Genomic DNA, 72,089 nt, shown 5'->3' with positions numbered 1-72,089 from the left:
TGCAGTGAATGGGTGCCGTCAGAATGAGAGGCCAAACAGCTGATAAAAACATCATACCACTCTAGATCATCAGTTAATATCTTGTGAAGCGAAAAGCTGAATCAGGAGAGAAATATGCAAAGATCAAGCACCGTTTACAAGAGAAAACAGTCCAAAAAAGATCTAGACAAATATGTTGTTGGGTTTTTATGGGAGAGGACAAAAGGGGATGGATTTTTTCACTGCAGGAAGCATTATTATGGACTCATATTTTAGCCGAAAGTAACAGTTTGAAGTTAAAAATGTTCAAATAATGTGTTTGTTTGTTACAAACACACAGCTTTTCACTCCACAAGATGTTAATTGATGGACTGGAGTGGTGTGGGTTACTTGTGGATTATTGTGATGTTTTTATCAGCTGTTTGGACTCTAATTCTGGCGGCACCCATTCACTGCAGAGTATCCGTTGCTTTGAGAGAAATATACCTTTAAAGTAGTCCATACGCACCATATTTCAAATATAAAATAGGTTATAAGTGAGGAGCAGACTGAAATTTAAGTTATTATTTACTGAAAATTTTCTTGACCGTTGTGGTCCTTGTGGAATCACATATTAGCCATTAACATCTTCATTTGTGTCCTACTGTATGGGAAAATAATGTTGTAAGGGTTTTAATAAACATGCCGGTTAAAAGTATTATGATTATATAACTCCACACGCCTTACCACAATAAATAATGCGTTATATCAGCACAAAAATGATCCAGCCCTGTTGGCCTGCTGGCGATTCATAGTTAAGGCCTGGAATAACATACATATCATCAACTAGTTAATCTAATTCTGTGTAAAACTGTGAACCAGATTCACAGTAGTGTATTTTACATGGCAGTTTCCAATCTAAAAAGACCAAATCCAACAGTCCACATTACACAAGTACCTGTGTTTAAAATGAATATTTAGCCAGTGTTTTACTCTTTATATAACTTAAATAAGTCTGGCTCTAGTGCTAGTCAGCTGTAATTTATTCCATGTTAATTAATTTACTCTGCCAATATCCTTAATGCTGTTCCTAAATCAGATAAGCACTCCACACTTTCCCATCATACAGCAGTGAAAGGCCATCTAAGTATTAAAGTGCGCATGCAGGCCGTCCATCCAACTCAAACAGTTTCATTTTATCCAGTCACCACCTACAATGCCTACGGAGAAAGAGAGTTTGTGACATGGAAATAGAATGCAAATAATGCAAGCAGCACCAGCAGCATGTTCGTGATAAAACACACAATTAAAAGAGCAATCACTCAAAAACACACCTAGTCAGGTACAAAATGTAAATATTACATGGCAAAGCTTCTGTGCAATTATCTGTGAGCTTGTTTAGTAAAAGTTACAGGTATTCAGTTAAAAACTGGATAAACAATAAACTAAAGTCTTGCATAACAGTGGGCATATGCACACACAAACTCATGCAAATACACATTTACAGAGGAATCTGTCTTTTCTTTGTGAGGCTGAATTTAAAAGCAATAGTTTTGTCTTTGCTCACATAATGTGTTATAGCTTTTAAAACATTCATTCTGATGCTTTCTACATCGTTTTGCCAAGGGGAGGAGCGCAAAACATCTGCAAAAACGACAGGCCTGTAATTATACAAATGGCCCGTTCAGTTATTGATATTTTGCATGTGGCCACTTACCGAAAGTCCATCCATCTTCAGCTGTAGTCCAACCTTCAGCTGATCCAGAAACAGTCAGGACAAAAATCATGAGATACAATGAATCAAAGTCAGCTCTGAATGTATTTCAATATAATTATTACTGCAGAAATTAGGCTGATGGTTGAAAACAACAACAGTAGGAGAAAACATCAAGCTGAGCTCTTATGAGGTGTAAAATAAAGAAATGATGCATGTTTTTAATGTGCTTTATCTACCAGTATCATCTGCATCTAATTTATGATGAGCAGAGTTATTTTAGAATCACTACGATGCTGTTATAGCTTTTATTGTTTTGAATCTTTCATTTTTATATTTTCATTTTCATTAAAAATATTATATATATATATATATATATATATATATAAATGCAAATATGATAAGCTGAAAACAGTACAATCATCTAGCATAATTCTGCTGAAGGTAAAGTGATATGATGGCTCTGAATATACGTGCATTGCTCTCCGCACATGTACTGCAGTATATGCTGCATTGCTGCATTGATCATTGATGCATAAATTATTGGCATACATACCTGCATATAAACATTTTGAGTATTTAGAGGATTCAAAATAACATGGTTATGTCAGCTGACCTTGTCCTGAAAACTGTTTTCAGCGATAGAACATACAGAAAGGACAAGGAAAGGACAGATGATGTGTTCAGAAACAGGAGAGAAATCAAGCAATCAGTGATGGTTAAAGAGTTGGAAGTGTTTTGTCCTTGATTCTATTTTTCTCCAGCCTCCTTGTCCTTATTTCACAGGTAGAAAGGGTCAGCTATTATAAAGACAAAATAAACTATGAGATCTAAATTAAAACATGCAAAGATAACACTGTCTACACGACAGATGCAACCCGACAGTTATAAGCTTGACAATTATAATCAATAGAGTTGTCTGCACTGCAAGTATTGCATAAAGGAAGACTGTTTGAGAGAGACTCAGAGACTGTGAGTGTGTGTGTGTGTGTGTGTGTGTGTGTGTGTGTGTTTGCCCTAAAGCAATATTTCTGCAGATTGCTATTTTTTCTTCCATTGACCTGTTTTGCAAATTAGGACACTAGTGTGCCATACTTAGTGAAGAACTGTAATTTAATATGCACAAAAATGAAATGACAGCAATAGTCAACCATAACTTTTACATGTCACATACTCTACAGCTGACTTATTTGATCAGAAATGCAGCAAAAAAAGTAGGCCTACAATTGTGAAATATTATTTGTATTTAAAATAACTGTTTTCTATTTGAATATATTTTAAAATGTAATTTATTCTTGTGATGCAAAGCTGAATTTTCAGCATCATAACTCCAGTCTTCAGTGTCACATGATACTTCAGAAATCATTCTAATGTGCTGATTTGTTGGGCAAGAAACATTTCTGATTAAACGGTTGTGCTGCTTCATATTTTTGTGGAAACTGTGAGGATTCAAGATTTTTTGATGAATAAAAAGTCCAGAAGAACAGCATTTATTTGAATTAGAAATCTTTATAAATGCCTATACTGTCACATCGGATGTTTCTTCAACTTTTGATTATTTTCATACTAGAGGTATCAGACAAGGTTTTCCTTTCACTTTTCACAGAAAACATGATTTCATAGGTCTGATGTGTATAGATATCGATATTTCGCTTTGGTTTTTTATTATACAGTTCTTGAGTCTTTGGTCAGTCTGGGGTTCATAGGTGGGTAAACGAAAGGTTAAATATTAGTATAGAGTTCATTGAGATCTTTTGCAATGTTCCCAAAACAAACGATAACATTCCTGAGCTATCAGCTGAACGATAAAGCCAAGGAATCAGACACAAAACAAATACTGAGAATTCCCGTCATCTTTCACAGCAAAACATTCAGTTTCATTCTGTCAAAGGACGGAAAGTAAAACCACTTTTTAAGTAAAAAAAAAACTATAGGCTATGTAGAAATATGAGGATGATATTTCCCAAAATGCCCCCAAGGGAATAGCAACACCTGATCAAACCCTCCCAGGGACATCCTCCATGAAGAAAAATAATCACAGGGGAAGAAAATAATGATTTAATCATTTGGCGTGCCAGCCAATGATGTAGGAATAGTGTAAGCTATATATATTTTTAAATTGAAAGCTTATTTCACAATATTACTGTGTTTACTGTATTTTTGATCAAGTAAATGCAGCCTTGGCAAGCATAACTGAAGATGACCTTGAAGATAATTTTCAAAATGTTTTATGGGATTTACATGCAGTGTGCACACACTGTGTGTTCGGTATCATCCGATGCTCAGATGAGTCACTGATGAAGTAATTCTGTAGGGCCATAACAGTGTGTGTGTGTGTGTGTGTGCAACACGAATGCAAACACTCATGCTGTTCGTAAATAATTTAAGAGATCGTCATAGCAACAGGACATTCACACAGCACTAATCTTCCGGTTCAGAAAGGGCATTCTTAGAGTCAGCATACCTCATTATACATGTGATCTGTCCACTGCTCGTAAACCGGCTCACAAGATGCAGCCGCTTACTCATCAGTTGATATGTGACCATCTGCAAACAAGTGTAACGTGACTGGTGCCACAATAACACTGCATTTAAACACTGCAATAGTCTGGGAACATATTACAGCTAGATCAGAAGAAAATGTGACCTGTGCAAAACTTGCCACTGAGATGTTTGGGTGCTATGGGTGGTTGGCAGGGAGTTGTTGTTGTTTTTTGTGAAAAGAAATTAATACTTTTCTTCAGCATAGACATGTTAAACTGATCAAAAGTGACAGCAGATACATTGAAAATGTTACAAAATATTTACATTTTCAAATGTAGTTCTTTTGAACTGTATTTTTGTATAAGAATTCTGAGAAGAAAAAAAAGTGCCAGTTTTAACAAAAATATTAAACAGGACAATCGTTTTTCAACTGTGATAAATGTTTTTGAGCATCAAATCATCATATTAGAATGATTTCTGAAGGATCATGTGACAGGAGACTGGAGTAATGATGCTGAAAATACAGCTGCGCATCACAGGAATGATAGATATTCACATAGAAAACAGCTATTTTTAAATATATATTAATATTTAATAGAAATAATATTACACAGTATTAATGTTTTTATTGCATATAATATATATTGATATATATTATTGTATATTTGATACATGAAAAAATATTGCTGACTGCAAACCTTTGAAAGGCAGTGTTTTATTTTTTACTCTCTAAAAAATTCAACCATGAATAATGGTTCACAAAAAGTTGTTTGCTGAACCCCAAAGTGCTGTAAAAATAATTTGAAAGATTTTTTAAGATTAGTGGAATAGAACTAATGGCTCTGAAGAATTACTATAAATGAATTCAGACTTACAGAAAGGTTTATGATTTGTCTCTTGCTCTGTGATTGTAGAATTCCATGAATCTTCCACCTGATAAAGTGAAGCTGCTCTGTCAGTATGACAACGAGAAGAAATGGGAGTTAGTTTGTGACCAGGTGAGTTCAGAGCAAACACATAAAACATTCACTTTTTCATTTACCGTAAAGCTGTTACTGTTTACTACCCAAACCACATAACACACCTTTAAATGGGACAAGTAATGAAAACCAAAATTGTCCTTGTTTTTTTAAAACTAAAAAAACTTTCTCTCCAGTTCACCCAGACCATTTATTTAAAGTGCCCCTTTTATGGGTAATGAAAGGTTCCTTCCCAGCAGGCACACAACGTCATAAGACGTTGATATTTGGTTAAATTTCGGTTACAACGTCAGGTGACCAAAATTCAATGTAAATTCAACGTCTAATGCCAATGTTAAATTGATGTCCAATACTGATGTCAGCTGATGTTGAGATTTTGTTGTTTTTATGTTGTGCAACCAAAATCCAACGTTAAGTCAACGTCATATATTGACGTCAACCCGATTTTCATTTTCAACCAAAATGCAATGTCTGTCCGACGTCATGTCCAACGTCAACCTGACGTTACATAGACGTCTGGTGCCTGCTGGGTTATTTGGTTTTGGGAGTCCCCAACAACAGGCTGACATGCATGCAAGGTCTAAAAACACTGTCATTGTCTTATAATATGCATTTATTTTGACCTTACTTACTCAATGACTCCCAAACGATTCGCTCAAAGACTAATTTTTCCAAACCCCTCCCTTGCTCCTTCGCTACTCTGCAGTGATTGGTCTCATTGTCATTTAATCTAGCCTGCAATGCCTGATAAAGCAGTGTTTGTGAGCACAGGTACAGCATTACCGGGGGAAAACGCTATTTTTACCGCTCTAAAAGCAGCACCTAGTGGCAAAGAATGAATATGCATTTTCATTCAGACCAACACGAAAAGACCAACAAGTGGGCGGGCAATATGCTAATGTTTCATGTCGACTTCAACATGAAGGCTTGGGATTCGTTTTAAAAACGACTCGTTTCAATGATTCAGAGTCGACTCTTTCTTTTGAGAGACAATAACTTTATACACGGTGCACTTTTAGATTTAAAACTTTGCAGAGCTGTGTTACACACTGCATGAAAGTTAATGTTCAAAAATCCATAATAGGGGCACTTTAAATTAAATGATGCCATTACCATATGACCGCAGAAATAAATAAATAAATATTCAGCAAGTGGTTAGCAATCATACCAGGGGTCATTTACACATCAAAGTCTTAAAGGTGCAGCAACATTAAAGATCACGAGGGTGGGAAATGTTTATGGAATAAAAAATATTTAAACTGCTTATGATGCAAGAAATGTGACTAACTGTATATGTGGACTTCAGGAGAAAGAGAAAAAAGTGCAGAATAAATCCCCTTTAAAGCCAAGATCACTATTCCTTCTGGTTTCTCTCATCAGGAGCGGTTCCAGGTGAAGAATCCTCCTTCAACGTACATTCAGAAACTTAAGAGTGTATTAGAGCAGGGAGGAGGCAGAAAGGTACATATACTGAATATATGTGTGTGTGTTTAAATCTGAGAGATACAGAGCTTGTCCAGTTATTATTAAACTGAAATGTAAATGATTTTAATTAATAAAATTATATATGTGTGATTTGTAAGTTTAAAAGGCGAGTTCAAGAATCCACTCAAATTCTGAGAGAGTTGGAGATCTCTTTGCGGACCAATCACATCGGGTAAGAGCCATCACATGACATACAATGTTATTGACAATGCATGTTACTGGCCTGATTACATAATTAATGAATAGATATTCTTTTAATACTTAAAATGTATCACATTAAAGGAATAGTTTACCCAAAAATCATAATTTGCTGAAAATGTACTTACCCTCAGGCCAGCCAAGATGTATATGAGTTTGTTTCTTCATCAGATTTGGAGAAATGTAGCATTACATCACTTACTCACCAATGGATCCTCTGTGAATGGGTGCCGTCAGAATGAGAGTCCAAAAAACTGATAAAATTCCCCCCAAAAAACCCATATGCCTCAAATTTATCATTAAGAAGCTTTTAACTTCAAACCACTGTTTCTGGCTAAAATATGAGTCGTCTATCCATAATATTGCTTTCTCCATCCATTTTGTCTGCCTAAAACAGCCTTGTCTGAATCAGAAGAGAAATATGCACAGATTACCGAATGCACAAATCACAGACCATCATTTACCAGTGAAAACAGTAACAAACATGTTGGTGGATTTTGATGTGAAAGGATGGATTTTTCACTGCTGTAAGCATTATTATGGATTATGCACTCTCACTCTGATGGTACCCATTCACTACAGAGGATCCATTGGTGAGCAAGTGATGTAATTTTCATTTCTCCAAATCTGTTCCCATAAAGAAACAAACACATCTATATCTTGGGTGGCCTGAGGGTGAGTACATTTTCAGCTAATTTAAATTTTTGGGTGAACTATTCTTTTAAATGCAGGTTTCTGAAACCTGGGAGTCTGGGAACGTCTGTGATGACACTGGACTGTAATTAATTTGTCACTCATAATTTCTCTCAATTGTGTTCCTTGTGCTCTTCATTGTATTGTTCTGTCTGTTCAGGTGGGCTGAGGAGTTTCTAAATGAAGAAAACAAGGGTTTAGACGTGCTAGTGGACTACCTCTCTTTTGCTCAACGTGCAGTCACGTATGTACACACACACACACATTGTCCAAGACACAATAGAGGAACCTAAATTCTTAATGTGACAAGGCGTCTGGGAAGAGAACATGCTCTGACCATCCCATGTCTGAAACCAGGCCTCTGATGCCAGTAACTAACACTGCTATTATATTCATCAGTCTGAGCAACAAACAAACAAAGAAACAATAAAGCAACTTTTTGATGATTTTAATAGAATTTGATCTCCAAGGCTGTATTTATTTGTTTAAAAACACAATAAAACAGTAATATTCTGAAATATTATTGCAATTGAAAAAAACCTGTTGTCTATTTGAATATATTTTAAAATGTAATTTATTCCTGTGATTATAAAGCTGAATTTTCAGCGTCTTCAGTGTCACATGATCCTTCAGAAATCATTCTAATATACTGATTTACAGCTCATTTCTTCTTATTATCAGATGCTTACTGTGTTTTACAGACATGATATGGACAGCTCTGATAATGGAAGCTTTGAAGAGAAATCTGTGGAAGATTTGACCACCAGTGCGACAAACTCCCCTACCCACAATTCCCCACGCTTAGGACGCCCCTTCACCACAAGGTCAGTTATGGTGTATAAACCACTCTGAAATTCTCAATTATACATTTTGTTTTTTATTTTAAGAATTTTTTATTTCTATATGTAATTTGTTGTGAAGTTCTTGGTCCTGAATTGAAGAAGAAAACATGTTTCCGTCTCGTTCACAAATAATTGTATATAGAACATAACGTCTACATGACTATTTCCAACTTCACACACACACAGGCACTAAAATCTACTAAAAGAAACATACATACACAGACAACATGCACACGTGCGAAACACACAAATATGTCTGCAATGTGTATTTTGAGATCAAAACACACGATCAAACACACACACACACACATCCAATCACTTCTATCAGGATCAACTGCATTCCTGTTACCGAGAGTTTGTTTTGTGCATCTCTGTCACACACAATACTTTTACTATTAATGATTTTGAGATTTCCAGATGTTGCAGATTACACAATTACGTAGGTCTGCTTTTAATTAATTAGTTTTCCTATTTAAACCAAATCATTTATTCGTACAGAATTTACTGTGAACGTAAATATCTATATTACAATGAACACGTGTGAGCTGGTTTCACTGATCGATCTTTACATAATATAATCAAATATAACAATAAAAAGAAAAAAATATATACTAAAAGAAAAATGTTATGCTATTAAATATGTAGTAAATAAATAAAAATACTGAAAATATGTTAAAATATTTTAATAATATATAATCCCAAATAACATAACATAATAATAAAAAGTAAAAAATATAATATTTAATACAAATATTTATAAATATGACTTCTTTTGCTCAGGAAAGCTCTGCGATATTCACGTCTGCTCAGCCAGAAGAACCACCTGCACCTCTGCATCATGTGCCTCCGTGCCATCATGAACTACCAGGTACTTCTCATCTCTTTCTCCTCTCATCTTGTCTCGTCTCATCCCTTCTCTTGACTAATGTGTGTGTGTGTGTGTGTGTGTTAGTTAGGGTTCAATCAGGTGATGGCTCATCCCAACTGTGTCAATGAAATCACCCTGAGTCTCAACAATAAGAATGCCAGGTGAGAAGACAATGCATGTGTGTGTGTGTGTGTGTGTTTTCTACACTATTGTACTTACATACATGTGTGTTCATGTTTAGGACTAAAGCTCTGGTTCTGGAGCTCCTTGCTGCTGTCTGTTTGGTTCGAGGAGGTCACGAAATGATTATTGCAGCCTTTAATAATTTCAAAGATGTAAGAAAAGACTAGTCTTCTTTCTCTGTTCATCCATCTCACTCTTCTTATCATCATCTCACCGCCTTCAGTGTGTCTCCTTGGTCTTATTGTGCAAAATTCAACTCTGCGGCGAGAAAAAATAAAACAAGAAAAAAAATAAATAAATAAATAAAATATACCAAAACATAGTGAAATCAAAAATGTTCTAAAAAGAATAAAAAGACAAATATTGCTATATTAAATATGTATTATTAAAAAATACTATAAGTTTGTCTTTATAAAATACAATCAAATATACCAAATCATAATAATTATTATAATATGAAAAAAGGAAAACATATTTAAAAAAGGACAAATATTATAATATTAAATATTATAGTCATAAAAATAATAAAAGTAAAAAAAGTTGTTTAATAAAATATGATTAAATATACCAAATGATAGTATAATAAAACATTATAATTATTTGTAAATAATAAAGCTTGTTTTAATAAAATTTAATCAAATATAATCTACCAAAACATATAATAATAAATATAACAATCAATAATATAAAATATTATAATACAAATATTATTTTTATAATACATATATATTATAAAAACAAGAAAAAAGAAAAGAGTTTGTTTTAATAAAATATAATCAGATATAATACCAAGACGAAATATAATCAGACATATATATTTTTTCAGATAATTTTTAAATAAAAACACTTTTATTCATACATTGTGACACAAGTGTGACTTAAATGTCCAAATACTTTTTAGGACCACATATATGAGTAATTCTATATATTATAATATAATATGTGAAAAATATTTACATTTCATCAGAAAATGTCTAATAGCTTAATTTCAAGGATAAAAGACCTAAATCTTTAGTTATTCTTTTCGATGCTGAATGAACACAGACACGTGATGAGATACAAGTTAAATTCAAGTAACCTGAAGCTCATACTGTGATATCAGCCGATACACCCGTCTGTACTGAGAGCGACAGACTAAACTAGATCATTCCCTTTATAAAGACACACACACAGGACACATGATCAGCTCGCAACCTCACGCATTCAAAAAGTCTGTGTGTTTGTGACAAAGACATGTGTGTGGGAGATGATTCAGATGCATATCAGTGACAACAGAAAGGACTACGCAAACTAGAGCTAAAACCGACACAAATACAGACCTTATCTGCTTAGGGATTTCCCATTCATATGTCCTCATTGTTTCTGCGAATCCACATACTTTGCATCAAAATGTAACACGGCCTGTAGCAAGAACTAATAATTAGATACAGATAATGGATGGAATATTAATCCAATAACATATTTTCAGATGATAAATTATCCTGTGGAATCAAATATCACTGAAGGTCTTGTAATGTAGTAAAATGTTCTTACTTTATGGTCAAGTAATTGCTAACAGACAGTTTAATCCAAAGCAGCGTACAGTAACTCAAATACAGTAAGCAATGGTCTCTGAGGAACCTGTGAATGTCTCTGTGTGTTCATACAGGTGTGTGGAGAGAAAAACAGATTCGAGAAGCTCATGGAGTATTTCAGAAATGATGACAACAACATTGATTTCATGGTGAGGACATCTAAAATGCTTCATATGTATTCATTTTCATGTTTTATCAGATTCTTACACTGATTGTATAGTATTTAGCTCAACAAAAAGGATAAGGAGCATATATTTATGGCCCATTTGTACATTGACTTATTTTATCAGTCGTTCTTGAGAACTTTTCCACTTTAGGACAAGCAGAAAGTATATATGTATTTATAATCATATGATCAAAATTAATCATTTTCTCATAAATTCACCGTATTAACGCCACATGCGTGTATAATATACATAATGCATTGGAATTCCAGATATAGATTAAGGTTTCTCCTGTTGTTGACCTTTTAATGAAGGATCATCAGTGTGAGGAAAACTGATCGATGTATTTCCCCCTTGTCACTTCTAGGTGGCTTGTATGCAGTTCATCAACATTGTAGTGCACTCAGTGGAGAACATGAACTTCCGAGTGTATTTACAGTATGAGTTTACACAACTGGGACTAGACAGCTATCTGGAGGTGAGCGACTACTGTTTACTGTTTTGCGCTTTTCTCTCTCTTTTTTTTTTTTTTTTTGAAAGAATTAAAGACATTCATACTTTTATTCAGCAAGGATGCATTAAATTGATCAAAAGTGACACTAAAGACATTTATATTGTTACAAAAGATTTTTATTTCAAATAAATGCTGTTCTTTTGAACAGTCTAGTCATCAGAGTGTCCTAAAATAAACTATCATGGTTTTAGCAGCACAACTGTTTTGATAACATTGATAATAATCAGAAATTATTTTTGAGCAGCAAATCAGTATATTAGAATGATTTCTGAAGGATCATGCGACACTGAAGACTGGAGTAATGATGCTGAAAATTCAGCTTTGAACACACAAATGATCAATTATGAACTATTTAAATTTTAAGAATGTTTCACAATCTTACTGTTTTTACTGTGTTTTTGATCAAATAAATGCAGCCTAAAATGCTGTCTGAATTGTTTTGTGTGTGTGTGTGTGTGTGCGTGCGTGTGTGTGCGTGCGTGCGCGTGTGTGTGTGTGTGTGTGTGTGTGTGTGTAGAAGTTAACTGTCACTGAGAGTGAGAGGCTTCAGGTGCAGATTCAAGCGTATCTGGATAATGTGTTTGATGTTGGAGCGTTGCTAGAGGACGCTGAGGCCAAAAACACAATAATGGAACTTCTAGAGGAGCTACAAGAACAAAACACACAGGTACACATACCAAAACACACATAATTACTACAACCTATATTGATAGGAATGTTTTCAAGCACATATATATCTGCTGTGTAACTACAACCATAATATGCATTATATATAATAATTACAAAATAATAATAATGCATTGAATGTAATAAATGCATTTTAATGTTCAATTATTATTATTATTTTATTCATTCCATTATATCTATCCAGAGTTGTTTTGCAATCTCAATTTTTTATTTTATTTTAGATTTTTATTCTTTGGCCTTGCTGGCCTTTTAACTGGTATTTAGTAGCAGTTTTCTCTTCCTTTCTTTCTTTCTTTCTTTCTTTCTTTCTTTCTTTCTTTCTTTCTTTCTTGTACAGCACTTTGATTTAATTCTGTTTTGGTTTAATGCCACATAATGCACATCATATGTATTTATGTAAATATATATACAGTACACTAAATCATATTAAAGCACACAGTGTATGTTGTGTATATCAGTTAAACACTAGACTGCAGCAGTGTGAGAGTGAAGCTGTGGAGAAGACCTCTGAACTCGAGAAACGACTCGTACAGAGTAGGAAAGAGGTGGAACTTCTGAAGGTAACACACTTTGCTAAAACACACACACACACAAGCACACACTTACTTTTACTCCTGTTTCCAGGCTGTGAAGCTTTGATGTGTGTGTTTTCAGGACAGTGTGAAGGAGACAGAGGCTCAGCTCTCTCAGCTGCAGCAGAAGGAGAAAGAGAGAGAGACACACATTGAGAAGGAGCAGGAGCGAGAGAGAGACAGACAGCGCTCCGCTAAAGCTCTGACCGAGCTGGAGAAGATGGTCCAGGTTCTGGTGGATCGAGGTCTGATCCGCATGGACAGATCCGAATCCGGCTCTCTGGAATTACACATCATGCCAGCCGCTAACACAACAGGTGAAGATACAAAAATACATATAACCAGTGTTATAATTACATCATCACTTACATCAATTTCTTTATCATTTCTATATAATTCTAATTATTCTTTTTTTATTTATAAAAATGTTCTATACTTTTGTATCTTTTCAGAGTGTAATCTATTAAAATTTGTTTAATCTTTCCAAAGAGGGAAATTATCGTTAACTAAAACAATACAATAAAATAAATATAAATAATAATAAATAAATAATTTTAAAAAATTTGTAATGTACACATTTAAACATTGTCATTTAGTTTAACTTGATGTACTAAAATAACTAAAACTAAAACTGAAATAAAAAATGACCACAAAGAATAAAAAACACAACCAATAAAAATGACAAAAACATAATAAAATTACAAAAGCTAACTAAAAACATTTTTAAACTAAAATTAAAATGAAGAGAGAAAATTTAAAAATAAAAACTAATTCAAAATATTAACTATAATAGTTGTTCAGTTATACTAAACTACAGTTAGACAAAATTTAACCTAATTAATTAATTTTATAAAGTTATAATATGGGTCCTGAAGCAAAACTAGGGAACAACCACTTCTTTATTAAATTTTATAGATTATTAGAAAATCTTATTTATTTTGAAAACTTCTAGCAATGTAATATATGCTAATATGAATATTTTATTTCCATGGAAACTATCTTTCTGCTAATTAAAAAAAAAAACTATCTTGTCTTTTAACCCTAAGATAATAGTACAACAGAAATAAAGGCCTCACCTGTGATGCAGTCTCCGCCCCCTCCTCCTGTCCCCGCCCCTCCACCACCTCCTCCTCCGCCCCCTATGAGTGTAGCCCCGCCCCCTTCACCTGTGCCTGGGAGGACAGGAACTGTAAAGACAGGTGAGAGAAATGATGACAGTCATGTACTGTACAACAAAACTATAAGATGTTGGAATGATTTAGAATGAAAAGTGAAGCTGTGCACATTACACTGAAAGATTTGTTTGTGTTTCTTCCTTCTGTGTATGTGTGTGTAAGGTGTAAAAGGTAAGAAGCCAATCAAGACCAAGTATCGCATGCCACTGCTTAACTGGCAGGCTCTAATGGAGGAGCAGGTGGCTGGCACCGTCTTCACAGAGCTGGATGACGAAAGTGTGCTTGGGGTCAGTACTGTGTGTTGTAACTCAACTTATTGAAATGTATGAAATAGAGGCACCTGAAGAGTATTGGCCATTATAAACCTTTGCTGCTTTGTGCTTTTTTCTTCTTGAAATATATTAAGTATTTATTTTTTAAAAATTACATAAAATGTTTAATATTAATTCATTATTAATTTTAATTTAATTATTATTATTCATTTTAATGCATGAAAGGTTTGCTGAAAATACAGTTGTTATAAACTTTTGCTTTATTATAAACATTTTCAAATGAAATTTAATTTTGTTTTTAATATTCATGTATTTTTTGCCTTTATTTCTTTAAACATATTTGTTAATAATTTATCAAATATTTATATAATATTTAAAAAATACATTATTCTTGTTTTAAACATTTATACATGCTATTTTAATGTAAAAAAAAATGCTAAATGTTTTAGAAATAGTCTTAAGTGGTAAGAATTAGCTCAACATTTACTGTCTTTGCTCTGTCTGAAGGAGTTGAATATGGACGTCTTTGAAGAGTTGTTTAAAACTAAAGCTCAGTCTGCTGCTGTTGATGTCGGCACTCTGAAGGTGAAAGTGGCTCATAAAGCATCCAGTAAAATCACACTACTGGAGCCCAACAGGGCCAAAAACCTCGCCATCACGCTGCGCAAAGGAGGCATGAGCACCGCGCAGATCTGCACTGCGATCCAATCGTGTGTACAACTGACACAATTTTGATACAACCAAAATGTGCATGTATAAAACTAATCCCAAAACTCTCTGTGTGCAGGTATAATCTTGATTTGCTAAACTCAGATTTTCTGGAGCTGCTGGAGCGTTTCATCCCGACTGATTATGAGCTGAGGTTGATTGAGAAGTACGAGCGTGAAGGACGCACCCTGCTGGAGCTGTCGGAGGAGGATCGATTCATGGTGGCCTTCAGCAAAATCCCACGTCTGTCGCAGAGAATCAGCACACTGACCTTCATGGGCAACTTCAGCGAGAGCATCCTGCTGTTAAAGCCTGTCAGTAAATATATCAGCAAAGTTCACTCCTATTACTTATGAATGGGAGAAACTGTAACTCACACCTTCCGAATAAAACAGCCAATCGCTGACTGGTAAAGTCATTGCGTCACCGCAGCTGCTGTTTGAAGCTCGGTCTAGCCTGAAAAAATAAGCTTTTTTAATGCTATTTAAGAATAAGGGACAACATTCATGGGACAGTTCGAATTTTGTTGCTGATTTGAAATATATAATTTAATTGTGAGATTTCAGGATTTCCCCCTTCATTTAGATAGGACTTGGTGAACAGACTTTCCTTGAAAAGGACTGTGATATTAGGAGGATGCATACATAATTTAACATATATATTTTTTTTAAATCCTGGTCTTATTTTACAGCAATTAAATGCCATCATCGCTGCGTCCATGTCAATCAAATCCTCCAGCAAACTCAAGAAGATTTTAGAGGTAAAGAGAATCTATTTCCATCTGCATAAAATGACTTCTGCAGTGAAAGCTGATCTTTTTTTCTTTTTCTAGATCATTCTTGCGTTTGGGAACTACATGAACAGTGGCAAGAGAGGATCAGCATATGGATTTCGACTCCAAAGTCTGGACCTGGTGAGACAAAACATCTTTACAAAAATGAGATTTTGGCATATAAAGCAGATTTACAGTTTTAGTTGATCAGTGTCACTTCCAATATCTATCTTTTCAATAGATGATTCAGAATGTATTTATATTCTGAAAAAAAAATGTAGTAGGATTTGCTATGAAACAGTTTTCACTCAGAAAACCCTAGTAAATTTTACTAATGACAAAGAAACCGCAAGTAAAACACTGATATTTTGAAGTAGCTAAAAAAACAAAAAAACCTGAAGTCCAATAATCTTTATTTACAACTTATAAATATATATATATATATATATATATATATATATATATATATTTATATATATATAATATAGGGTAAAATAAATGCATGTCTCATTTGCTTATGCTTAATTGTATTTTTTAGACATGTAAGCTTATTCAATTAAATTAAATAGCAATTTTGATTTACACATGAAATACACATAAAATATTTTCATTTATGCATTTGGCAGAAACTTTGTCAATTTATCGTGCATCTCTCACATTTTTGCTCTCAGCTTCTAGACATGAAGTCCACAGATCGAAAACTCACACTCCTGCATTTCATCATCAGCATCATACAAGAAAAATATCCTCAACTGCACAACTTTCACACTGAACTACACTGTCTGGATAAAGCTGCACTGGGTGAGCGTTGCACATGAACACATTCACATCAACTCACCACTACCACAACTCTAAGTGTGTATATTTTTAAATTATTTATAAAATATTTTAATCTAAAATATTTTTAAAGTGTAATATATTTTCATTTATTTTATTTGTAACTTTTATTTTAATTAAAATAAAATAAAATATTCTAGCTGGGCTCATAGAAATGCATGAAACAGGCCCACCTGAAAATAGAGTTGCCAAAACATTTTCTTCTTGCTGTTTTTTTTTTTCCTTCTTGGTTTTTTAAAATATATTTGAATATAAAATATTTAATTAAAAAAATTTTTTTTTTTTATATTTGTGTTTTTAATGATTTATAAAATATTTTAAGCCAACTTTGAAGCTAAAAATTCTGGGCTGGTAACCTAAAGTTGTAAATTCAAATCCCAAATTGCTGAAAGCATCTGCTAAATGAAAGTTGTATATTTATACACTGACCTGCATGTTTCTCTCAGTCTCTCTGGACAGCATCCTTGCAGATGTTCGATCTCTGGAGAAGGGAATGGAGGTGGTTCGCAAGGAATATCTCCAGCAGAAAGACAGCGCCGTCCTCACAAACTTTATGTCCAATAACGGCGGTCTGCTGGACTCTGTGTTCAAAGACAGCAAAACTGCAGAGGTGGAGATGAGTTCAGTTCTGTGTGAAATCATTTCTGAACAGCAGTGAATAATAGCTTCTACATGACTGGATTATCTGTGTGTCTCTACAGGAGGTCTATCGCGCACTGGTGGAGTATTTCGGAGAGGATCCCAAATCCACACCTCCTTCTGTGTTCTTCCCTGTTTTTGCCAGGTTTATTAAAGCATATAAGGTGATGAAATTATTACCTAGTGCTCATATCACATCAGCATACAGTATATCATACTGGTAATGAGAGATTAAAATCACAAAGAAACAGAAAAAATTAGGTGTAGGAATTATTTTGTTCACTCAGAAATTGCAAATAAATTTCACAAATAATTACAAAGAAATGGCAAGTAACACACTGAATTAAAATTTTAAGTGGAAATTATATTATAAATTTACTCCATAATTATGGTTTTATTTACAATTATTATTTTTTTACAGTGCATTAACCCTACATGAAATTATCTGATAAATTTCAAAACCTCCATATGGCACCATATAGCTAATGCATTCAGATTGTGTTTTATTTTAATTGTACTGGTTCTGGTTGAAAATTACTGGTTTTAACAATATACAAATTAATATTCTTCATTTAAAATCTGTATATGTGCTAATCTGTGTATATTTAGCTCAACATAAGATAGGGTTGTTATTGTTCACTAAAACAAAACCTATTAAAATAGTTTCCAGTAATCACAATAAAACCGAAATGAAATAAATTATAAATATTAGATTTAAAAACCTGAAAATGAGAAATGTTGCCTTGGCAACTAACTAAAATAAATAAAGTACTAAAATTAAAACAAATTATAAATATTTAAATACTACAAAAATAACTAAATAAAGAATACATAAAATGTCTAAAACTTCAAAATGAAATATATTAAATGAAAAACAAAATTAGAGAATTACAAATGCTGCTTCTGGTAACTAACTTAAATAAGTTTTAAGTAAAGTTACTAAAACTACAATGAACAGATTTTTTTTAAATTACAAATAAACAAATCATAAATTCCAAATAAATTCTAAAATAAGAAAAATGACAAAAAACAGATAAAAAGGCAACTTCAAAATTTTTAATGAAAAAAAATAATAAAAGCTTATTCAAAATTAATAAATGCTATAAGAATATGAAGAGTTTATTTGTAAAAAAAATCATTTTAATTTTCAAAAATCATATTTTATTATGTTAGCATGCTTTTATTGTGTTAGTTAGCGAGTATTTTTAGTTATTTTTTTACCTAATCAAAATAACCCAACAGCAGTTTGATTGAAATTAATTGGAGTGCACAATGAAATTTTTTGAAAATGGTTAAAAACGGAGTTATCTATTTTTGCAAATGAACTCTTCATATATAAATAATACTAAAGTATCTTATAGAAGTTACTTCAGCAAAAGTTACTTCAAAAATCCACGTGAAGACCCCACCAAGGCACCTCTAGAATACTATTTAGAACTTAGAACGTGGCATGCTGCTTTGTACAAATATTGTTTTCCAGTCGTTGCATGTTGACTGATGGATGAGTGTCTCTTTCTCTGTAGCTGGCCGAACAGGAGAACAAACAGCGCAAGAAGAACATCTCTGAGACTGATTTCGGCACAGATTTAGACATCTCTGACTCTCCTGTGAACACTGCAGTGACTAACAGGGTAATGTGTGACAGAGACAGAAATACCGGAGAACAGGAAGTGAAGTATCAAGGTCTCACGGGTTTGTTGATGTGTTCAGAAGCCGGCGATGCCACGCTTCCCTCAGGTGGATCTGATTGCAGAGCTGAAACGCAGGCAGATGATGCCGCTCGTGAGAGAGGGCAAAGACGGAGCCATCGAGGACATCATCACAGGTCAGGCTGAGCTAGACTAACTTACAGGACACAAAACCAATGCCCTAACTTTAAATGTTATAATAAGCATGTGACTTTACCATTTTTAGGGGTTGTATTATAAATGGTGCAAATAAAACCAAATGCATGCCTCTATGCCAAACGTTCAGGAAAAAAACAGGATCAAATAAAATACAATATAAATTAGTTAAATTACATCAATAAGTAACTAAATTTGACATTCTGCTTTCTAAAGAATGGCCAGAAATTATGACAATTATTTTATTCTATTGACAGCCATAGTTTTATGTACAGTACTCTAATGATGAGTAGAAAAAGATGCTGCCAACTTAAAATAAAAATAAAATGATTAATATTTTATGCACATTTATAACAATGAAAATGTTTATAGTATAAATGTCTATTAATACATAATGTGTAATATAAATATATTCAAAAATATGGAAAAATATTACCATTTATACTATACAAATAAATAATAAAAATGTAAATATATTTATAAACTATAAATATGTTGAAATATATTTACATATTATACATTTGTATAGATTCATTTATATTTTAATTTAAATTTAATAGTAAATATAGTATTTATAATCAATATATTGAAATGTATTTATTTTAATGTTTGTATAAAACCCATTTATATTATGTTTTTATTTATATTTTTTAAACATTATAAATGTAAATATATAGTATTTATTAACTATAAATATAAAATATACTGTATTTTATTTCGTATACACATTTATACTGTGAAAATATCAGAAATATTTAAAAAATATATTAAAATGTAAAAATATAATATTCATACACTACATATGCATTGAAATTAATTTTTTGTCCATTAGCCTAACTGTACATTGATATAAAATTCAATTAGGCCAGAACACTCCTAGTGCTTCTTGGGATTATTTACCTATTCTAATCATTTTGTCTGTTATTTCATTCACTATTTTTTTTATTCTGATATTCTATATTGTGTATTTAGTCTGCCTGTCTTATTTCTTCTTTCCTCTGACGTTTCTCAGCTCTGCAGGCGGTGCCGTTTACGGCTCGTTCTGGGAAGCGCTCGTCTCGTCTGCTCTGCGATTCGGGTTTCTGCGATGGGACTTCTGCTTTATAACTGTCTCTCATTTCCTCTCTGATTTCTGTCTCTGAAGGTATCGCTCTTCATCTACTCATGCTCTTCTGTAACACTCAGCTTCCTGCAAGTGCCTCCCTCAGTTCCTCCGTGTAGATCTCTGATGTTTCCCTTTCTTTTAAGTTTTTGAAAAGCTCAAAAGATATCTTCAGATATCTTCATCAGGGGGGGTTTCTGTCTGTGTGTGTGTGTAGATTTGAGGAACCAGCCATACATCAGAGCAGACGGAGGAAGACGAAGCGCCAAATGGAAACCAGCTCAGCAGCTTCCCGTGTCGTCCGACATCTCTCTGTGAAACAGACACAGCTCAAAGCATCCTGCGACGAACCCACATAACACATGAAGCCAAAAACAGTTTACAAGAAATATTTAAACAGCGACATTAAGCTATTTGTATCTAAATTATGAACGCTCAACTATTTATGTACAATTTAGCAAACAGGTTTATGGTCAATCTCAAGAAACCTTTCAAGAATGTGTGCTTGCCTTTTATGTTTCATATTTTGCTCCGAAATTAAGAGAATAATATTAAGAAATTAAGAATTTTAATATGCTTTCATAATTTGCCATTAAAATTAAAAGGAAAAAGAAAAAATTGAGAAATTTGAAAATGTGCTTGTATATTTTATATTTTACCCAAAAATGTAAAAAAAAAAAATTTAAGCATTTGAACATATTTATGCATTTTATATTTAGCAGCAAAAAGAAAAAATTAAAAGAACAAATTCAGAAATTTGAAGAATCTGAACGTGAAAAAAATAATAATAAGAGAAGAGTTTGAACATGCTTGTATATTTAATACTCTGCATCAAAATTAAAGGGGGAAACATTTTTTTTAAAGCATGCTTGTATTCTTCATATTTCTCCCTAAAATTAAAAGAAAAGGAAATTTGAAGAATTTGAACGTGTTTGTATTTTTCATATATCGCCCCAAAATTGAAAAAACGTAAGAAATGTGAATAATTTGAACATGCTAGTTTGTTTAATACTCTGCATCAAAATTAAAGGGGGAAAAAAAGAATTTGAAAAAAATTGAAAACATGCTTGTATTCTTCATATTTCACCCCAAAATTTAAAATTTGAAGAATTTGAACGTGCTTTTATATTTCATTTTTCACCCCCCCCCCCCCCCCCCCCCCCCAAAAAAAAGAAAATTTGTAAAATTTGAACATTTGAACATTTGCTTGTATATTTATAATTTTGCCCAAAACTAATAGACAAAAAATAAGAAATTTGAAGTATCTGAACATGTGCTTTTATATTTAATTTTTCACCCCAAAATAAAAAATAAATAAATAAACAATTGTAAAATTTGAACATTTGCTTGTATATTTATAATTTTGTCCCAAAACTAATAGACAAAAATTAAGAAATTTTAAGTATCTGAACATGTGGTTGTATATTTCATATTTCACCCCAACATTTAAAAAGAAATGTGAAGAATTTGAATGTGCTTGTATTTTTCATACTTTGCGCCAAAATTAAAAGGATAAAAAACTTTGAAAAATGTGAACATCCAAATTTCAAATTTTGACCCAAAATTAAAACAAAAAATATTTAAGAAATTTGAAGATTTCGAATGTGTTTGTGCATTTCATATTTTGCCCCAAAATGTAAAAAAAAGAAAAAAAATTGAACATTCTTTTATATTTCAGATTTTGCTCCAAAATTATGAAAGGAGAAATTTCAAGAATTTGACTGATCAAAAATCATTTAGAAATGAACAGTAATTCCTTATAATGTTTAGGTGAAATACAGCATATTCCTGACCGGTTTCGTGAGATGAATTCTATAACAACTGTATTTTCAGCTTCATTTTGACACTGTATTGATCGTTATATGTATTCTTGAAATGCTTACTGTACACCAACTACTGAAAACTAGCTTGTGTATATATAAAAAAAATTTTCATATGAATCATTTTTTTTTTTCTGCATATGACATAATAAAGATTTTATACTGGATAAAAATTGGCATTTACAATTACAAAAAAAGTACAGCATTTCTGTAATTACAATTAGCGCACAAGACTGTAGTAGAAGATATTCACTTTAATAGTCACAAAAACAGCACAAGAACATTCAAAACCAACAGTCTCTTGTACATACACAACCAGACGAGGTTTTTTCAACATTAAAACAACTTTTGCATTATAACATTTCCATATAGATATATTTCTATTGGTCAACATTGCATTCACACTGTTATTGTTTTATCACAAGTCGTCGTCGATAGATTTATATACATTCTATATGTTGCATTAATGAAAAATGTTTTTCTTTTTTTAGGACATGTTAAATTCTGAGGTTTGGAGTGCTTGAATGGTTTGTTACAGATCAGACAACAGTGAATAGGATCCGATTGACCCGTCTACTCACATACAACTATATTTATTTAAAAAAAACTCTTTATTAATACAGAAATCCATCTATCTTACACTTGTAAACAGAACTTACAGAGAGAGGACTCTGCATGCAGACTTTGAGAGGATATCTACATGCGGTTCAGATCTCTCAAACGCTTTTGGTAGAAAAAAAAAGCTTACAAAAAATACCCTAAATGAACATATCCATGATCGTACAGTTTATATACAGTTTCTCTGTACATATATTTTGGATGTTTCTCAGTGTTTTAACACAGCATATGGTGCTCAGACGTGTGTCACATCAGAGTTTGGGTTTATTCTACTTCAGTAAAGTCATTTTAAGAAACGAAAAAGAAAGTTATAAGGTATGTATCAGGGATCTGATGGACACGACCACCAAACCAAACTACAGCGTCTTATATATATATGCTGTAGCTATATATAGTTCTTAGCAGAAAATGGGAAAAACAATGGCAGTGGGGCAGTTGTTTGCAAACCATTGGGGATCCATTAAATATGAATGAGAATATTGATCTCAACAGTCGATAGCAGTTTATTATTCACCGCCAACTGGTTATTTATCATACGTTGCTAATACGTCCCAGTGACACAAAGTGCTTCACACGTACAGTGTAATGTGCTGTCAAATGTTACGTAACAAAATATATGCTTTGAAATGAAAGCCGCTCTCACACTTCAGATCCACTGGGGGAAATTCACATAATAGATCCCAGGCTTCAGTCTTCATTTCAACAAGTCATACAGTATGAATTTGGATAAGGCATGTACCTCGCGCTATCTAATCTTAACACATTCTCCCTTATTTAGTATAAAAATACAAAAGCTAATCTTATATAAAATATCTAGCTTATACTTGATAAATATGTACCAATTATTTGTCAGTAGCTTGAGGACTTTTACTATTTAACTCTGAAGGTAATTATTTAGTTGTGCTGCAGATATTTTATATTTTCTTTACAGAAAGTCAAGTCTGCTAAGATTATTTCTATTTGTCTATCGAAAACTGACCCAAACTACATATCAGCTAAAGGGCGAATCTCATAAAGCCAGTCAAAACATTTCCCAGTCATATGTCACCTCAAAATAAAAACAAAGAAATTATCAATTATATTTTGCTTACAGAATGTGTTCATGCCCATTAAGCACAATTTCCACTCAATTGTCATTACTTTTACTTTACTTTACTTTTGTCATTTAGCATTACTTCAATGTAATATAGTTACTTAAGTTGCTAATTGTATTAAATATGCATTTACTGTATTTATTTACTGTATTATTAATTTGTAAATTACTCTTAAATAAAAAAGTATAAACTAAAATGTATATATTACACTTATGTGAATTTAAAAACAAATCATCATTAATATATATAATAAATAAATAATTTAAATTATATATATATATATATATATATATATATATATATATATATATATATCAATTTTAACATTTATTAGGCTTAAAAAAAGAACTTCTAATTTAAGTGAACTTAAAGCAATCTTCACCTAAACCCATTATAATAAATGTCATATTTACCTGTGCCCTTCGGCAGAAATATACAGAAATTGAAATTGAAGTTATCAAACACATTCTAAATTAAATATAGATGAATCCTTAAAGCTGTAAAAGCGTTTTTTTTTTCCTCTTTTTTTTTCTTTGTCCTTTGATTAATAGACATCCCAGCAGCTGGTTATTAGGTTACTTTGGCTGTTATTTCTTTAAGAGCTGCCGCTGCTGAACGTGACGCGGTTCTGACATGCATCATAATTTCTCTAAACTCTTTTTACCTTTGCTGACACACTTCAGGTCTTAAAGTCTCTATTAATGAGCTGACGAGTTAACTCGGGCGTGTTAGATGAGTGAGACAGTGCTGGGCTGCTTTGAAAAACCATTTCAAAGACATGTTCTTAAATGTGACTCAATACGTGCCATTTTCCCGGACGCGTCCTGGCCAGGATTTCTATATTGCGTTGATTCAAAGTACCACGAGAGCGTTTCGAAAACATAAGGAACCGATGTCATACACCGATCGGTCTGCACATGCAAACAAAGACAAATCCTAGATATTTTAGGCAATATAGAAACCCTAGCCCCGCCGTTGCGTTAATTGCATTAAATATTTTTAACTCCGTTAAACTGAAAAAATTAATCGCATGTTAACGCGCTAATTTTGACACCACTAAGATAGATATATATAAAAATGTATGCATGTATACACACAACAGTTCTTTTTGGTCCTCGAATCTGATTGGCTGAAAGGAGTGTGATCTTCTAGTGATATCAGTGTATCAGATATGTGTGTGCGCTGTGTATATTTATTACAGTCTATATTTAGAAAATATTTGCATTGTATTTACATGTATATATTTATATTCATATAATTTATATTATATATAAATATATTTAATAAATAAACATAACATTTTTCATAGATACATGCATGTGTTTGTATTTATATATACATAATAAATATACACAGTACACACTCATATATTATGTAAAGAAAAGCTTTTATTTTGGATACGATTAATCATTTGACAGCACTAAAATAGTACTGTTTTTGAGTCACAGAATGTAGTTTTAAGGGTTTTTTGCAGCTAGAATGCACTTATTTAGACTTCAATATATATATATATATATATATATGAGGATGCCTTTTAGTAATTGTTGGGTGAATTATGCTAAATTGGCATGAAATATAAAGGTAAAACAGCTCAAGAGTCCTAAAAAGAAACTTTTTCTTTTTGAAAAATGCATTTTTATATTAAAATTTTGCAGTGATATGTGATCTGTACATGTTTTAATGAGATTCACCCTAAAATATTTTCAAATATATTGCCATAATTTTGTTTACATAGGAGATTGTAACCGCTTTATATTTTATATACCATATATAATTTACATTGTTTATTCAGTGTACATATACTGGCTGATGTTTGCATCCATCGACCAGATTTACTATGAAATTACAATTAGACTCGTACCTTTGTCTCAGAGCTCTTCAGTATGAAGTGTTGTGCTTTAGCTGGGAGATGATTTAGGCTCAGAGGTCACCTGTGCTTCCCCTGGTTTCTAGGGTCATCGTCGCCATGAAGCGTTCACCTTAGACAGGATCAGATCTCAGGGTAAAGGGGGGGGCATGTAGGACCACTCAGGGCAGTACTTGGAGGCTGATAGTCAACATGCCGCTACAAAAAATGATTGGCAATGCTAAGACAATCTGAGGCCGTGAGGCAGAAAAGGAAAATATCTTTCCTTCCTTTATGAAATCAGACTCATACAATAGTTTAAAGTCAATAAAAAATACAGGTGCAGGGCTATTATAACCTCAGCATAAGAAGAAGAGGTCAGGAAAGGATGGACTTGGGATAAAATACAAGCAAGTTAGGACAGGTGAGTGGATAAGATAAGAGAAAAGAAAGAATAATCAGTACATTGTCATTTCTAATGTGCCCACTAAACATTTAGCAATGCATAGCCAGAAAGAGACTAGTGCCTTTGCCTTCCACCTTTTATTATACATATAATCGCCACCAGGAGACAGTCTTTCCTCAGAGTTACTGTGATAGTCAACCTTAAAGCAGGCATGGTTTTGAGATTATCAATTCAAAGTAGCTAAATAGTTTTTCAGCCAAAGAAAATGTCTAAAACCGAACATATTGGACTTTAAACTAAAAATATACACTTAAACTATTAAAAATGTGTCGACTGAAATAAAACTGAAATCAAATAAAATATAAATATTAGAAGAAAATTTGAAATGTACGTGGCCTTGGAAAGTAATAAAAATCAGCTGAAGCTTGTCATGAAAGGACAAGCACATAAAAAAATGACTAAAACTAACTTGAAAACATAAAATATAAAATTAAAAGCTAAAAGTAAATATTCATAATTAATATTAAAATAACACTGCTTGGTATGAAGTACGAGATATATCTGTGTGCTCAGGTACAGGGTGATAGAGAGGCAGATACACCATCTGTGATCATGTTAATTGATTTTGATTTAAAATATTGTCTGGTGAAGGGCAGAGAGATATTAACTATGCCACCAGCAGAGGAGCAACCATATTCCCAATATGTGAAAATGTACCTAAATTTACTCACCTACTGAGGCTGATGTTAGCAAATGGAGGAAGATGACAAAAACCTGAAATCATTCTAATTTAAGTTCTTAAACTAGCTGCAACCGCAAAAGTAAGCAAGTTATTTCTGTGGCACTGTGCTGGAAAGCCTTGTATTTTACTCAAATAATTATTTGCCAGAAAAGTTTGGAATAAGTTTTTGAAAGTCTCTTATGCTCACCAAGGTTGCATTTATTTGATGGAAAAAATAGTAAAATTCTTAAAATAACTGTTTTCTATTGTAATATATTTTCAAATGTAAATTTATTTCTGTGATCAAAGCTGAATTTTCAGCATCATTACTCCAGTGTCACATGATCCTTCAGAAATCATTCTAATATGCTGATTTGCTGCTCATTATTATCAATAATGAAAAACTGTTGGGGTAAATTAATCATTAAAATCATCAAAATTGACAGTAGCCATTTATAATGTTACATAAAAAATCTATTTCAAATAAATGATGTTCTTTTGAACTTTCCATTCAAAGAGAAAATAGAATATATAGATATATAAACAGCAAAAAGTGATTTTTCAACACTGATCATATTAAGAACTAGTAATAACTTGCAATAACTGAGCAGAATATTAGAATGATTTCTGAAGTATCATGTGACACTGAAGACTAGAGTAATGATGCTGAAAATACAGCTTCGAATACAGGAATAAATTACATTTTAACATAAATTGCTAGTTTGCAATTGAAAATAGTTATTTTTAATGCTAATAATATTTCCCAATATTACTGTTTTTACAGTATTTTTATCAAAGAAATGCAGCCTCAGACTTCTTTCAAAAACACTTTTGAGTATGTAGATAAAGTATTGCCTAACAAACGAGCAAGCTAAGCTCAACATTGCACAACAGCAGCGCTGACTCCACTCAGGCGGAATCATTTTTCCATCTCACTGCTTCCCACAGCGCTCAGTTTGTTTAAGGACACTCAGCGAATGCAGCGCTGAGAGCGTCTCTACAAGCACGAATTCATTCACCTTATTAAACATCTACAGCAAAGTCCTTCAACACCCCCGGGACGCAAACAAACCGCTGAAAGAGACCCAGAAAACGACACACAAACACTCCCAGTTCCAACGTCTCTCACTCAGGGCCAGCAAACAATTTGACCTTTCAAGAATAAATAATCCCTTCAAACACTGAATCTTCACAGCCTTCTGTGTTTGCCCTCGCCGAGCCAAAATGGTCAGCAGAGCGAGCGTCCAGCCAGTCTGTTGTCCGATTCATGGCACAGACCTCCCATTAAGCCTGAGCGAAGACTCTCTTTCCGGGAGATGACGGCCTGCCGCACTCGGTGCTGTGCCAAATTAGCCAGATCTTTGCCTGGGAACAAAGCCGGAGTTGTTGGGCATTGACTGATGACTGGGAACTGTGTCCTGTTGTTGCTGAGACCGCAGTGAAGCACACAGACAAGACTGATCTGCTGTCGGCACTAATCAAGACAGCTGCCTGAGCGCACACACAGTCAAGGGAAGATTAGAGGCCCTTCCAGAAGGGTATTAGAAGCAAACTAATGTGTACGTGCCTTTAGAGAACAGACTCTGGCTTGTACAGTATTGCTGTTTTAGCAGCGTCTTTAATCACTCACTAGCTGCGACAAAACTCATTGAGTTAGTATATCTAGTTTAAAGCAAATAGACAGAGTACTATCAAGTGCACACTTCCAGCTCACTTACAGACGTGCTGTTTATCACAAACACTGCTTGAACACTGTGTAAAGAACTTGAACTGAATTCACAAGGTTTCTGTGGAGTTTAAAGACTGACGTTACTGTAGCATACAGTTGCAAATGGCAGTAGTGTTCTATAACTAACACTATTAAAAATCTTTCTGTCTTAAAATAAAAATAATGCATTAAATACAAAATTAAATAAGTTGAAATACAAAAATTTATTAAAATAAACTAAAAATAGAGCCATTAAAGGCTGATATATAAAAAAAAGTTATAATAATAATAATAAATAAAAAATATAAATAAATATAATAAAAATAAGTAATAATAAATTGGAAGTACTAAAATTATTAAAAATGAACTAAAATGAAAATACTGTCAAATAAAATTATAAAACAAAAAAATCAGATGAAAAAAAAAATTATGTTTCTTTGTTTTTTTATTTAAGAGATGTTGCTTTGCTGTAGCTCAAATATTAGAGCATGGCGCTAGCAACGCCAAGGTCATGGGTTCGATTCCCAGGGAAAGCAAGAGCTGATAAAATGTAAAAACTGTAACTTGAATGCAATGTAAGTCGCTTTGGATAAAAGTGTCTGCTAAACGCATAAAATGTAAATGCATTGCATTATAACTGAAATAAAAAAATTGAAAATATTAAAAGTACTAAAATAAAATCAATTAAAAAAAAATTAAAGCTGAATAGAGAAAAAGCTAAAAAAATAAATAAATCCCGACAAAATTACTAAAACAAAATAAATTTAAAATGAAATCTGAATATAAAATAGTAAAAGCTCATTCAAAATATTATTAAAGGGGTCATCAGATACCCATTTTGCACAAGTTGATATGATTCTTTAGGGTCTTAATTAAAAGTCTATAACATAATTTGGTTCAAATTTCTCAATGGTAGTGTAAAAAACACCTTTTTAAACCTGTCAAAATCAGCTCTGTTTTTAGCAAGCCATTATAGTCCATGTTGCTTTAAATGCTAATGAGCTCTGCTGACCCCGCCCCTCTCTTCCATGGGGTGACGAGCAGTACGGTTTACTTTAGCCGCGCAACTGGCTAACTAGTACGTTATTAGGAAAGGCGATTTGCAAAGATTCATAAAAAGCCCTTATAATCCGATGACCCCTTTAAACACTACTGTATATTCATATAAACAAAACTAAATAACACTGGCTACTGTAAATGACACAATTCCTGCTGCATACAATTCTATGTCCCGTTATTTAATGCGCTCATCTTGACTAATAAACAAGTGTTATCAGCGATGACTTTTTAGGTTTTCTTGACTGAGTTTTGAATTCAGGTTAATGCATAAGTATAGTCAGCATACAGTATACCACTACATTTATGCTTCTGTATTTATGCTTTATCCAAATTATTCTACACTTTCTTATAATTTCCTGCATTCCCCGGGAATCAAACCCACTTTGGTGTTTGTAATGCCGTGCTGTTTGAGCTACAGGAACGCAGTATGCATGCTAGTATTCCATTGTGAACATAACCACAAACACAGTTATTTAGCCAAATTCAATCTGACCAAGTGAGCAGCAGCAGCAGCAGTTTCTAAATGTGTGGGAATGCAGGTATCACAGTCTCCACTGGTTGCTATAGAGGGGCTGCTTGCCTCATTCCATGGTTGCCACGGTGATTGTCTGTTTAATCCTCTCAGTCTGTGCCTTATAGAAACACTCTGACAGACAGGAATCCATGCAGCCACAGACAAAACCGGTCATTTACTCACCCTCATTCAAACCTGTTTACTCGTTTCTACATTTATAGTGCTGTTATGGAGCTGTTTTATATTGAAGCATGTTTCCTCCACATAATACATTAAAAAAAAGGTAATTGCAACGTTTTGTTTCATAATTCAGACTTTTTTCTCACAATTTCGAGGAAATCTGACAATTTAAGTTTGAGTTTAAATCTTTAAATTTTTCTATTAATTCTGAGTTTAAATCTTACAATTCTGATTTTTATTTTTTTTAATTGAGTTAACTTGCAATTTTGAATTTTTTATTTGAATTCTGAGTTTAAATCTCGCATTTTGATTTTTTTTATTTGAATTAATTTAGTTTAAATCTTGCAATTTTGACTTTTTTTTATTTGAATTAATTTAGTTTAAATCTTGCAATTTTGACTTTTTTTTTATTTGAATTAATTTAGTTTAAATCTTGCAATTTTGACTTTTTTTTTATTTGAATTAATTTAGTTTAAATCTTGCAATTTTGACTTTTTTTATTTGAATTAATTTAGTTTAAATCTTGCAATTTTGACTTTTTTATTTGAATTAATTTAGTTTAAATCTTGCAATTTTGACTTTTTTTTCTATAAATTCTGACTTTACATTTTGCAATTCTAATGTTTTTCTCTAAATTCTGTTTATTATTAGTTATTATTTAGGTCTTGAAATTCAGACTTTTCCAAATGTTTTTTCAAAAATGAGTATTTCACAACTTTTACTTTTTTTTTTTTTAAATCAGAATTGCGATTTTTACACATTTTACACACATTTTTACAAACATCTCCTTTCTTCCGCAACAAAAGAAAGACAGTCATGCACGACATCAGGGTGAGAAAATGACAATTGTCCTTTTAAAGGTAATCTATTCCTTTAAGTGGCTTGTCTGTAAAACCTATCTTGCGGTCATGTCACTGCCAATTAAAAGATTCACTAGTTTCATTTTGGAGACATTAATTTGCCCCTGGAGTGCATCAGACAGTCTGCAGCGGGCCGGCTAACTCTGAGCTTACACTGAGCTAATAGTCTGTCGATTAACCCCGCAGGATTGCGAGAGAGAGACAGCAGAAGATGGAGGAGAGAAACCAAACCTTGCCGTCTTATCGCTTCCTTTTCTCTGTCTTTCCACCCAATTTTTCACTTCCCTCCCTCAGGGTTTGACCGCAATCTCTCTCCTCTCATTCTTTCGGGATGGATTTTGGTGAGCGCTGACTTTGCGAGTTGCCCTGCTAGATAGAGACTGCACAACACAACAGCAATACTGCAGTCTTACCGTTTTCTTCACTCTTCTATACATTATTTGATCAAATTGTCCTCTTAACGTTAAGTGATTTTAAATGAGAAGCTGTCTATAAGCATAAAGTGAAATCAAAACTGACCTTATTTACTTTTTAAAAACACATTTCTAGTCATTTTATCCATGATTTACCCATTTTGATTCAGCTATATCTTCATGGTTTAACGGTTTTGTGTGAAATAAGCATTAAGTAAAACCAAAGTTCATCCTATTAACTTTCTTAATACACATTCCAGGTCTTTTCATCCATGATTTATCCATTTTGTGTCAAATAAGCATAAAGTTCGATCAAAATTCACCCTATTTACTCTCCTAGTACGCATTCCTGGTCTTTTTTAATCCAACATTTTGCCGTTTTTTGTCAAATAAGCATAAAGTGAAATCAAAATTCACTCTATTTACCTTCTTAATACGCATTCCTGGTCTTTTTGTCCACAGTTTAGCCATTTTATCTGAAAGAAGCATTAATTAAAATAAAAAATCACCCTATTTACTTTTCTATCACATCTCCCTAGTCTTTTTATCCATGATTTTGCTGCTTTGTGTCAAATAAGCATAAAGTAAAATCTTAAAAAAATCTTATTTACTTTCTCAGTACACATTCTTGGTCTTTTTGTCCATAGTTTAGCCGTTTTGTGTGAAATAAGCGTAAACTAAAATCAAAATTGACCTTATTTACTTTCTTGATACTCATTCCTGGTTCTTTTGTCCATGATTTAGTATGCATTATTCAAAAAAAAAAAAAAAAAAAAAATTCCCCTTATTTTGCTACAGAGCACCCACTTTTTACAATCCAATCAACTCCTATGGATAGAATCTCAACCGTTTTCCCCATAAATATGTCAGATTAAGAAAGTAAAATGAAAAAAAGTAATTTCATGTTCACTTCAACATATCCTACAATAAATGGCTTTTTTCCAGGTTGGTAGCTAGCCAAATCTGACCATGATCAAAGCACACGTCTCATCTCCAATTCCTTCTCTTTTCCAACCGATCTTTCAAAAGTTTTGACACATTAAAGCATCACAGTGACAATGTCAGAAAGTATCTAGGTCGCGTATGCCATCTCACCTTGACCTGTCCTGTCATAATTACAGGGAAGGCACAGCACAAAAGCTTCTTTCGGCTGGGATCTGACAGCTTGAGTACTCATCAAAATGTAGTGCTTCAGACCAGTATAGTTACTTAAAGATTATAGACAAAGAGTGAAAGAGACTGAAAGGAAAACTCAAAGATGGCACAAGGACAGGGACTTCAGTTTGCCGATTAGCTGGCATCATTAGGACTTCATTAGCTGACATTAGTCTTAATTAGTCTCTGAAATATTTAAGGACATCAAGGCTTGAAAAATAATCTATGCAAGTACACTACAGTTTAAACATTTTAGGGTCCCTTTTTTTAATCTATTCATAAAATAATCCTGAAAACAGAAACATTTTACAGTTTCCACAAAAATATGAAGCAGCACAACTGTTTTCAACATTGATGATAATCAGAAATGCTTCTTGAGCAGCAAATCAGTATATCAGAATGATTTCTGGAGGATCATGTGATCATGTGATTTTAATTTCTAATAATATTTCACAATATTACAATTGTAGCCTTGGTGAGCAAGAGAGACTTTTTAAGCTAATCAACCCCAAAGCTTTGAATGATAGCGTATGTGAACACTGCCTTCGCATCTGTGTACTTGCGTAACATAAATTTCAGGCCTAAATGTCTACTTTTTCCTCCTAGAGGTCTTTTGGCATTGTTCCCTGGCATTGTGATACACTATATTGTGCTGTTTTGTTGTTCTGGAAGAATAGTTCATGTAGCATGGAAGAGAAAAGTACATAATCTGTGAGCATACGGGGCAATCAGAGGACTTGTGCATACTGAACCCCATCGCACAGTGGAAAACCATAACATCTGTGCAGCAACTGGGAGACGTAGCAGCTTATATGGAAGTGCGTGCTCGGCTGCAAGTGTTACAGTCATTGGAGTCGACGGATGAGTTTGACTCGTTTAGCGCAGAGCAGAGGTAAAGTCAGCGAGAGCGAGCGTCAGTCGGCCGATAGCAGGGCGCAGCTATTGTTAGAAGTGGAATACCTGCTGCTGACCCTGCTGGAGCTTTGGGAATTCCTCCTGCTGTTTCCTGCTGCGGCGCTCCAGGCTGCTCTGCTGCAGGTGCCGCAGACGGGACGCGGCAGATGGCTGCACCAGTTTGGCGGAGCCCGGAGGAGTGCCTACAGGCTGAGAACCAGAGAGAACAAACGTGAATAAACAACAGCAGGCTGGGCTGGGCTGGAAAATGACCGTGTTTATTTAAGTCGTGGGACTGAGTTTGAATAATTAACGTTTGTTGGAAGAAGAGCGTCACGATGAAAGCTCTGCTCCAAAACCCAGCGAGCTGCCCAGCATCTCTGCTCCTGATGAGAATGAAGACTGTTGCACACAATTTTATGAAGAATATGAGAGTTGCATTATATTTTTGATTGCTGTAAGGAAACATGCCACTTTTAGATATAAATCTCCAATGTCTTGACCCAACTTGTAAGCTATTAGTGGAATGGAAGTCCATATAAATAATAATAATAATATTGACTATTAATAAAAAGTTGTTGTTATTATTATTATATAAAATGTTATTTTATTATTTACTTAATCGCTTTATTATATAATATAATAAGAAATATAAAAATATAAAGTTATAATTTGAGAAAAATAATAATGCAAATATTATAATTAACTGATAGCAATAATTCATTTATTATTTATTAATATTGACTATTATTATTATTATTAATTTCTTAATACTCTATATATTATACTATAATACTATTATATATTATATAATAAGAGATACAGTTACAATGTGAGAAATAATACAAATAATAATAATAATAATAATAATAATATAGTAATAATTTATTCATTTATTATTAATAATATTGATTGTAATTATTAGTATCATTATTATTATTATTATTATTATTAATAATGCTAATAATAATAATAATACTTAGTAATACTGCTTAATACTTAGTTGCTTTAATATTATATTCTATAAGAATAGTTAGTTACAATGTGTAATTAATTAATTTATTATTATTAATATTGACTACTACTATTATTAATATTATTATTAGCTTGATACTCAATTGCTTTATTCAATATTATATTATATAAGTAATAAAACTTTAGTTACCATGTGAGAAATAAACACAATAATAATAATAATAATTTAATTTATTATTATTATTAAATTATAATATTATAATAATAATAATTGACACTTAGTAATACTGCTTAATTCTTAATTGTTTTGCTATTATATAATATTATATAATAAGAAACATAAAAACAAATTATTTACAATGTGAGAAATATTATGTTATATGTGCTTTATGTTATTGTTATTATTAATAGTGTAAATATTATTGACAATAGTATTTATTTAATAATATTGTTTATTATTAAATAAATTATAATTACTTTATAATACTTAATAGATGAATATTTGATTTATTTAATATTTTATAATATTGATTTATTTAATATTTTATAATACTGTTAACTAAAGAAATTAAGAAAGCTTTAAAAAAAACATTAAAAATATGTGTGTTACGTTATGTTATTGTAAGTCTATGGGATATTTTCCCCGATTTTAATGGCAGCTGGGTTACAATAATACAAAATAAAATAAAAATGTATTCAGCACTGAAAATCAAAAGACAATAAATCTGTCTAATTGAAATGACACCGTTTCATGTATATTTGTCTGTCCTACACATTATGTTGTTAGCTTAGCCTCACGATCCATTACAGTCCGGTTCGGTTGCTGCATATGTAGACAGAGAAGCAGTTCGCTAGGTTTTGGATCAGAGCCATTAAACAGAAATAGAAATACTAATTGAATGAAAGAAAGAGAGCAGCATGCAGCAATAGTGTTGACTGACACCCTGCATGTGTGCGAGGAAGCTGATATTAGCACTCTTTCACACTTCTTTCATTGTGAGACATTAGTAGTACTCATCACAATACATCTCTGCAGGCTGACAAGATACACACACACATATACAGACACAAGCTGTCCAGATATCTGCTGATAACGACCAGTTTTCTTCTTCAGACTATAGTTTCCTGTAACGAATGGCTTGTCGATACAGTAAACAGAACAAGTACATAGTTGTCGAGACCGATGAGCGGGTAAAGTCAGGAGTTCATTTAGACCGCAGTAGCTGACATGTTTTTTGTGTTGTCTGTTTGTTATTGGCTCTTGAAGGTTTTGCTTTAAAGACTTTAAGCTTGTTAAAATTGATTTGTTTCCACAGTGTCACAACATTACTGTCACTGTGCAGAAGAGCCACAGCTTGACAACAAAAGACAGAGAGAGAGAGAAGAAGAAGAGATGACCTTGACTGATATTACGCTGTTTATTCCAACAGCTTAGCTTCAAAAGAAAACAAGCGAACTGTCTTTTGTCAGAATGTTATATCTGTAAAAAATGACAGATATAATAATTATTTGCATGCGAGGGGCGTAGTTTTGGTTTGAACATTGAAGTGGACCCCGGGTCATGCTCCCTCTTAAGGTTTATTTGCTTAAATGTTTATTTTAGTAAAATGGTCTTTTTTGTGCTATCCACCACACATGCAAAGTTGGTTGATTGTGTAACTGCAATAAAGTAATAGACTAACAATTACTTGTTTACATATGATATATAATGTATTTTATATGATTTAGACACTTAGGCTATAGATTGATTAAATGTTCGAATTCAACACGCCATGGGAAGTCAAACTAAATTAACATTTTCTTGTAATGTTGTTTATTTCTTACTAGTTCATCAGGCTCTTAATGATTTAATCTGTGCCATCTGAAGGCCATGAGTAGTTTAAAAATATTTTAATATTATGTTAGTGCTGATGCAATATTATCTGTTCTCCTCTTTTCATCAGTCTTTTTAGTTTGTGCCTTTTTTTGGATGATGTTCGACTTTCTCCATAGCATTTTAAAGTGGCAGCACCAATAGCATTAAAATAGATCGCATATTTTACCATCAGCTTCTGCTTCGCAATAGGAATGGCTCGCGCAAAATCTTCTCACACTTCTCATGCTCTGATTCTAGGTTTCCATTAACCGTGGTATACGTATGGGGGGGGGGGGTTGTATTTGCTAGTTTTGATTATTGGGTGAGTTAACTTCCCCACCCCACCCCACAAACTACGCCCCTGTTTGCATGTACATTAAGTTGCTATTTTTTTTTAAACATTAAGCTTTTTTTTTTTTTTGCTTGCTTTGAGGAAATGTGAGATTTACATTCAAAATTAGGAGAGATATCTTAAACTCCCAATGTCTTGACCGTACCGGTAATAAGTAGCTTATGGAAGCTCATTTTCACCTATGAGTATAAAATTAAACTAATTGTGAGACAATTCAAATTAAGAAATAGCCACATTGTGAAACATAAAATTAATAAATATACAATTTTATTGTTTAATATTCTATAATATATTGTTAAAGCAATTAAGAGATACATTTCCATTTTGAGAATTTTTTTTATTTAATAATTTCATAAAGTAATTTCATAAAGTATATTTATAAAAGTGTATATTTATAATATTCATAATTATTTATAATTAAATGCATAATTATTATATTATTATTAATTACAATAAATTATTATTATTTTTACTGTAAATATGATCATCATTATACAGTATTTAATGGCTTAATACTTAGTAGTATTAATAATATAATATAATATTAAACTAAATTAAATGACTAGTATTCAATTTTTAATGTGTATTTAATAACAATATTAAATAAAACAAATATTGTATAATATTTAATTGCTTTTATTATATTATTTAATATTATAATAATATTATATCAAATATAATATATTATTAAATAAACCAATTAAATATTAAGAAATGACATAATATAAAATAATAATATATTATTTATTATTATATTATATTATATTACATTACATGATATTATAAAGAGAAACATTTGCCATTTTTTTAGAAACTATAAAATCACATATAACAAGTCAAGAAACACTTAAAAAGGTTAGAAAAACATGTTTAGTTCCCAATGAGTTTTTATAGCCAGGGTTCAATACCAGACCTCTTTCAAGCCGTCTAATAACATGCAGTAAGTAGCACAGCTGGTTAAAGACTTGAAGAGATGACAGATTAATAGGTTTTGTGTCAGAGTGCATTAGTAAGGTTCAGGAAAAACCTCAATGCCAGAAGTTATAGGGAGGCCTGAGAGGAAGGACTGCCATTTAACACGTTACCTCTCTCCACAGAGAGTTGCTGATCCACTGGCCTGCCCTGTCAACACTGTTAGGAGTGACCTCAGCAGGGCTTTGGGCCTCAGCAGTGACCCTCAGTCTCACTGGGGCTCTCTGAAACGCCTGTCGTGTTGGTGTGTGTGGATTAGTGCATTGACATGTTTAGGTTTGGAGGAAAATGAACAACACATTATTTCCAAATCTGCTGTATTAAAATTTTGACAAAACAAAAAAATGCTTTCTTGTCCATTTACTGAATAACAGACCAATGAGTTAATGTACCTCAATGTTATCCTATATGTAGATACACACACTACATGGTGAAAAGAATAACATCTGTATATCAGCTTTTTACCTCCAGCTCTGCCATTATCTTCTCATCTTCATCCTCATCATCCTTCATCCCAGAAGCAGCGATGACCGGAGGTGTGGATGACGGTCGGGGCCCGTCGGAGGTCGACGGACGTCTCAGTTTGACGGGAGGTGTCTGGGATTGAGTCGGTACTTCAGCCTCCTCTCTGTTCTCCATCTTCTCCAATTTCTACAAAAATAAGACGTGTATGAAAGAGCAACCTAAAAAACATCTGAAGGCAAGTCAACTCACCTTTATTTATATAGCGCTTTTAACAATACAAATTGTGTCCAAGCAACTGCACAATATCAAAATAGGAAAATAGTGTGTCAATGCAAAATGACAAGATTAAACGCTCAAAAGGCACAGCAAGATATGAAGCACAAGAAATATTAACAAAGGAAATAAAGCTTTAATTTACAGTTAACAGCTAATCAAGTGCAAAGTACATATTAATTGTTTTATAACTGCTTATATCAAAAGCATTTGAATTTGTTACTAAGCTACTGCTCCTTGAAATATAGTTCAATTATCACCAAATTGGTTCAGATGATAAGTTTACCAAGCAGAAATGACTGAACAGAGTTTTGATATTCCTCTTTGTTCACAAGTTATGATGACATAAATCTAATAATTTTGACCAAAAATTAGAATATACAGAAAAGAATCCATGCTATATCTTGGCAAAACTTCAATCTATCAAAATGAAAGTTGGCACACTTCATCAGCACTATGATCTGAGGATCCATGCCAAATTTGGGAACAACACCAACTACAGGTCAGTGTTAAAACGTTATGATGATGTGAGTCAAGTGATTTTTGACCCAAAATTAAAATGTATAGATGGAATAGATGCTATATCTTGGCAAAACTTAGATCTATAGAAACTAAACTTGGTACACTTCATCAGCACCATGATCTGAGGGTACATGCCAAATTGCTTTAATGTATCCGCACAAAACTTACTACAAATAATCGACAGCATGCCCTTAACGCGCCTGAAAAATTTAAAGACAGCGTCAACTAACATTCAATAGATATTAGGCTTTTTACAAAAATGCTTAACTTTTGAAAATTGTGGTTCACCTTCACACTCTTGTTTATGGTGATAACTTCTCCACTGCTGTTGGTCGTGAGCCCAAGGCCTGATGGGAAACTTCGTCGTGGAGGAGGAGGGGGTGGAGACTTGGACAGCTTCTCTGTACGATACCGTGGCACGGTCAACTCCCCTGATCAATCAATTAAATCAAATCAATAAACCTATTCATTTGTCTAATGATCAGTCAAATCATAAAACAATATAGCCAAAATGTCAAGGCAGTTTCCATAGTTCTTGGTTCAATGATAATGTGACCTCACCTGATCCCCTGCGTGGGATGCCGTCTTTGCTGGGTGGTTTTGGTGGGATTTTGCTGGGCTGATGTTCAGGTGTTAAGCTAGGAGTGGAGGATGTCGAACCGGGCGCTGGAAGGGAGGACAGCTGAGGTTTTGGCGGGACAGCCGGTTTTGTGATCTGCTTGGCTGCGAAGTCCAGATCTGGAATGGCCTTCATCAGCTCAGCTTGAGTTTCCTCCAGCAGACGATTGATGTCTTGAGCGCTGAACTGAGTCAAACTGGCTCTCTTCTCCTCCCAGTCTCGCTCTGCAGCCTAAAGACACACACCCACATGTGTTATCACGCAGAGGTTCCCAAACTTTAAATAAATCTCAACCAGGGATCTAATGCATGTTTTAAAAGTGAGAGAGAAAGAGAGGAAAAGGCTGAATTTAACAAAATGATTCAAACCTTTAAAAATATTAAAATTGTAATTAATGTAAAAGAAAAATTTAAATTTATTTGAATATATTTATAGTACTTTTAAAAATTTCATGTCTGGAAATCACGATAAAAACAGTCCTACATCAAAAGATTTATAATACTGTATACCATATATTATTTTAATAAATTATTATTATTATTGTTAGTAGTATTCAAGCAATACTCTTAAATATATAAACTACTAACTATTAAATATAAACTATTCATTTAATAAAATAATATTTTTAGTTTTTGAACCCTCAAAAATACTTGTCTGCCAGCCTTCGGTAAATATTCACATCCTTTCTGACATCTGTGAAAACACAAATATGAAACTTAAGTGTGTTCATTACCAGTCGGACCTCCACAGACACTCCTTTGTCAGATTCTCTGCGTGCGGGCAGGTCTTCCAAGCCACTGGTCTTCATTGGACCTGTGGAGGTGCCGTCCAGTTCAGGCATGATGGGATCTGTTGCCCCGGCTCCTGCCAGCCAGTTAGCCAGCGTGGTGCTGCCAGGAATACCACTGCTGCTCATACTGGCACCAACAGTGGAGCCGAGCACGTTAGACAGACTAGTGGTGCCTCCTAAAATCAATAAATCAATGAATCAGTTATCCAGCGTGTATCAACCAGTAAATGTTCCCAAAGCTTGTTTTGTAAATATATCAGTTAAAGGAATAGTTCACCATTAAAATGTGCTGTAAATTTACTCACCCTTGGCCATTCAAGATGAGTTTGTTTCTTCATCAGAACAGATTTGGAGAAATGTAGCATTACATCACTTGCTCACCACTGGATCCTCTGTAGTGAATGGGTACCGTCAGAATAAGAGTCCAAACAAATGATTAAAAACATCACAATAATCCACAAGTAATCCACACCACTCCAGTCCATCAATTAACATCTTATGAAGAGAAAAGCTGCATGTTTGTAAGAAACAAATAATAATAATTGATGGACTGGAGTAGTGTGGATTATTGTGCTATTTTCATGGACTCTCATTCTGATGGCACCCATTCACCGCAGAGGATCCAATGGTGAGCAAGTGATGTAATGCTAAATTTCTGCAAATCTGTTCTGATGAAGAAACAAACCCATCAACATCTTTGATGACCTGAGGGTGAGTAAATTTTCATTTTTGGGTGAACTAGTCCTTAAATAAATCAACACGTCAAATAGAATGTAAAACTAGTGTTTACCTATACTAGACGCACTCGTCAGGCCAGAATTTGTGGTATTAGTGCCCAGGGAGGCAGAAAGAGTGGCAGTGGCCGATAAGGTGCCCCCGAGGTCGGGCAGATTTAGAGAAGGGCTGTTGAGAATATCTAGATCAGAGCTCCTGCTGAAGTCAGCGTCACTCGCGCTGGAAACTGAACTACTGAAGTCAGTGGGTGTCCTCCACACACCTTCTGATACCTGCCTGTATACAAACACACACTGAGGAATGCTTTAGGCATGGCACTAGAGAACGTATCCGAACAGGAGTGAATGTTTACGTGTTTGTGCGTGTGTTACCTTCGTAGTAGAGCGAGTGCATTGGTGATGTTTCTGCAGCGTTTCAACAGGGCCTCCAGTCTGAGCGGTTCCTCTTTCAAAAACTTGACGGCTTCCACCTCCACCCTCAACACCACACGCATCTTACTTTGTAAATTGGGGAACTGATCTAAACATAAATTGTAGAACATTAAACATAGATTTAGCTTATAGTTGAGTTATAGAAATTTCCTCATTTAAAAAAAAAAAACAATTGTTGCCTACAGAACACTGCACAAAACAACTATGCACTATTTATGTACTGAGCAAAGGCGCAACATCAGTGTAGTTATTACAGAGCAAAACCAATGTAGTCCAATAAAGAGCGAATGAGTCTCATGAAGCCTTTTTTTAGTGAATCAAATTTATATTGCATAACCAAAGCAGTTTGATTCCTAAACAAATGTAAAAAAGAAAAAAGTTGAGGCAGCTTAAAATTTTAAGGCAACCAGATTCAGCATTTTTTTTTAGTTTTCTCAACTTGTTGGTTTAAGTTTATACAACAACAACAAAAAGTTGAGTATCTCCTACAAAAATAAGTTGAGAGAACTCAAAAATCTGCTGAAGCTGGTTGCCTTAAAACTTTAAATTGGCTCAACTTTTTGTTTTTTTTACAGTGTAATGAGACGATTCTTTTTAGTGAATCAAAACATAAAACACAACCAGTGTAATCCAAATCCTAAAAGAATGATACTTATAAGCTGGCTCTTTTTAGTGTATCAAAAGCATACAGTGCAACTTGTATATTTCAACTCCTGAATGAATCATTTTTAAGATCTGGATCTTTTAGTGAATCAAAACCATTCAGTTCAACCAGTGTAGTTCGACTGCTGAACGTTTAGTGAATCAAAAATAAATAGCACAATTGGTGTAGTCTGACACTTTAAACAAGAAATGGCTCTTATGAGTCCGTTCTTTTTAGTGAATCAACAAACATACAGCACAATAAGTTTAGTCCAATTCCTAAATGAATGACTTTTATGATCCAGTTCTTTTTAGTGAATCAAATAAACCTCCAAAAACACACAGCACGATCAGTGAAGTCTGATTTCTGAACAAATTACTCTTGTAAGTTGGTTCTTTTTAGAGAATCAGAAACAAACAGCACAAGTGTTGCCCGATTCCTGAAAGAATGACTCTTGTGAGTCGGTTCTTTTTAATGAATCATAAACATACAGCACAAGTTTAGTCCTATTCCTAAATTAATGACTTTTAGAAGCCAGTTCATTTTAGTGAATCTAAAAACACACAGCACGTTTGGTGAGGTCTGATTCCTGAACTAATGAATCTTGTAAGTCGGTTCTTTTTTGTGAATCAAGAACATCCAACACAACCAGTATAGTCCGATTCCTGAAAGAATGACTCTTATGAATCGGTTCTTTTTAATGAATCAAAAACAGAGTACAATTAGACTCCAATTAGCCTGAGAATCAGTAGCTACAGACTAGTTGGTCATTACAACTGTACATTACAAATTTTGTGTAAACAAACAAACAAACTATCATTTTATTATTATCCTTTTATTTATTTATTTTAAATAATCATTCCTTAAAAGTTTTAAAATAATCATTAATGGTCAGCAGCATAAACAGTATACTGTGTGCAGATTTATCATTCACTCACTCTTGAGGTCAGTGACGGTCTCTCCAAGTCTCCTGAGCTCCAGAGTCTTCTGTTCTATTTCCTGTTCGGTCACCAGGTGATGGTTAAGCCCCGCCCCCGTCCTCATCTCCTCCACTGAGCGCTCGAGATCACTGGAAACACAAGGGAACACATCACATCCAACACAAATCGAATGCAGCACTGTTTTTCATCATGTGTTCTCATTTAGAGGCGTGAGTGTTTTAGCTCACTGTAGCTGTTGTATAATAAGTTCTTCTTCATTAAGATAGCGTAGCCTCTCCTCCTCAACGAGAAGACGCTGCCGCTGTAATGGATCTTCTTGTGTGCGAGACGCCTCGATCAGACACATCCCCAAATCAGACTCCGTCTGCCTCAGTATCACCTGAACAGAGTCCTGATTCTGCAACTGTAAGACACACAGATATACAAACCTGGATATGTGAATACAATATTATTAGATATGAACTGAAAGAATGGATACATTAAAATGTAATTATGTTTTTCATACAGTACACATTTCCCATGCAATTGGCTGTCAAGCTCCAATAACATAAAAATGTGTTATTTCCCTAGTCTTCTAAAGCCATTTCATAGCTTTGTGTGAATAAAATAACTTATTTCTCCAAGGCATTATTTATAATAATTTTACCCCAATGAATATGTCATAAGTTAGAAGTTTTGCTATTCATCAAGCAATATTTTTTCTTTCCCACATGTGCACAAGATTAAATACACAGCAAAAAAAAAGGAATATAATTGATTTGTTTTCTAAACCTTCCAGCTGAAATATAAAATATTACCAGTTAACTGTTCCCAAAATAATACACACTAGTGCACAATAAATTATAATAAACAATATATCATGTATATAAAAACATTATAATATAATAAGAATCAGATTTATTAATTATAAATTATATATATTTAAGTAATGTAACATTATTCTAAATTATAATACATAACTATTTAAAATAAATATAATTATTAAATATCAAATATTAAAGTCAATGTAGATAAGAATATATGTTCATATTCTTTATATTTTTTATTGAATTTATTATACAATTCAAATATATATATATATATATATGATTATTTATTTGACATTTATAATAAATTCAACTATGAAAATCTATTCTCATATACATAATATAATGTCAGAGTAAATCAAATATATTTACATTTAATATATTAATAATAATAATGCTATATCATTATAAAACATGATTAAAATAAATATACATATTATATAAATATTAAAATAAATATGTAAACAAATACATTTTATATTAATGTATTTATTATAAATTTAAAAAAATAATAATTTAGTAATATACACAATTAAAATGAATAAAAATACAATATAATTTCAGAGTTGATATAAATTATAATATCTATCTATATTCTTTATAAATACACAGCAGTTTTTAGAACTTGCATGAGGCTCACAAATGGACAAAACACACACACACACACACACACCTGTAACTGGCGCAGTTGTGTCAGCTGTTTGCGCAGTTCAGCTGTGTGCAGCTGCAGGTCAGTCAGGTGCAGATGCATTTGGGAACGGGACATCGCTATTGGCTGAGAGGCTGCAGTGGGCGGAGGCGGCATCAGGGCCAGAGGAGCAGACGGCGATGACACTAACAATCCACAGGAGCAGAAGTCATACATAAAACATTTAACTCACATAAAAACACATGCAATTCCATTGAAAATGTGTAATAGTGAAACCTGATTATCCATAAGCCTGTTAGTCATTCTGCTTATCTATTTAAATCTTTCTGAAAATGTCTCATTTCCATATTCACCACAAAAGAACAACAAAAGGCTTCTGATTCTGTCTTGATTTGTACATTGTGAGTCACATCCAAAAACAAGCCCAACACAACTTAGTACATCTACAGTACGTTTTATATTCATGCAACATACATTCAAATTCAGACCCTTTTGTTTGAATATACATTCACACTGTTAGAATCTCAGAAATAAATTCTGATGTCCTTATTAGGTCATTTTAAGAACTGGAAAAGGAAGACAAAACATTCTAGTACAGTGACATTCAAGTGTTAGTGGGAATTTCCATACAACAAAAACATTCGGGAAGAATCCATAGGACAGACATATATATCCAGTGCCTATAAAAGCGAACTCTTCATTGGACTTTTCGTGTTACATGAATCATGTATTTAACTCAGGATTTTGCCATTTATCAACACAAAGTGCTCTGCAATCTTCAATAACACATATCAAATTAATTAAATGCAAAAGTCAAAGGATGTGAATACTTTTTATAGACACTGTATATACATAAACAGACAGATTTCAAACTCCAGGATCTAAGATCCCTCAATACAAACATTCTGTACACACTCCTGACGCAAAATTGCAATGAAAAAAATCGCAATGCAACACAATCTGTAATGCAACACACGTAGGGGAAACCGAGAAAGTAACAGACAACCAGACATGAAGTAATATACCTTTTTGTTTTCTAAACCTTCCAGCTGAAATATAAAATATCACCAGTTAACTGTCCCCAAAATGATACATACTAGTGCACAAGAAATTATAATAAATAAATAAAATAAATAAATACACATATTATAAAATAATAATGGAAAATGTATCACTGTAAATTACAATAAAATAAAATATCAAAAGATATTATTTAAAATAATAATCATTATAATTAAATTATAATGCATAAATAATTAAAATAAATATTAACTAATCAATAGAAATATATATATATATATATATATATATACACACACACACACACATATAATCTTATTTATTATAAATTATAATAAGTTAGCAAAACAAAGATAAAAATTACATACACATTTAAAATAAATAACATTGAAATAATATGAATAATATATTAATCTAAATAATATTATTTGAAGAAATATATTTAAAATAATAATGATAAATTATAATAAATGCATTATTAATATAAATCCTAAATAATGACTTAAGTAAAAAAGTAAGTCATTTATATATAAACATATACATATTTATATATATTTTAATTATAATGTGAGATTAATCAATTATAAATAACAATAAATAAAATTCCTCCAAATAAATATATATTTAAAAAAATAATAAATATAATAAATATTAAATAATAATACAAATAATGTATCAGATGCATCATAAATTATAATAAAATATCTATACAAATATTAAATAATAAATATTCAAATAAAATATCCAAATAAATATATATATATATATAATTTAACATAAATAATATAATATAATATAATAGCTTATTAACATGCACATCTTACATGAATTAGCGCATTGTGATGTGTCTGCGGCATTAGCAAGAATTCTGTTCATGTTCATTTACATTACTGACACTCAAATCATGAACTCAGTCATGGACTACAGCCGTAAAACACAAACAAACATTAGCTAATGTAAACCAATCCAAATGAGCTTCATTTTAAGATCATATGCGGTCCTCGAGGACTTGGCCTGCCTGCTTCTATCATTTAGACAAACATCCTTCAGTGCGGCACACAGTCGTGTCTTATTATCACCATGCATGATTCACTCATTTAATGACCTGTTAATTGATACGCCTACTCTGCATCGCTTAATTGTTCTTGTGAACATAATTAGTTTAGTAACAGCTATTCTGAAACACAAACAGTTCAGGCTTTGTTGGAACATCACCGTCACCTCTTCATATCAATAAGATTATTCTATTAACCTCATGTATTAATATGTTCAAGCATTGATTTCATGGGCCTATGTTTAATTGTATTCATTTTGATTGTGTTAGTATGGTAGTTTCTAAATAATGCTGACAAAACTACAGGTGACAACACAATTTGTCATTCATTTTTATTATATATCCATCAGAAAGGTTTTTTAATGTGACGGTCTGTAGTGCATGTAATAAAATGTCTTCATATTTGAAACTTTTTTGACAATATTTTCCAGAAGTGCTTAAGCTACATTCAAACACACTTAAACAGTATGGTACTCACTCTCCGGTGCAGAGCAGTCGCTTTCTGTTTCTGCTTTCTCACTGCAAGACAAACACAGGAAACATGAAGGACAAACTCCATTTACATGCTTATAGAAGTTGCATGGATGTGCATTAAAAATAACATTAAAATTAATGTTGAGGGATCCAAAAGTCATTCAGGTTTAATATGATATTCAATAGTATTGGACTCAAGCTGAGATTTCTTACGGGCTGTCTGGTCCTCGGGTCAAAACACTCTGAACCAGTCCGGTTAAACTGGCTATCTGCTTCTCCATGGCCTCCATTCGCTCTCTAAAAAACACAAAATACCATTAAACACATCAACAACAAGCTTTAGTGTTCATCCAAAAAGTGCAGAGAATGTGTACATTCTCTCATAATACTAAATAAAATACTATATATAATAAAAATTAGGACTATCAAACGATAACAAAAAAATATATATGTATAATTATAAATGTAAATATTTAATATATAAATATAAATTTTTTCTTAAATATATTAATGCATATGTATTTATATATACATAATAAATATACACAATATACACACATACATTATGTATACAAACTTTTATTTGGATGCGATTAATCGTTTGACAGCCCTAAAATACATATTATTGTAAATAATAATAAATAAAATATGCCAGATTTATTCATTATAAATGTTTATAAAATATTTTAAATAAATATATGATTAAAATAATGTCATATTTCTTATAGATTATAATACATAATTGAAATATGAATATTAAATAAACATTAAATAAGATATCTAAAAATAACATTTATGATAATATTTATAAATCTTAATAAATAACTAAAAATATAACAATATAAAATAATAAATATTAAAATAAATAATATATTAAATTTAATATTTATTCATGTATACGAAAAACTGTAAAAAAAAAGTTTGGCAAAAAAAAACGTTGCCTTCATTCACAAATTTTTTTAAGTTCTCTCATAAAAAAAACCTTTGAGTTCCCCCCAAAATATTTGCATTTGCTCACAAATCTTTTGTGATGGAAATAATATGCAGTGGGAAGAAAAACTATATTTCAATGCTTTTGAGTTCTCTTGCAAAACTTTTGAGGTCCCCTGAAAAAAACTGCATTTGTTCTCGTAAAACTTTTGAAAAAATTCTATCACTCACCAACAAGTTGTTTCAAATCTGTACAAGTTTCTATCTTCGAAAAAAAATGATATTTTGAAGAATGTGAGTAACCAAACATTTGACAGTAGCAACTGACTTCCATCGCATGGAAAAAAATATGACAAAAGTCAATGGCTACCGTCAACTTTTTGGTTACCAACATTCTTCAAAATATCTTCTTTTGTGCTCAACAGACGAAAGAAACAGGTTTGGAACAACATGTGGGTGAGTAAATGATGACAGAATTTTCATTTTTGGGTGAACTGTCCCTTTAAGGAGAGAAAACCTGGTCTCACCTGGTCTCTTCGTTACCAGGTAATGTTGAGCCGTACACTGGCATCGGCCCTCCATCTCCTCCGGGGCCCCCAAGCATGCATATCTGCTCAAGAGGTGGCCCTCCTGGACGATTCTTGGGACTCTCTATGTACACAGTGCCATCTTTACGAAACCCATGTCTCCCAGGGGACCCTCGTCCTGGGTGGCTCCCATACGGATCCCTGCCATCAGACAGTTTTTGAGGCGAGGCTGGAGGTAAGGTGCGGAAACCCATCGTAGCATATGGATCTGCATATATAGGACCGCTAGGCCTGTAGAGGGCGCCCTCGAGCTCACATTGTAATGCCGCGGCGGGGTAGCCACTAATAGAGCGCACAGATCCGCGGCGGTACGCCAGAGCCTGTGGCGAAGCCACACTGAGCCGAGGATCCTGGACTAGCGAATAAGGGTCTGCGTATATCGCTTCGTTTTTTAGCAACACCACGCTTTTCGAGGACGATGCAATTTCCTCGTCCGGTTTCACATCACGCCGTTCTAGAATGGCACTTGGGGAGGGGCAATATGCAGGGTGGGTGTGGCCAGACTGCTGGGGGGCGTGGCCTCCGGGGTGGGCGTGGTGTTGCTGATAGGGGTGGAGCTGAGGCGATGGATGGGGTCCGGCGTAAGAGGAAGGACGCCCACCCGTGTAAGACAGACGCGATTGCGAGCGTGACGGAGATCCAGAAGGAGGAGTGGAAGACGGGAGTGTGTTTAAACGCCGCGTGGGAGACGATTCCCTCGAGGTGTACACCAGCTCTCTCTGGAGGAGAGAGGAAGAAGTCAGGAGAAGTTAAATGCACATGACATATGACAAGAAAGATTCATAGTATAAGAACAGAACTGCGCTATTGCATGTTTTCTGTCATTTACACACACAATATAGATGTGAGGAAGGGATAGGGTGTGTTCTTCATTATTATCATCTAGTAGAAAAACAGCGTAAAAATTCTTAAAGCCTGGAAATAGTTTAAGTGTACACAACAATTTAAAGGTTTGGGGTCAGTAAAAATGGTATGTTTTAGAAAAGACTGTTTTCCTCACCAAGGCTGCATTTATTTCATCAAAAATACAGTAAAAACTGTATTTGAAATATTATGAAAAATTATTACAATTTATACAAGTAATTTATTTCTTGTGATCAAAGCTGAATTTTCAGCATCATTACTTCAGTCTTCAGTGTCAGAAATCGTTCTAATATACTGATTTGCTGCTCAAGAAACATTTATTATTATCAATGTTGAAAACAGATGTGCTGCTTCATATTTTAGTGGAAACTTTCTAAATTCTTAATCAATAGAAAGTTCAAAAGAACAGCATTTATTTGAAAAATAAATATTTTGTAACATAAAATATGTTTTATCAATTTATTGCATCCTTGCTGAATTAAAATATTAATTTATTTCCAAATAAATAAATAAAAAACATCTTACTGAACCCAAACTTTTGATTGGTACTATAAGTTCTTATGTAACGGGGGGAAACATATAATATTTCATAAATTTCATGCTTACAAGAAAATACATATTATGTATCTATGTATATATTATTATCTATGTATGTATATATATATATATATATATAAAATGTATGTATGTGTGTGTGTGTGTGTGTATATATACACACACACACACACACACACACATATATATAATGATGGGAATTTACTTTATTTTTAACAAAATGTTATTTTATTGTAAAAGAGTGTAAAAATGTTATTTTATGGAAAAAGCATTATCTTTTAATTATAATATATCTTTTAATCTTAATTATCTTTGTATAAATGATCATTTAGAGAGGAAATGTATATCTAAAATGATAATGCATGTACTTTTACAGTAATACAGTAAAATTATATTTTATTCAGTGAATGAACTACTGTACAATTTAAAGTGAAAAACAAGAGAGCATAATCCATCTGATTATTATTTTATTATTAATTTTAATAATTTTATGAATAATTATTAAAGAATTGGAATAATACAATAGTTATGTTTCTTTTTTGTTATTAGTTACTGACATTCAGGTGTTTTATTTGACATAAAATAGATGATTAAATGTGTGTTACACAGCTAGCGGTTGTAACCAGGTGTGTTGACTCACCCGCAGGTCTCCGTTGGCGATGTGTACATGGTGTACGGGGTGGGCCGTGTGTTGAGCATTGTAGTGTGTGTCTCGTATCGGAGCCTCTCTGCAGTAAATCTTGATGAGACACCGGTCGTGGATGTCACGAGGGTCCTCCAGCTCATAGAAGATGTTGCGTGCCTCGTCCTTAATGAGCAGAGCTGTGCCGGGCGAACGCAACGCGCCCATCGTCAGTTTCTGAGGGAACATGTGCACGATGAGGGCGTGAAGCGTCTCCATGCTGGTCAGCTCATGAGTGATGTGCACCCGCCGTGTCTCATCACCGAACTGCAAGAACAGCACCGCTAGAAAGACACAAGAAATTGATTGATATTTGATATGCAATACAACAGTAAAAGGGTATAAAAGTGGAGAGATACAAACATTGAAACATTCTCTTGCAGCTATACAAAATATTGAACGCTGCCTGTCCAATCAAATTAGTGAACCAGAACTAACTGTATATAATTGATTTAGTCAGACTCAGTCTGAATGGTTGCATAACTGCTAAGAGTGTAAAAACTCCCTCCCTGATTCACCCAGAGCATTCATTGAAATTAAGCTGCAAAACTGACTCATGCGGGGAAATAAATCTATAGTCATGTAGATGCTTCACTTACACTGCATTCAAAGTACATATTTTTATCAGTTCATGCACTCTCTGGGAATCAAACCCGTGACACTGATGTTGCTAGCGCAATAATCTAAGGTGTGAGCTACAGGAATGTAGATGGATTTCAATTGTATGGCAAATTTCTATATATTTTTGTATTATTACTAATTTTATTCAGCAAAGATGCATTAAATTGATCAAAGGTGACAGAATGAATATTTATCATTTTAAAAAAGATTTTTCTTTTTCAAATAAATGCTGTTCTTTTGAACTTTCTATTCATCAAAGAATCCAGAAAATCACTGTTTCTACAAATCATGAAGCAGAAATCAGCTTTCAACATTGATAATAATAATAAATTCTTCTTGAGCAGCAAATCAGCATATTATGAATGATTTCTCAAGGATTATTTGACCTTAAAGACTACAGTAATTATGCTGAAAATTCAGCTTTACATCGCAGGAATAAATGACATTGTAAAAAAATATTCTGGAAAATATTTCTGAAATATTTCACAAAATGTTTTCTTTTTTAACTTTATTCTTGATCAAATAAATGCAGTCATGGAGAACCCTAAACTTTTGAATGGTAGAATTATGAACGTACAATAAAAAGGTATTTATTTAAGTATTTAATAGTAAGCATTTAATAGTATTTAATTAATAGCTAATAATTAAGTATTTAATAGTAAATAAGGTAAGAATTTACTTACAATTACATTAACATTCAGTAGACGTTTTTAGGAGACAAAATGTATATATATATATATATATATATATATATATATATAGGCATATATGTTACCCAAACACACACAATTCAATAAATCTATATAAATAAAAACTATAATATTATCTGATTTAAAACACTTGTTAAAATATTATTTTTTGAGCATATGAACACCAGTATTTACATGCCATGGTCCTTTCTGAGGATTGTAATCTACACCCAATATGGAGGTTAGCCAATCAAAACAGAGGTTATTTATATATACAGTAGAAGTATAAAAGCTTCATGAGCAATGAAGCCAGGTCAGATATAGAGAGGGCAAAATCTATGGTCTAAATGAATGAAATGTTGCACGAAAGCTTGACTAACAATAAAAGTAGAAATGAAATGCTACAGGAGTGTTGAAGCGTCATACCTGGGGCTCTCAGTTTAGCCTGGCTGGGCGATCGTGCCAGTGGAAGACTCTGTCTGAGGATGTTGGAGCGACTGAAGCCCAGCGGCAGCTCGGCGTCGGCCATGCTTTCCAAACTCTCCGCAGACGCATAACACAGTCGCCCTCCTGCCTGCTCGCCCAGAGACTGCTGCTGCTGCAGCCCCGCAGCGCCGCGTGGAGTCCGCGCCTGCAGGAGACAGACGGATCAGAGAGAGTGTGTGTGTGTGTGTGTGTGTGTGTGTGTGTGTGTGTGTGTGTGTGAGGGAGGGAACGCTCTCTAATTGCCCGTGTTGCAGAAGTCGCAGTTTTGCAAGGGTAATGAAACCTCTCTGATGGGAAGGCAAAAGAGCGCCTAGGGAAAATTAGGATGCGCGTCTTGTGTGTGTGAATGGAAACCCAGGGAGGCTAAAACATTCTCAAATCATGCTGATAACATGATCATGTGAGCTCGACTGCTGCTGTCGCTGAAGCAAAAGAAGACAAACCACATTAGACATCCTCAAATTCATGTCGATTTTTCAATTTAGCTTTTCATTTAAAGTAGCTATTATACTATTGTTAAAAAATCTGATGTCAGTAAGGTTTTTGAAAGGTCTCGTGCTCATCAAGGATGCAGCTATTTGATAAAAATATATACTAAAAATGGTAGTATTGTGAACTATTTCATTTTACAATACTACCATTTTTAGTATATTTTTTTATCAAATAGCTGCATCCTTGATGAATGATCCTCCAGAAATCCTTCTAATATGCTGATTTGCTGCTTAAGAAACATTTTATTATTATTAAGTGTTGAAAATAGTTTATGGTGCTTCATGTTTTTGTGGAAACTGATACATTTTGTATTCTGTGATAAATAGAAAGTTTAAAAGAACAGCATTTATTTGAAATAGAAACTTGATTATAAATGTCTCAAATGCCATTTTTGATCAAACAAATGCATCCTTCCTGAATAAAAAATATTAATTTAAATTATAAACAAAATAGATCGACCTGACCCCAACCTTTTGAACAGTGCATGTATTGACAAAGAAAAATCTGTTTAAAATACCCATTCAAAGTATATTTCTAAATATTTAAAATAAACAATAGATTCTCAATCACCATAATTAAAAATAGAGCTAAATGTATAATGTATAATACAAAAAAAGTCAGTATGATGTTCGAGAGGTTTCCTAAGCAAACCAAAATGTCAAACCGTTTATCAGATAGAGGAAAACTACATGCAAACACTCGATTTTTATAACTTTTCAAAGGGAATTTTTTCTACTCGCACCAATATCTGCTTTCTTTACATCTCAGTACAGCACATGTGGATGTCAGAGATACGACAGTGTGTGAAAGAAAAAGTTTGCAACCTCTTAACCTGACCACAATGCACCTCTGATACGTCTAATACGTTTTGATTGACAAGCATTCTAGCCAATCAGAATGCATAGGCTTGATGGACAGGACAGATGTGTGCAGCTGTGCCCCTCCATGCCAAATTCCACGGGTGTTAACAGTCCTGGAATACCGTTCTAGTGAGAGATGTAATCAGGAATGTGCTGTAAGTTTCAAACATTTAATTACAAACCAAATAAAGTGAACAGTTTGGCAATATATTGCAGTTGGATGCAGAAATCTAGTGAGAAACACAGCATCATGGATTCTGGCATCTGTCTCTGTGGGCTACAGGTTAATGGCTTCACAATAAGTGTGAATTAACCTCATTTCCCTTTAATAAATACATTAATTAGCATGACAGCATCAACAGGACAGCGCTCATTGATTGAGAAGTGTGGCCGTGTGTTTATGTGGCCAGAGAGGGAGCTTTGCTATTGACTTGACAACAACAAGGGAGTGTGTAAAGTGTAAATTTGTGTAAATTTATTGTTACTGAGTTATATAAATACACACACACAAGTGTTATTTTGGTATAACCGAGATATACAGTTTTTTTATTCATATTTAGACTTAGTTATTTTTATTATGTTATTTTATTTGACTATGCATTCATTTTAATTTGAGTTTTAGTGAATTATAATAAGTTTTATTCATTTTTATTTCAGTTATGTTCGTGCATCAAGTTAACCTAAATAAAACTGAGAAATACTGCCTTGGCAACAAGCTGAAATAAAATAAAATAAGACTTTTAAAATATAAATATTTTATTTCAGTTAAAGTTTATTTTATTTCAAGTAACAACAATTTTAAATACATTTTTACAGTTTTAATTTAAGTTCATTTAACTATAGTAACCCTGACACACACAGAGTTCTGTCAAGACAATAAAAAGCGCATCTCATTAAATGGACATGAAATGTCAATGTCATTGAGAGTATGTGCTCCTGACAAAAACGAGATGCTCTCCAGGTGCACAGTCATCTAGCATCTCTTAACCTGTCATGACTGCCTGCATCTTCCATGAGTCTCCTCTGACTGGAGTGGTTTGTTGTCAGTGACAGCTCCGTGTCACTCGTGCGGTTCAGTGAGAACGCCTCACACAGACAGTTACAGCTCTGGTGCGTCACACTGATCTGAGTGCGCTCTGAGGTCCACGGCTCCACTCTTCCTGGAAACAGAGATTCACAGACAGCATCCAGTGGGAAGTCGAGGAACTCATTCCTTGTAATATTGATCCAGCTGTCATACAGATGCAAAATTCTTCACCTCGGTCAAAGGCTGCAAATCGATTGATCAGAGGAGGAAAATGTTAATCCAGGACTGACATCTTGGGCAATGATACACAGCACTAGTAGATTTAATATAAAGTCTCTTATGCTCACCAAGGCTACATTTATTTGATAAAAAAATACAGTAAAAACAGTGAAACGTTATTACAATTTAAAAGAAATGTTTTATATTTAAAATGCAATTTCTTCCTGCATGACAAAGCTTCAAAACAACAATATAAATATCTTTACTGTCACTTTTGATAAATGTAATGCATTCTTCTGGAATAAAAGTATTACACATCACACGCCTGAATTTCTTACATTTTTTTCTGGTACAACCAACAGAAAACAAGACGTGCACCAGATTTATATTATATTACATCTAAATTAAATTCAGATTTTTTTAAATGATATTTTAGCTAACGTTTTAAGTTTATGCAAGCTCCACAACTTTATTTATTTAGCATTATTTATTCTTTACTGAGAGCAAAAGAAACAGAACGACTTTGTCACGCTCTAATTATCACCCATAATGCTCACATATGTGACCCTGGACCACAAAAGCAGTCTTAAGTAGCTGGGGTATATTTGTAGCAATACATTGTATGGGTCAAAATGATACATTTTTCTTTTATGCCAAAAATCATTAGGATATTAAGTAAAGATCATGTTCCATGAAGATATTTTGTAAATTTCTTACCGTAAATATATCAAAACTTCATTTTAGATTAGTAATATGCATTGCTAAGAACTTAATTTGAACAACTTTAAAGGCGATTTTCTCAATGTTTAGATTTTTTTGCAGATTCTAGATTTTCAAATAGTTGTATCTCGGCCAAATATTGTCCAAACAAACCATAAATCAATGGAAAGCATATTTATTCAGCTTTAAGATTATGTATAAATCTTATGTATAAAATTGACACTTAAGAAGGTTTTGTGGTCCAGGGTCACATATACGATTCAGTATGAATTACATTTATCCAAACTGACTATTCAGACTCTTACATTGCTGCAAAATTTTTTTATTTAAGATGTCCATATTCTAAAATAAACTCTTTCTATCCATGAAAGAAATCCTGAAGCAGTATAATGGTTTCCCCAAAAATACATTAATGCAACTGTTTTCAACATTGATAATAATCAGAAATATTTCTTGAGCAGCAAATCAGCATATTAGATTGATTTCTGAAGGATCATGTGACACTGAAGACTGGAGTAAAGATGCTGAAAATTCAGCTTTGCATCACAGGAATAAATTACATTTTTAAAACCTACTCAAATTTAAATCAGATATTTTAAATTGTAATAATATTTCATATTTGTACTGTTTTTACTGTGTTTTTGATCAAATAAATGCAGCCTAAGTGCCCATAAGAGACATTTAAAAAAAAAATAATAATCTTTGAACAGTAGTGTATTACAGGTTATAGCAACCCCGACTAAAACTGGTTCCTTTTGAAAATATTTTATGGGATTTTTACCTTTAACAGGATTGGACACTTGAGGACAGGAAACAATTTAGAGAAGAGGATTCAGGGATCAACAGTACAATCTGTCGAGGCCCGACGACCGGCTCCTTGAGCAAGACACTTAACTCCAGGACGCTTCAGGGCAGAACTGTCCCAGCTATAAATGCATTTTTAATCGCCCAGTATGAAGTGTCTAAATGGCAACTAATTATAAATTGCTGAATTTTTCACATAATCTATTCATTATTGATATCCATTATTAATATACCCAGACCTAATATACGCATGTGAGAAAACCCAACAGTGATAAAGTACTGTTTCTGTGCATTGGACGGTTCTCTTGTAGTCCAGCGTGCCGCGAGCCCATTGGTACACCTGGGGCCAATTTAACCAAAGGGAGCCGTGCGTTTCCACATGCCAGAAGCTGTCAAAGAGCTTCCAATCTAGGTTAACCAGACGGGTTTAGTTTCCTGTCTTTGGAAATGTCCCCGTTTTACAGTATGTTCATAACAATACATTGCAAAAAAAAAAAAAAAAAAAACCTGCACTGCTTACCAAAGCAAAAGTGTAGCAATTATTTTTACCAACAGAGGATGCTGCGAGATTGGCGCAAATTCAGCCGTGAAGAACTAACTAGAGGGATGCCAAGTCGACAGTTTTCCACACAGCTGGGCTACTTTTACACTGTTGCCTCCTTTTCTTTTTATTGATAGCAATTTTGATAACCAAATTTCCCCCGGAACGCGATTGGACTAGTTTTGAGTGGCAGTTGGGCTTGTTTTGTTACGCAGACCTGGCAACCCTGGAGCAGAGCACTATTATCATCAATTAACAAAAGGTTATTGGTTTCAAGCTTCAAGGTAATGATATAGTCACTAACTATTCATGTTAAATTAAAGTAATACTGTTTGTTTGTAGCATATTATATGGGCCGAACATGGCGCTGGATTGTTTTGGGAATAATTTTAAACATTCTCGAAAGTTCCTGTCAGGGAATAAATAAAAAGTAATAATCAACTAAATGGTTACACGTGCTACATTTGCAGAAAGCATATACTTTTGAACTCAAAAATAAGTCTAAAATGCAAATAAGCATTATTAGTGGTAGTAAACAAAGTAACATTTAAAAAAAAAAAATTTTTTTAATTGTGTTAATTACAGTTTGTGAAAACGAAAATATGAAATAGGCTACAAAAATATTAAATATTTATCATGTTTTCATATTTTATTTTGTAATGTGTTTTTGTATATTCATAATTTTGTGATATGTTTTGATCTGTTTGCTATTTGGTTGTTATTATTTTTATTTTTTGTAGTGTGATTTTTAGTATTAAAACCAGTAAGTAAACATCATCAAATTATTTATTATAATATTAGGTAGGTTATGGCACCCAAAACAAGTAAAAAATGAAAATGTACTGTCTGCACTTCATAACTCATATAATAACAAATAGGATTTCAATGATATTTTGACCACCAAACTAGGAAATGGTCGTGGTTTTCGACTCATGCAAGAACAGAGCAGGCCAGAAGAAAAGCTGAGGGCAAGTTTCTTGCTCAAAAGGATTTCAGTAACACTTCAGATCGCAGGTTTGTCACGTTCAGCTCTCCAGGGAGTTAAAGAAGACGATTAAGGCCATGCACAGCCTCAGGATGCTCCGTGGGGTTCTTCAACACCTGTTCTCTCTCTCTCCTGATCCTGTGAAAGGTATCTCAGCTCTGGAGGAGTTCCAGCATTGTCCCAGTGCCAAAGATAGGTGTCCTGAGCGCCCCTAGGGGATACAGAGTGGTTGCTCTTACGTCTCACATCTTGAAGACCTGCAGAAGTCCCTCGATGACTCCGATGTTGTAGGCTGCATTTACAATGGAGGTGAGTCATTGCACTGGAACATTGTGTAGGAGTTTGTCTTGAAGGTGGATTTCCAGGAAATGCATAGAGGCTATAAATAAATTATTCACCTTATAGTTTCCAAAATAAATGCTCCTACGGAGCTGCTGGATTATCCCAGTATGAACCTTCAGAACACATTGTGCGCACTTTAATGTTAAATGTTGCTCCCTGTGAGGCATTGTGCAAAAGCAGCGTTTCACCATTAATACAAAGACCATTATCAGCTAATGTATTCATACATTTCATTCATTCAGTGCCATTTTGAGTCATGCATTGTTAGTTTGATTGCACTGTGTGGATGTATTGTGATGTTTTGCATCTGAAGTTTTCCTAGAGGATCATTAAAGCCACACAGACATGAAGAAGCACAGATAAACATGCATGCACAAACATCTGGAGAGTAAGAGACGTCTTACCTTAAAACTCCAGTAATGTGGCTGCTAAAAGAATAAGAGAGAAACAAAAGGGAAAGAGTCATAGCATTCAAAAGTTTGAGGTCAGTATACATGTTATTCTTTAAAGAAATTGATACTTTGATTGAGCAAGGATGCATTAAATTGATCCAAAGTGACAGTGAAAACATTTTAAAGCTGCAAAAGATTTCTATTTCAAATCAATTTTGAAGTATCTATTCACAAAAGAAAACTGTAAACTCTTTTCTACATTGATAATAAATAAAGATGTTTCTTGAGCAGCATATCAGCATATTTGAATGATTTCTGAAAGTCATGTGACACATAAAAACATTATAAATTAATCATATTAATATCGCACAATATTACTGTTTTTACTGTATTTTTGGTCAAAATACTGCAGCCTATGTTAGTATAAGATACTTATTTTAAAAAATATAACAACCCCAAAAAATCTGAACAGAAGTTCTCTCACCTACAGAAAAAAAGGATATAAAGAAAAATATGGAAATACTTAAACTCTATTCGGTAAATGACAGGTGCTGTTAAGCCAATAGAAAAGCATTCTAAGCATATTCTTAACCACAAAATTAAGTTAAAAACCAAAGGTCATTGGCTTAACACAGCATTTTTGTATGAAGGGTTGGGGTTAGGTTCAGGCATTCAAGCATTATCTCTAAATCTATAGAAATAAAACCATAACATGAAAATTTGCAAGCATTTTTACTGTCTTAAATGCCACAATCCATTCACTCAACCGTCACACACACAGGATTGTAAGATATCAATGGCAGTGATAGAAAGAGCAAATCTCTGCTTCTTCTTAGTAGATATCTTAATAGATTGGATGTTGTGCAACCCTTGATACCTCCAGATACTGCCTGAGAAGGCAACATAAGTGCTTCTTTGAGTTCTCATATTGGTGAATCTCAAAACACTGCCTACAAAATATTTTTGCGCAGACATGTTCAATTGTTCTAATTAAATGTTCAAACATGTTCTAAAATGCTGTCTACTGTAGGTAAGTAGCTCACAATGTTTTGAGATACTATTTAGCTAATCGCTAAGACCAGCAGAAGTGTGTGCGTCAGAGCATAACACTAAAGCCACTTAATTCACACGTCCGAACACACACACAGCAGCAGAAGGGCTTTAGTTACAGTAATGTTAGTTCAGTATGTGAGGAGGACCAGAGATGAGATGAAGACCCGACCTGACCTGCATGACAAGCAAGCCCACCTGCCTTTCATCATACAGTATTTTTCTCGGCCTCTCATTGTTTATGTCTCTCTCACACAGGCATTATTCTTTTGTGTGTGTGTGTGTGTGTGTGTGTTTCACACACACACACTCAGACACTGCGGCAGGCCACACCTGCTTCTATACTTGCATGTCATACAACCACCTACATTGTTGCTATGACGACACAGACATCTACAACATCACTACAATTTAGCATACATTAAATTCAACATGAAATCAAAATTGTCCCTATTCACTTTCGTAAAACGTTGCTGATCTGTGCATAATTCATCTGTGCACGCTATTCTAGACTGCCACAAAATATGAATAATAGAATTTATTATTATTATTATTAATTATGTAACAAATAAAAATAGAATTGCATATTTAAATTCAACTTGGAACTGTTTGGATCTGTTCCTGAACTATAACTGTACAGTAGGTAATCAAAAAGTAAATAATAAATATAAAAATAAACAAATAGAGAGTGTATGTTGTTGTTTTTTTTTTTAAATCTTGAATATTGTTTCTTTTTAAAGTATGTTAAAATGCAGAAGTAAAATGGTATGAAAATGCCACTTTCCTTTAAAACACATTCCTGATTTTACTGTGAATGATTCATCAGTGCACATTGTTCTAGATGGAAGAAAATGTCAAAAAGCCTAAACAATTATAATAACAACTATTATTAAATTAAATTAAATTAAATTAATTACTAAATTATTTATAAAACAAAATCAATAGTTACATCTTTACATTGAACTTGGAACTGATTGGAACTGTTTTAAACTATTGCTATAGTTAATAAAATCAAATCAAATAATATAATATAAAATCATAAAATGGATGGAAAGATGTTGCTTGCAAAAAATCCTGTTGAATACTCTTTTTCATTCTGAAGTATGTCAAAATACAGACGTCAAATGGTACAGAATGGTCATGCTTTCAGGTTGAGATCATCCATATATTCAGTCCCACCATAATACATGTTCACACACACACACACACACACACACACACATCCTCAATCATACCATCAAGCTGTCAGTCTCTCGCTCAGTCTCTCTCTCTGCCTGTTCACTGTGGATTTCTCATGTCCTCACAGACTGATGAAGGTATGAGACCATCACTAATTATCAGCTCGATTGTCGGCCGACTTTCTCCTTCTAGTGTTCTTGTCCTCATCTGCTGTTTCTCCATCTATGGACTGTAATAACTTCCTTATTTCGTCTCTCTCTCTGCATCCTGAAGCTAACAGCTGACATGAAATCACAATGGACCCCATTTACTTCAACACACACTCCTGGTCTCATTGTGAACGTCACGATTCAGTGCACATTTTCCAACAGAAACCTCTCACCATAATTGCCTGTGAAACAAGTTCATCTGATGGTTAAATGTTGCTAGTTAGTCAGTTTTATGTTGTAGGTAATGCAGGCTTTCTGAAATCTTGCCAATATTAATACAGTAATTTAACACCTGTTAACATTAAATACAAAAATCAATAAAACCAAATAACAGCAGATTTTAAGATCGTTACCATTGGGATACGTGGAGATGCCCTGGAGGGTTGACCTTCAGCCTCCACGTCCCGGTCAAAAACCCTCAAAAGTGTGCTTTTTGAGGAGTAGAACAAATCCCCAGAATCCACTGCAAACTCACATTCGGATTCATAATGCTCACATTGCAAGATCCAATCAGCTCCTGAAGAACAAATCCAAGTCCCGCCCTATTTTTCCTCCCATTTCACGCACAGATAAGTCACTTTATGGAAGTGAAACGCAAACATCTCTGTCCTTCAGCGCTCTTCCTCTCTCTGGGTCTCAGTCCCCTGTATGCCAGCTAGCTATGTGATATCATTGATTTCCCTACATGAGCTCGGTTACCATGGTAACGGTAGACTCCCCTCTCTCGTTCTCATTCCAGTGGTGTTTGGAGACGACGGATGCAGCCAGACGGGCAAATACACACAGCAAATACAAGAAAGGATGGAGAGATTCCAAGAGGAAAAAGAAAGAGGGGATTGATCATGAGAGAGTGAGGGATGGCTAAAAGAAAAGAGCAAATGACTTTATGGATTTGCACACAGCTTCAAATATAAGCTAGATTTGTATGTTCCCTAGTGAGAATTTCAGTGATTGTGCATTTGAAAGTTGCACAGTCACGATGTTAGACTGTTGTGGCTGGTTGCCAGGGTGTCGCTATGCGGTTTTCAAGGTATTTTAGAATGTTGTTAATTTTTAACTAAAACTAAAGGTGTGGAAACTTGAAAATTAGCACATTTTTTGCATTTTTGGCGGTTTTTTTCCACAGAATTTCACCAAATAACGGTAAATGTGACAGAACACTGAAACTATTAAAAACAATTTTGTTAATTGAAATATTCCTGAAATAATATGTAAATATTCGATGAAAACCTAAAACCAAGTTAAATTGTTAAACATTGCTTTGGTAACTAACTGTAAATTTAATTACTAACTTAAATAATGCCTGGATTTTGTCTGTGAAATTTCATTGAACATTAACTGGGATCCTTCAAATTGTTTAAAACTATTTTAATAATTGAAATAATGCAGAAATAAAATTGAATATAAATATTATATATTATAAATATTATGTAATATATATGATTTGTTTAATGTTGCCTTGCAACTAAGTGAAATAATTACTAACAAAAACTTAAATGAAAATAAATTTAAAACTATATTGAAATATTTTTACAACTAATACAACTGACAAAAAGCACATACAATTATTAAAATTAAATTAAAACTGAAAATATTCTATTAAAAAAAATATTAATCAAAATTAAAATAGTATATAAATAATACTAAAGTAACAGGTTACTATGTTACAGCTCAAATAATTAATTATATACATAAATATACTAGCAATTCCTGGGTGAAGGTAGTTTCTTCACCATTTTTTTTCCTGTGTATACACACACACACACACAATATGCACAATAACAGTAGTGATGGTTGACTTATCAAGAGCCACTACTCGAGAAGAATGACTGCAAAGAGGAGGAGGATGATGAAAGAGATAATTAGAGGTGGGAGGAAGTATGACAGACAGAAGAGGAACACAAAAAACAGAGAATAAAAGCCATGACAAACACTCATCAGAGGCCTTTTCAATATTTAAACATAATGATGTTAGAACATAAATATAGAACAGCAATTTTAGAATATTAATTCTAAACTGTGTGGAATCGGGACAAAACGAGCCCTGATTCAATCCTGCACCTCCCATACGATCACCAAGGCTCAACAAACACACTCAGACAGTCCTGTGTTACCTGCTGCCGTGCGCAGTTGGTGTTGACCAGCGTGGCAGCGTGCTGCGGAGGGTATTTGTTTCTCTGGTGCTCCATGTCGCCGCTCTTGTGGAGCTTAGCATAGGCCTCCATGTCGGGGTTGGAGAGGCGGCGCGTGTTGCTGCCCAGAGTGTGATAGCGGCGCTGATATTCGGCATCATCCCCACGCAACATCACAAGCACTTTATCTCGCCAGATTTTCTTCTAGTTCTCCCTCTCTCCTTCTCCCTCACAAACCTGTGGAGAGCAAACAGTGGAGGGCAAAAGGTCAAGAGCTGGATATCTGGTATGCTGGATGAAGCAGTTCCATACTAAACGCTTCGCAGGATTAGGATTAGATCTTCTCAAGTCAATGTATTGTAAAATATGATGTCTAAAGTGACTGGATGGTATGTTATTTTCCATGTATTTTGTATTAGTGAATGTTTTTATGCTAATATTACTCACAACCCCTTGAGCTACAAATGAGGACTGGTTTCTCTGATGTGTTTCCAAGACTAATTTGATGATGTTGTAGTATGTCCTAGTTTCGGTGTACTGGCTTACTGTATAGTTGTAAGTACATTATTTATTATCACACGCTTTGCAGAAGTAAACTTGGATTTGGAGCTGTGTTATTATTTTTAACTAAAATGAAACTATTACAAATGATTTTCATTCATTTCAATAAAGCAAAAATAAAATGTAAAAAAAATAAAATAATAATAATTAAATAAAATAAAATAATTACAATAAATTAAATATTACATATAAAAAAAATTTTTTTAGCATAGAGCAGCAAACTAATTTTTTATAATAATAATAATAATAATAACAGTAGTAATAAATAAATTAGTGCTGGGCAATGATTAATCGCATCCAAAATAAATGTTTTTGTGTACATAATACATGTGTGTGAACTGTGTATAATTATTATGTATATATAAAGACACACACATACAGTATATAATTAGAAAATATTTACATGTATATATTTATATTCATATAATTTATATTATATATCAATATATTTAATATATAAACATGTTTCTTCTGTATAAACACAGTATACACACATATATTATGTACACAAATTTTTTTTATTTTGGATGCAATTAATCGCAATTTATCATTGCCCAGCACTAAAATAAATAAATAAATAATAATAAATTAATAAATAATTTTACAGTCAATTCAGTCAATTAACTGAAAAAAGTGGAGAAAAAAAAATAAAAAAAATTGAAATGGCTTGGCAAATACCTGAAATAAAATAAGTTTAAATTGAAGTACTAAAAATAAATAAATAAATTACTTAAAGCTAAATAAAAATGACAAAAAGCACACAAAACTGCTAAAATTAAAATAAAACTGATTTTTTTTTTAATAAAAGCCCATTTAAAAAATGTATAAATACTATTATGTACAGACATTAACAGGTACAATCAGATTTTATTAATCAAACAAAACTACACTGAAAAAAAAATAAAAAATCTGCCTTGTATCTTGTCATGTAGGTATAGATCATAAATAGAAATTACCTATGCAAAACATGCCAGCATTTGCTAAGGTTCTGAGGGTTTTTAGAATATTGCTATGTTGTTGCCAACTAAGCGAAGTCAAAAGTTTCCATCGTTGAAATTTCAAATATTATAATTACTACATGTCCATTCGTGTTGTAGCAGCATCATGTAGCAGAGTTTGAGCAAAATCACTAACCTGAAGAAGGAGCAATAATAACATTCCTTCCATTAGTGATTATTATTAATTACAGCTAAAATGTTTGAGAAAACTGATCCAGTAATATATGAAGCAACCGTGCAAAGTGACAGTAAAGACGTGACATTCACATACAGCTAAACCCTGATGTCTTCACACAGCAGTGTACGATACTGTCCTATCTCTCAACCCAACAGGAGGGAAAACTGACGTGTTAAAGGAGGGAAGAGGAAATCAGGGATGTAGATAAGATGGCGAGATGGTGGAACGGATATTGTCTGATGATGTGATAAAGGTTGAACATGATAAAACAGGCAGGTTGTCATACCGATGCCTGGCAACCGCGTGCTGATCGAAGAATTATGATTTGTGTGTGTTTTGCTGGAGGATATTTAACACAGTGAGCTCTAGCACATGTCAGCCAACACTAACGCTGTCTGACCTGTCAAACTGAGAAACACACAGCCTACAGCCTCTGGACTCGCTCACAATACCACGATTAAGCTGAGAACGACGTCTTGCACACAGAAAATCATTATACAACCGGAGATGCATTTTGCTCATTTTTGCATTTCATTAACACAGCTACAATGTGAGTCCTTAAATAATAAAACCAACTAAATTATTTGCAAAAATAGTAATAAATAATTTTATTTTAACACCACAGGACTACGTATGTACTGCTCCCAAAAAAGAGGTGATTAACTGAAATTTAAATAATAATAATAAATTATAAATATATAAATATGAATATATAATATATGTGTGTGTACTGTGTATATTTATTATGTATATATAAAGACACACACATACAGTATATATTTTGAAAATATATTTTATGCATATATCAATGTAGATTATATATAAATATATTTAATATATAAACATAACATATTTTTCTTAAATACATACATGCATGTGTGTGTGTTTATATATAAATAATAAATATGCACAGTACACACTATTTATTTTGGATGCGATTAATCATTGCCCAGCACTAAAATAAAGTACTAATTAAATAACTAACCAAATAACAATAAACAAATAAATAAAAACAAACAACTAAAAAAATAAAGTAAATAATTAGTTTTTAATTAAATATCTTAATTAAAAGGCAATTAACTGAAAAAAGTGAACACTATTAAAAATGTATACATATATGAACTACTAATTAAATAAAACTAAATAACAAAAAAAAATACAAAAACTAAAATAAACAAATAAAATAAAATAAAAATAAACAAACAACTAAATAAAAAAGAAAATAGCTTAAAACTGACTCAATTAAACCTATTAAAACATATTCAATTAATAATAAATACATACATAAAAACATAAAATAAATAGGCTACTAAATAAATAAAACAAAACAATTTAATAAATAAATACAAAAAAAGCTACATAAATAAAAATAAAAAATATTATTAATAAATATGATTAAAAATAAATAAACGACTAAAATTCTACCTTCCGTTTCTGTCCCTAAAAAATGAAATAAAAAAATAAATCTGGTCACAAAAACCGGCAGCAAAACAAAAAAATATATATAAATTCATAGGTGTTGTGGAGACTCAGCACCCACCGAGGAGCCCAAAATAGAGGCCCCAAACTAATAAAGACACCCAAAACAACAAAACCCACAGAAGAGATGGGAGATCAAAGGAGAAAACATTATATTAGCATACCACTGGGAGGAAATACAGATGGAGAAAGCATTTCAGAGAGCGAGAGGAATGGATTAATCCACAGATAGTCATCATATGCTGATCTACCAGAGCTTTAAACCTCCTCTACACCAGAGCATTTAATCAGATGGACAAGTGAGAGGAGACTACAGCAATTGACCAATGAGAGCGTGATTGGGTCTCTTGCGGCATGAAATTATATTTGAATATTACAAATCAGCATAGCCACAAGTTAAAACAAATTGAGAACATTTTCAGATACATTTACATTAAAAAGCAAGTAGTCCATACATACTACTTGTAGTCCATGCATACTTGTGCACTATGTTCCAAGTCTTCTAAAGAGATATGATGCCTAAAAGCTGCAAATAACATCATGAAGTAGACGGCTTAAGTAGGAAAGATAGCACTCAAAAATACACTTCCATCTCATTATATATGGCCTGATGCTGACAGCACTATGATTGAACTTTCTAGGGACACAAGCCATGTCTGTCAGTGTGTAAACAGTCTTCCCAGCTGGGCTAACACACTTTTTCCCACCAGAAGGCAAGGATAGTAACAAGCAATGTGAGGTGAGCACACAATACAACCAGACACAGCTCTACTTAACATTTAATGCTAATTACAGATCATTTATTCATAACGTGAGCTGCTTGGAAGAAACCAACAACTGGGATGGAGTCAAGTAAACAATACACTTGCTATAGAAGGCACTTTTATGAATAGGCAGTAAATGCTGTAGAAGTTAATAATACGCAAGTACAATTAGAACTTAATTCTAGGTTAAAAAAAACTAGTTTTTGTTCCTCTTGAAGACTTTTTTTCCCAATTGCATCTTGTGTTTTTCAACGCAATATCATATTTCTATGTGAGTGAAACCTGAGTCATTTCTGCAGTAAATATTATAATATCTAATATTTGTTTAAAAGCAAACAATGCATCAGGTTAAAGTTAAGTTCTACTTGCAATAAACTACGTTTGCATCGTTTTGAAGAAACTGTGCACGATTTGAAATATTCCTGCATTAATTGATTTGATATTTTGGAAAGGTTTTTATTTTTTGTTCTAGATAAAGATTTAGTCATTTTGTTGTGTTTTATTGTTTTTTTTTATACTGTAAATATATCTAGAAACTGTATTTTTTATTAATTTATTTCAGTTTGTTATTTTAGTTCATCAAGATAAACTAAAAATTATTAAAATAATAAAAAATTAGAAATGTTGCCTTAACAACTAGCTGAAATTTTTTATATAAATTTTATTTCAGTTAAGTAACACAACAGTTTTGTTGTGTTTTAGTTTTTTTGTTTTTAGTTCATAATAATAATAAAAAACATCCAAATATAAGCAATCGCAATAGTGATACTTATAATAAATAAATGCAAACAAATAATACATAAAGCAAGACATTTTTTACTTGAAACTGATTCAAAGATTTCCACTTTAGCAACAGACAAAGACAAGAAGAGAGCAGGTTTTTTAAGGTGTATCGTAACTATAAAAAAAACTTCCAGGACTGACAGGAACAATTACGCCTTGATGGCCACCAGAAACTTCCATCAAAGCTGAAGTGTGTAATTTCTGTGCCACTGGCTGCACCAAACATAATGATAATAATTATTTCCAAACAGGCTTCCTATATCAGCCCTTGTGCCCTGCATGCCAACATCTGCCAATGTTCAGATAATATTATTTTTGGTAGTCGTACATTCACAGCATTGGTTGAGACAGAGGTTGACATGTTATTCCTTTCAAACAAAAAGAGCAAAGTTAAAAGCAGCACAACAATTAAACTCATTCTAAGAATTCAAGTATTTAAACATTACAAAGTTACACTTTAACCTTTAGGCTCATTTTAATACCAGTTGTGACAACCAATCAGCAGCTAGCAGAGCCGTCAAAGAACCAATCAGGGCTTTACATTTGCATTTAGCAGATAACATAACCAGAGCTAACAATATTTGTATGGCTAATGACAGGTTTATTTGAAAGCTAGATTAGTTCTATTCTCTCTTTGCTTATTCTCTGTCCTGACAGAGTGCACAAAGACTGATCACTGCCTAATTTTAACACTCCTCAGACAGACACATAAAGCAAGTGTGGCGTGACAGGTGTTTGACCCCGGCGCCACGGAAGCTTCTAAGCAGGTATGAACGATGTCGGGGGATTCTGGGAATTCTCACCTGGGGGGCGTCAGTAAAGTGGCCTGGAGATTAATGATCCTTCGTTTAGTGTCAGAAACAGATGAGAGGTGATGAAAGCTGGGTGAAAAATACTGGAAAAAGTGAAGCACAGGTAAGATTTTGGTGCTCATACAAAGTGGTCCATAAATTGAAAATGATTTATTAATTTATTAAATACAATTAAACATTAATATAAATATTTAGACAACTTGCTTATTCATTTAACTTTAATATACAAATTAATAAAACATTTCTAAATACAACTAATAATGATACAATATTTCTGGAAATAATCTGTATAATGCATTTATGTCAATTAAAGAAATAAATTTTGCTTATTTAAATTGCTTATTTAATGGTAGGAAATTATATGAACGAATAAAAAATATAATATTATATAACAATTTATATTATATCATTATATAATATAAATATAATATTTCTGGAAAAAATCTGTACACCGTATCAATTAAGAAATCAATTATTGAGGCAACTTGCTTGTTAATTTAACTGAAGGAAAGTAAATAAACAAATAAAAAATAAATATATAAAATTAAATTAATAAAAAATGGATCCAATTTGAGAAAGATGATATTGTGTTTTGATTTCTTTTCTAGTCCTGTTTCAGGTCTGACTGTAATCTCAGAGCGTAATGAGAAATGCCCCAGAATCCTTGACCGTATGGGGGGCGTGTCCAGTGCTTCTGATTAGGACATCGCAACAGAGGTCATCACTCATGCTGACAGTGACCTTGCTGTTAAACTCTGTCATGGACACTGTACACACCGTTTGTGTGCCATAGAGTGAGCAAACCAGCTGACAACTAGATTCTAATGAACTGGCAAATTACAGACCCATTTCAAATCTTCCGTTTATGCCTAACATTTTAGAAAAAGTTGTGTCTGCTCAATTGTGCTCCTTCTTGCAAAAAAAAATGATCTCTATGAAGAATTTCAGTCAGGTTTCAGGCCTCACCATAGCACAGAAACTGCACTTGTTAAAATTACAAATGACTTGCTTCTTGCTTCAGACCAAGGCTGCATCTCATTGCTAGTATTACTTGATCTTAGTGCTGCATTCGACACTATAGACCATGACATACTCATAGATCGATTACAAAACTATACCAGAGGGCAGGCTTTAAGATGGTTTAGATCCTACCTGTCCGATCGCTACCACTTTGTTCATTTAAATGGGGAGTCATCTCAATTATCACCAGTAAAGTATGGAGTACCACAAGGATCTGTCCTAGGTCCTCTGCTATTTTCAATATACATGTTACCCCTTGCTAATATTATTAGAAAATACGGGATTAGTTTTCATTGTTATGCTGATGATACTCAATTATATATCTCAACAAGACCAGATGAAACTTCTAAACTATCTAAGCTAATAGATTGTGTAAAAAATGTAAAAGATTGGATGACCAATAATTTCCTCCTACTCAATTCAGATAAGACAGAGATATTACTTATTGGACCAAAAAACAGTACACAGAATCTCTTGGATTACAATTTGCAACTAGACGGATGCACTGTTACGTCCTCTAAAGTCAAAAATCTGGGTGTTATATTAGACAGCAACTTGTCCTTTGAAAATCATATTTCCCATGTTACAAAAACAGCATTCTTCCATCTTAGAAACATTGCCAAGCTTCGAAACATGCGACCTGTTTCTGATGCAGAAAAGCTAGTTCATGCATTCATGACCTCTAGACTGGACTATTGTAATGCACTGCTAGCTGGTTGTCCTGCATCTTCAATAAATAAGCTACAGATAGTCCAAAATGCAGCGGCTAGAGTTCTTACCAGGTCAAGAAAATATGATCATATTACCCCAATTTTACAGTCTCTGCACTGGCTACCTATTCAGTTCCGTATCATTTACAAAATATTATTACTTGCCTATAAGGCCCTAAATGGTTTAGCTCCTGCTTACCTAACTTGTCTTCTAACACGCTACAATCCAACCCGCTCCCTAAGGTCGCAAAACTCTGGACTTTTGGTAGTACCTAGGATAGCACAGTCCACTAAAGGAGGTAGAGCTTTTTCACATTTGGCTCCCAAACTCTGGAATAGCCTTCCTGATAACGTTCGGGGTTCAGACACACTCTCTCTGTTTAAATCTAGATTAAAGACACATCTCTTTAGCCAAGCATTCACATAATGCATCTTATAATCTTGTACTGCAGTTATATCTGATCAAATGTACATTATTATTATTCTTTAGCTTGGGTTGAACAAATCATTTTTGCTTAGATGGAACAGCAGCTACGCTAATTATGTCTCTATTTGTTTCTCTGTTTCTAACATCCCGTGGTAACTAGGAATTACAGAAGCTTCAGTCTGGATCCAACCCTTAAATGATCTGAGATGACCGAACACCTGAGAAAAGATAATGCCAACCCCTCAGAGGACCTCAGAGGATGCCAACGCTCAGACAATATACAGAATTACCTAATTTTGCCATAAGTTAAATATATTAAGGTTCTGCAATATATAAATATATTGTGGAAACTTAATTTCCTGTAGAGCTGCTTTGTAACGATTTGTGTCATAAAAAGCGCTATACAAATAAACTTGAACTTGAAATTGACATGAGAAAGAAAGAAAGAAAGAAAGAAAGAAAGAAAGAAAGAAAGAAAGAAAGAAAGAAAGAAGTTAATAATAAGGATAGGCTGAGTTTAATAATTTGATATCATAATGCAGAAATCTAAAAGAGATAATCATCTACAGGTGTTTAATAAAGCAGTCTGGATTGCGCTGGACTTCAATAACCAATCCAGCAGCACACAGTAATAGAGAAGTTCATCTAAAGACCCCCTAACCAAAAATGAAAATGAAAGAAAATCAGAGAACATATGATAAACCTAACGCTGTTTGACAGCAATTTACTATGCTGTTATAACGTCTGCACCCCAGCAGCGAATCTCATGATCTGTTATCAGGCTCCACTAGCAGGGAATTCCCACCATCAGACGAGAAACTAATGAAATCACATGAATCAGGGGGAAAATGTTTTCAGCAAA

The 72,089-nt window shown here is 33.3% G+C and overlaps 2 protein-coding genes across 3 annotated transcripts in view; one reads left to right on the top strand and one right to left on the bottom strand.

The window, feature by feature from the left end:
- Positions 1-21,403, top strand: part of LOC306863683 (formin-like protein 1) — a gene marked incomplete at its 5' end in the record, with an annotated part of 22,333 nt that extends 930 nt beyond the window's left edge. The window contains 25 exons of the mRNA XM_079407184.1: positions 5,071-5,154; positions 6,517-6,597; positions 6,720-6,793; positions 7,673-7,756; positions 8,214-8,336; positions 9,135-9,222; positions 9,307-9,383; positions 9,464-9,557; positions 11,054-11,128; positions 11,511-11,621; positions 12,175-12,324; positions 12,803-12,904; positions 12,999-13,233; positions 13,963-14,115; positions 14,254-14,378; positions 14,871-15,073; positions 15,151-15,385; positions 15,763-15,831; positions 15,904-15,984; positions 16,515-16,644; positions 17,127-17,290; positions 17,382-17,483; positions 18,843-18,950; positions 19,030-19,144; positions 20,483-21,403. Of these exons, the coding sequence (XP_079263310.1) occupies positions 5,071-5,154; positions 6,517-6,597; positions 6,720-6,793; positions 7,673-7,756; positions 8,214-8,336; positions 9,135-9,222; positions 9,307-9,383; positions 9,464-9,557; positions 11,054-11,128; positions 11,511-11,621; positions 12,175-12,324; positions 12,803-12,904; positions 12,999-13,233; positions 13,963-14,115; positions 14,254-14,378; positions 14,871-15,073; positions 15,151-15,385; positions 15,763-15,831; positions 15,904-15,984; positions 16,515-16,644; positions 17,127-17,290; positions 17,382-17,483; positions 18,843-18,950; positions 19,030-19,144; positions 20,483-20,583 (2,964 nt within the window). The 3' untranslated portion in view covers positions 20,584-21,403. The remainder of the gene's footprint in view (positions 1-5,070; positions 5,155-6,516; positions 6,598-6,719; positions 6,794-7,672; positions 7,757-8,213; positions 8,337-9,134; positions 9,223-9,306; positions 9,384-9,463; positions 9,558-11,053; positions 11,129-11,510; positions 11,622-12,174; positions 12,325-12,802; positions 12,905-12,998; positions 13,234-13,962; positions 14,116-14,253; positions 14,379-14,870; positions 15,074-15,150; positions 15,386-15,762; positions 15,832-15,903; positions 15,985-16,514; positions 16,645-17,126; positions 17,291-17,381; positions 17,484-18,842; positions 18,951-19,029; positions 19,145-20,482) is intronic.
- Positions 21,404-33,604: 12,201 nt separating this feature from the next.
- Positions 33,605-63,669, bottom strand: LOC306863329 (SRC kinase signaling inhibitor 1-like; the record flags this gene model as incomplete). 2 transcript variants are annotated; one of them, XM_079406589.1, is made up of 17 exons in its annotated part: positions 33,605-33,763; positions 38,173-38,358; positions 39,256-39,398; positions 39,529-39,817; positions 40,320-40,552; positions 41,167-41,387; positions 41,483-41,630; positions 43,124-43,254; positions 43,354-43,529; positions 44,606-44,766; positions 47,134-47,174; positions 47,343-47,426; positions 48,587-49,365; positions 50,706-51,031; positions 52,484-52,688; positions 58,938-58,961; positions 63,478-63,669. In XM_079406589.1, 17 exons carry the CDS (start codon positions 63,667-63,669, stop codon positions 33,605-33,607), a joined length of 3,498 nt encoding a protein of 1,165 aa, XP_079262715.1. The 2 variants fall into 2 exon arrangements, with proteins under 2 accessions (XP_079262715.1, XP_079262716.1); XM_079406590.1 differs by having other exon boundaries at positions 38,173-38,349.
- Between the last annotated feature and the right edge of the window lie 8,420 nt (positions 63,670-72,089).

This window comes from Barbus barbus (assembly GCF_936440315.1).
Source record: "Barbus barbus genome assembly, chromosome: 44".
Lineage (NCBI taxonomy): Eukaryota > Metazoa > Chordata > Actinopteri > Cypriniformes > Cyprinidae > Barbus > Barbus barbus.
Note: the sequence above shows the minus strand (reverse complement) of the source record. Positions and strands in the feature narration are given on the sequence as shown.